At 40.0% G+C, this 72,089-nt stretch overlaps 3 protein-coding genes across 3 annotated transcripts in view; 1 reads left to right on the forward strand and 2 right to left on the reverse strand.

The window, feature by feature from the left end:
• Positions 1-9,436: 9,436 nt before the first annotated feature.
• LOC137279212 (somatostatin receptor type 1-like) lies at positions 9,437-24,223 on the reverse strand. The gene is made up of 2 exons (XM_067811713.1): positions 23,939-24,223; positions 9,437-12,199 (listed from the first exon to the last, which is right to left on the reverse strand). The coding sequence occupies exons 1-2, from the start codon at positions 23,954-23,956 to the stop codon at positions 11,243-11,245; spliced, it is 975 nt and encodes a 324-aa protein (XP_067667814.1). The 5' UTR covers positions 23,957-24,223; the 3' UTR covers positions 9,437-11,242.
• Positions 24,224-25,367: 1,144 nt separating this feature from the next.
• LOC137279213 (uncharacterized) lies at positions 25,368-31,841 on the reverse strand. Its single transcript, XM_067811714.1, has 3 exons — positions 31,564-31,841; positions 28,250-28,310; positions 25,368-26,950 (listed from the first exon to the last, which is right to left on the reverse strand). The coding sequence occupies exons 2-3, from the start codon at positions 28,268-28,270 to the stop codon at positions 26,015-26,017; spliced, it is 957 nt and encodes a 318-aa protein (XP_067667815.1). The 5' UTR covers positions 28,271-28,310; positions 31,564-31,841; the 3' UTR covers positions 25,368-26,014.
• Positions 31,842-59,359: 27,518 nt separating this feature from the next.
• LOC137277373 (major facilitator superfamily domain-containing protein 4A-like) overlaps positions 59,360-72,089 on the forward strand; it is a 15,094-nt gene continuing 2,364 nt past the window's right edge. Inside the window, exons 1-2 of the mRNA XM_067809077.1 lie at positions 59,360-59,418; positions 72,032-72,089. The exon at positions 72,032-72,089 is cut by the window's right edge and continues 37 nt beyond it. Coding sequence (XP_067665178.1) covers positions 72,061-72,089 — 29 coding nt within the window. The 5' untranslated portion in view covers positions 59,360-59,418; positions 72,032-72,060. The remainder of the gene's footprint in view (positions 59,419-72,031) is intronic.

Here is a 72,089-nt window from a genome sequence, read left to right on the forward strand (position 1 = left end):
CAAGTAGAGAACACTCATTCTTCCACGTACAAGGTTTGTGACGTCACTCCCACCACGGGCTGCACAGCGACGGTAATTTTGCTCTATGATTCTTTTAAATAAGTAATGGTTTAGCCTCTGAGAGATAGCTCATCCATCATCAAAGCGAAACTGTACGATGTTTTCTTAACCGCCGATTACGGTAGGACGTCAACCTTTATTTAAAAAAACAGAGACCTGAAGTACTCCTATCGTTTATTTAATGGTATATACTTATAATTATATAGGTCTGTAATGATCACATATAAGTTCCCTCGAAGGAATTGTCAATGGCGTTAAGGCGTTGGTGATTCTATTCAACAGAAGAAAAAATATATTTCTTTCTCTCTTGCATCACACACATTATGGTTGCGACTGCGCGTAAGGTTGACGACCGCGGGCTCTACAGGATATCCATCTCATTCAGCAATCATCGTAAATGCATCTGAGCAAAGTACATGTGGGCACTACTCGTGTCGTTTACAGAGATATGTTTGACATCGTAACATGTTACATTTGGGATTACACTTTCTTACTAAAGTACAAATTTTAGTACTTTTTTGGCTTCAGTCCCATCGAACTCTCGCCCACAGAGTCAGGAACCTAATCGCCATCACACAAAGTCATCCGCCTAACCCGCTCAGTCACCAAGACGTCCACAAAAATGGAAGTCCACAAAAAAGGGGTATAAAATGTGTACCCCTCTGATAAGTGTAAATTGGCACGTGACTATGGGGTTCTTAGTTCAATGCCCTCTTCACAATCGTTCTCATCATCTCAAATAGACTAAGGTCCAGAATAACTGACAATAACTGCTTAAAATCTGATTGACAGTAAACATGGATCCATCCTTCTGCAACTGCCCTAGTTTGAACCTCTAGTGATGTATGCCATAGACCCAAGGCATAACCTACTCCTTGGGACAACAAAGATGTTTAAGTTTAGGTGTTGATAGTGACATTTAAAGAAAGAGTCTCAGACATCTTCAATTCATAACCAACCGCATTTCAACCCTCATTTAATGAGACTAATTTAGGACGTGTACCTGTGAACATTTCTTCATATTATGGCCAAATTATGGCCAAATGAATGCTAAAGAGTGGAAATATTTTATTCTAATTTCCTCAATGTATGCATTGAAGGGCTGTCGTCCATCACCTCTTGGCAACATATGGCAAACGTCTTTCCTTGTTTGTAAGCATGTATGTATCCATACCCAGGTCAACATAGGAATAGCCCATAGATGTGTTATCAAATTTGTGCAAGATGTAGGTCGCGTTTATAGCACCGAATTCGGCATGCCAAACATGCATTTTAATTGTCATCTGAAAGACAGTATTAATAATTTTGGGAGTATTTCCGGATTTTGTCTGTAAAGGTTTGAGAGATACAACGATATTGTCTCTGACAACCCAAAGGAAGAAACATTCCATCGAGTGCCAACTGATGAGGGGGTTTGAACTCTCTACACTAGTCAACCATGGTTCAGTCCATTTCAACCAAAGAGATACCTTAAAGCTGCTGGCAGAACAAGACAGCAATGAACAAGACAGCAAAGAAACACAACACAATAAATGTTCACTCCACACCGACATACGTCTGCCGTGCTCACTGAAGTGTTGGGAGATTTGTGGCAGCACATTCAATGAATCGTATACGGTTAATTCATTTAGTACTCCACACGTTTGAAATACAACCAGATGACTTTATACACCATCTGTTCGCGGGTTTGGACTGGTTCAAACCTTGCTCTGATACACTAGGCTATATTTTCCCTTTCTCTGTATGGCGAAGCAAGTGTCTCAACTTGTGTCCTGTGTCATATGTACCAGTTCAAAGGATTGCTAGGGCAACACAGACTTCCTGGTGCCAAGCCTTTGTTATGTGTGATTATTAGTGTATATATGATACACAAGTATGTTATGCTGGCACAAAGTGGCCTCATTTCATCACATACCTAAAATGTTGCGTGGTTTTGATACATTAAACGTTACACACACACACACACACGCACGCACGCTCTCTCTCACTCACTCACTCACTCACCCACCCACCCACCCACCGTACCCATTTGGAGGAATGAACTCGTGTTTTCGGCGTGACGAGCGAACGCCCGGCTACCCACCCACCCCGCACAAACACGAACAATATCCGGGGGCATCTTAAGCTGTACAAGGAGACATGTTCTATATCACGCACCTTGGTACTTTGCAGCAGTTCATGATAGTACTACCCCTTACACACCGGTATCAAGTCCCACTGGTCAGCTATATTAGCACACGTGACGTCTATTTTATGACATCCACTTTTCTTTAGTTAAGTAAATTTAGTTAATTTAGTTAAGGAACATTTAAAGGTCACATGCAACATAAAACACAACTTTGCAGATTCTGGTACCTTTCGGTATGCACTTACCGAAACAAATCATACAAAAATGCCAATTCAATCTATAAAGTTGAAAAAAACGCGATGTGAAAAAAGCCCGCGAAATCGGAGTTCAAACGTTTCATTAAATTTCCCCCAGCGCTATCAGCACCTATCAGACTATACGACATAAAGAAAATAAATTGATTTATGACTCGTGCACCCGAGTTCCGCGTCTGCCACATTATGTAATTAGGCAAGTGTGATACACATGACATGTTTTTTATGTCTGTGGGTTGCAAACAAACTACATTCATTTTTTTTCGGATGAGTGGACCTGACGGAAACTGGTGCAAACTCTTGTCAGTTTCAAGTCCTGCTTTGTACTTGGACGAATGACAGATTCCAGCCACGCAGTAGTTTACCATCTCTAGTGAGATGTTTTTTATAGGATCGAGCGCAAATTCAGAGAACATGTATTTTCAAAACCTACCATCTCTATATACATTCTTCATGGATAACAACTTCTTTTAGTGTATGTGATTTTTTGTTTGACAACATTATATGAATCCACACTGAAACGACGCATCAAGTACACAAAAAGAAGTTGTTATCCATAAAGAATCTTGCTTTCCTGTGACTCGCTATACTTCTAAAATGCCCATCAAACAGATCATCTTTCTGTACACACAATGAACCCTCAGCATATCAGCAAATGAACCAGCCAATCGGAAGCCGTCGTTACACCTGAGTGCAGATCCACCCGCTACGATTGGGTTCGGTCTCCCGAGGGCTTCCCTTCGGGTGAAGTAAGCCCAAGTACAAAATATTGCACTTTTGAATCGCGACTGTACGCTTATAATTTTGTATATTTGTTTTTATAAAAGCAGGAATGTATATTATATGTCATGAGTAAGTGATAAATGTGTTTTAATTATATTGATTTTTTGGTTGCATGTGACCTTTAATGGACGCATTATTATCGACTTAACCTTTGAAAACCACAAACGATTGCTTATTGTAAATAAAGGAGTTGCTCATTCATGCATCTTAACATAATTGATATTAATTGAACTTCATTGCTAAAATATATTGCATATAGTAAACGCACTGTTGCTGTACACTGAATTAGAAGGTGTCTTCCCGAGAAGACGACATTTGGCATTACAGTGACAGTTCTCTGATGTTTCACCGAGGTAGACACATGTTGATTTAATGGATTAGTGAAGTGGGTTACACTACAAAGTGAACTGCATAACGAAATTGGTGTTCAGTTACAAAATATCAACTCATTGTTTGTTGATTTCCAGTGCCGCAATACAGCTGGAATACAGCTGACTGCGGCGTAAAACTAAACTCACTCACTCATTGAAAATTGCAATATTGTTTCTTTTCAAAGAATCGAGAGACACTAGCCAGAATGACGTTCAGAGTCAAGTCCTCATCGTTGACACCAGTGCCACCATTATACAACGAGGAATTGTCATCAATGAGGGATAGTGCTAAGAAAGACGACAGCAGATCACTCATAGCCGACGTGCCAACATTCCACTCCGTAAAGAACAAACTGTACGATCACCATTTCCAACCATCCCTTCTTGAAATCATCTTTTCAGACGGTGCCAAATGAGAGTGTAATTAAGTACTCTTTCTAATCCCAGTAAGGACAATCAGTTTTATTGGATAGCCAGTTTAAGATAGATAGCATTGTGCAGAAGTTTAATATCTTAACATGTATTTTGCCCCTTTGTTCCAGGTTGACGGTGTATGGCTCAATGCTACCGGGGCCATGGCCAATGACGACGCTGTCTGCAACTCGCAGACTACGTGACGACTAACTGTTCCGATGGAGACCTACCACTTGCGGCTTGGAGGCACTACCAAACTACCTACTCAAGAACCAACAGTCATCTTGAAGGTTGACATGGGCGTTTAAAGGAGGTGATTTCAAAAGCACATCCTAATGTGTTTGAAATGCTGTCATTCCTGAGAAATGAGCAGAAACTAGATTAAATTAAACTCGTTCAGCATGCTACAGGGCAACGGCTTCTTCCCAAGGAAATGAAATCTTCAGATGTCACCTCTAGGATAGACATTGTGCGTCACAACTTGGAAGCTGGACCTATGAGTATCATGGTGTATGCAGATGCAGTATCGTATCTGATGAAGCTCCAGTGGAATGTGTGATGCTTATGTGATTAATGCTTCTTGATTGTGCATTGTGTATAAATAGTTGTAGTGTTATTAAAATTCACATCTTTGTAATTGATTAATTCATATTATGAAACGTATTGAAATGAAATGTACATGGATTAATGTGATACTGTTAAAATCATTCAATGATATCTTGTTAAAATAGACTTCCTATGAGAATAATGAGATTCAATATGTATAAAATGTTTGAATCGATAACATAGTCACGGATAAAAGTGTGATATGTATTTTAAGGATTATAAATACCGGTTCGTGAGGGTATGTCATATTTATAGACCCGTGAGGGTCCGGGGTAGAATAGGCCTTCAGCAACCCATGCTTGCCATAAAAAAGCGACTTTGCTTGGCTTAAGAGGCGACTAACTGGATCCTGTGGTCAGGCTCGCTGACTTGGTTGACACATATCATCGGTTCACAGTTGCGCACATCGAGGCTTCTGTTGTTGATCACTGGATTGTCTGGTCTAGACTCGATTTTTACAGACCACCGCCATATAGCTGGAATATTGCTCAGTGCGGCAAAAACTTATGCTCACTCACTCACTCACTCACTCACTCACTCATTTTTTTACAGGTTAACAGTTTTGTATAATCGATGTGCTTGAAATCACACAGTTTCTCTTATTGTCCAGAGGCAGTCGACTTGAAAATTATTGCATGCTCCACTGATTTGATGTTTAAAGTATTACCGTCATCGTCTATAAAAACTGTGCATACACATTTACAAAAGCAATAGTCTGCAAGAGGGAGACATTTTGTTAAGTATTATCCAATCAAATATGGCGTCGGCGACGTCCACCCTAGCTGGTCCGAAATCCAGTTCCTCGCATTTTAAGAACTGGTCTAAACAAATAAATATTTTTATCATTGACTGACTAGCTACCCCAATTTACAGTAGCGTTGTAAAGCATCTGCAACAAACTTTTTTGTGGGCTCTCTATTCTCAACGCCTTTGTAATTATTGTAATCTAGTTAATTGCATATGACAGTTGTTAATTTGGGAACATTCGTACCGTAATCCGACAAGAACCAGCCCTTGGCCGGGGCATCACTGTTGTTATATGTTGTCACGTGCACATTTCTGTTGAAGGATAACAATCTACCACTGTAGTTGTTAGTCCCCACGACATCGCCGTTGTGCTTTATAACCCTACCATCATGTCATCGCTCTGACTCCTGATGGTGATGATGATGTAGTTTTAGGGCGACGTGAACCAGAAGTTCTATTTACACCCAATAGGCCTTCTGCAAATGTTTGTATTTACAATGCAAAAAATGTATTCACCATATAAATATGTGGATGAAATGAGAGGATCTTCAGCTTAATGTTATGTATTAAATCATCAAGAAACCCAAACAAACAAACAAAAATATGATTCTCAGTCAGACTGAAAAAGAAATGTTTTAAAGCAATAAACACATTTTGTTTAATGAGTCTACTGAAAGACACATGCTTAGACACATTCGTATTTGCCTGATGCAGTAATGTACTCTTATATAGTCCTTTGGATTAGACCGTAAAGGATGTTGGGCACAATGTTGCAGAAAGGGAGAATGTATCGTTTTCCTCAAGCACTGCCCTTATTATTCATTCAGTTTCCTCTGTGCCCAAGGATTCACGTAAAAGACCAATTCGTACACGTATGCTCGTTTAAACACAAAATGGACACATTCCATGACGTTGGGATCTGGTGGTTTAAAGTAGTATTTCCGGTGGGGTTTCTAATTGTCAGATGTTCACTGTGGTTAACTGTTTCACAGATTATAGCTTCATGTGTTCCTTGTATTGCTGCTTCAGATGGTACCACGGCTGCATTGTCAGTAAGCCTTGTGTTGATCTGGTAAGTGTGTTGGTATCTGTTGACACGTGACAACATGTATCCACAGAATACGTTACGGCAGCATGAAGACACATTCATGACGAAACATAAATCCCCAAGATCATCCGAAGCTCTCATAAAATATGTCAGTGCTTACCACTTAATTACAGGTTCCTCACGTGCTATTTGTCTTGGTGGTCTGTCCTTCACGGGAATCAACTCTATGCTTTGTCAGCTGAGGTCCACTGTGGCAAGGCTCATCTAACAGAATGTGTGGTTGATGTGTGGTTGACGTCACACTAGTGAGTGAGTTTAGTTTTACACCGCACTCAGCAATTCCTCATCACACAAGACATTGGCGACATTAAGTAAAACATTGCCCAAGCATTTGAGTTTGTGTTCTTTAATCAATATTCACATCACGACTTGATGTGTTAAAGAATCCAATAACTTTCGGAGGCCAGGGGCGTTAAACGCAATCAAGATGAATCAAGGATTCCAGACAAATATGACATTCATTGCGATAGCTAGAAAACTGAAGCATCCAAAACCCAGGAAATATTTTTACCATTTCAGCCAATTGTTTGCTTTTCCACGGCGGCACGCAATTAATCACGTCCCGCCATTTGTCCATGCGGTTTGAACACGCAATCAGCGAAGTCAAACAGAAGCTCCAATATAGTCGCCCCTTTCAAACAGCAATGGGGTTTCTGAATCGATTGTGACCTTGGTCTGGAGGTGGATATTCCAAGAAGGATTTGGTTCATATTAAGAACTCTCATTTGAAGAAGACATGGTTTATGTGGGTCTCGTACGTGATTAATTTGTAGATGAAATTTGACGAGAACGACGTCGTTTATGTAAATCGACACATTTGAAACCGGTCATACTTGATGGGCATGGTTAATAACAGGGTTTGAACAAACCAACATTAGCTTCAACGGTCGGCAAATAACTTTGTTTGAATAAACCTTACATTCTCACAATTTGCGTGAACGTGAAAGTATTTGAGTGACGTGGCCATAGTTTCTCGATGTCCCGGACAATGCGATCAATAAGTTAGGGTAATATTGGACTCTCTAGCACTAAAGGCAATGTAACGCATGAGCGCTTTTTTGCGTCTAGACAACATGTGGTCACAGTTTGACACCCACTTTCTGAAAGACATTTATCATTGTGAGAAGATATCTAACGCCATCCCTGAAATGGGCCATTACTGCTCATGCCGTTATTGCAATAACTGTAACACTTTTCATCAAATGAACATAGATATTTTCTTTATTTGAGATGTACTGTAGGATTTCGCATGTACTTGCCTGCTGAAAACTCTGTATCGACACAAAAAATATGACCCGAAACCGAAAAGTCTAGATCTCTCCATATATTTGTATGTGACATGATATGGCTACGGCCCAGGAAACACTTGTTAACTAAGATGCTATTATTTGTGTTATCAAACAGGGCATTGTGCATGGATATTGTGTCGTGTTCCAGGGGAAGCTTTGCGCATGCCAAAGTACGTTTATTACATTCCTGCATTGTGTTCATTTACGACAGACAGCGGTACATTTGTAGGAACCTAGACCACGCAAATTCGTAAATAATGTTTCACATCCTTTTCCATGACTGTCGAATCGGGCAGACCTAGTTGCATCAAAGGTTAACCGTGATTATATCAGAGGTCGTATCAGTAAGCGAGATCCATAAGCACGCAGACATCTTTTCTCGTGTTCAAACGCCTTACCAAAGGTCAGTACAGCGTGTCGTGATGTATAAACCAGTGTACAGTTGTACAAAGATCAATATCACATGAACACGTAGATGTGCCTCAGTTTACTGTTATAAGGTAGAAATCCCTTCAAAATCAGAAAATTACAACAAAATTCATTATTTAGATTTTTCATGACTGCTTCAATGTCACAGGTGTTTGTGGAAAGTAATGGGGGCAGCATTTTGCAAGGAAAATCAATAGATATGTGTATATTTGCTTATTTGTTTGCGTGATCGTTGCCATTTAATAAGTTGGTAAGAACAGAACACACTACTTCCGACAGACAGAAAATATTAAGTAAAGTTAAGATGAGTAAAGTTGAAATCAATTAGTGATGTTAATTTTTGCCGATTACGAGTCCATGGTCAGATGTACATCATAACGATGTGTTAGGATGCGATGATCAAGATCAGACCAGGCTAGAACAAATTAGAATTAAAACTATACCATGAGCAGAATGGTGTGGGATTTGCAATTGACAAAGGTGAATCATCGTCATTCAGTGCCCCAGTATGGGACAGGCCTACGATTAGGTAGCTATTGTAGGGTACATTAACGTCCGAACGTACTGACGACATTGCCTGACAGAACTGCTGAGATACGACGAGACAGACCCGTAAGGACCAGTAAGGTTAGAACTGATCTTCAGTGACATGTGCTTGTCATAAAAGGTGACAAACGTAATCGGGTGGTCGGGATAACTTGGTTGACACATGTCATCGTATCTCATTTGCGTAGAGCGATGCTCATGATGTTGATCACTGGATTGTCTTGCCCAGACTCGATTATTTACAGACCTATTCCATGTAGGTGCAGTATTGCTGGGCCTTAAACAACAAACCAACCAGACAACCAACAATCAAGCCGCGACGAGACAAGAGGGCAGTATAATGTTTCCTCGATGGAGCTGTGTTCCGATCCCATCTGACTGGTGAAAACATATGAAGCCGACGTCACGAACAACCATGCTCCGGTACATATTTTCAGCTGAGCAGTTATCGAATATTTGACATTGTCACTGCGTGGAAGAAATTCATTAATAGTCAGATTGTAGGGTTTCTCATGTGTTTACGCTCTACTGTGTTCAATATATTGCATTGTCCTCGCTCACGTCCAATAAAGCCTCTACGATATTAACTGGTTTAATATTTTCCCAAAACCTTTGGGTGATCTAATACTATCATTTTATTACGACTTTTATGATAGAATCTTTTAATAAATGATTTTTGTAAGAGCATATTGTCTGTAGGCGGGGGAACAAAATTTAATTTCGTATTCTCTGTACAATTGTCATGGCTGGAATGTTGATCGCTTTAAAAGCACTCACAGGGGAGCAGCGGCGTGCTCTCGGTGCAACTGAAGCTTTGAAACTTATTTGAACAAACAAGTTTAGTGATTGAGCATTTTCCAGTTGTCGTAGTCAGACAGGGAAACAAAATGCATGAGCGTGATGACCAGTCTTGGCATTAGCAGATACACTTTAGACTGGAATCTTTTTCCACATTCTCCTAACTGCTAACCTTAGAACATCCGTAAAAACAAGTCATGATGAATTATACCTCAAACGGTATCTTCAGCTCAAGGAGTGCTTTGCTGCGAAATGAATCTGGTCTATTTGCGGACATATGTCTCTGTGGGCACTGCGGGACAGTCATTCCATCAGCACGTTGTGCGTGTCCAAGAATCCCACTCTAATGGCGGCTTTACGCTGTACTTATTCCATGTCATGATTCAAGCGACATGGAGGTTTCGTGGAGGGAAAGTGTTCACAAAGTACAAGGCGTTCCATGAATAAGAAACACCTTCAGACTTTAAAGGTTCAGTTCAGTATTAAATGCACCGAAAATACAAAGGGTAAAGAAAGGTATTCATTTAAGCAAGATTGACGTGGCATAATGCTGACACAAGACACGAAATTATGGGATTTCAAAGCAGTTCATTCCCACATATGAATTGTTCCATCTTGACTACAGAAGCCATTAGATGCAAGCTGACAATCTGCGGTAAACTGGACCCGTCTCACAAAGCGATACTGGCGCTACGATAGCCGTAAGCCTATGAGAATGTATGATAGTTAACGATTACATCGGTGGCAAACGCGACCTTGTTTATCAGAATTGAGACGAACGACACACATTGTTGCAGATAACACAAATGGAATGCTTCTTTTAGGTGAAAATACGCTAGATGACCTTGGTCACCAGAACAACAACTGATTGTAGCTGATGAAAATATGTACAAATTCGATGGCATAAAAACGATTGCTATAAGATACAATGACATTAGGTCAATATGAATATTTCAAAGTACACATTGGGTAAACACACTGAATGCTAAGATCAATGGAAACAGCATAAATAGCAACATCTGTACAATACATTTACCCTGTGGTTCGTAGATTCAGTTTGCCCCCGACCGGTGTTGTTTCAGGCATGTGATCCCATGCTGCTCAGCAACCAATGCTTGCTTTAAGAGGCAATTAACAGAAAGAGTGGACAGGATTGATGATTTAGTTGACCATGTTACCGTATCGGAGTTACCTAGACCGTTAATCTGTATGTACATCAATGTAATATCTGGTTCAGGCTAGATTATTTACAAACAGTTATAAATATGTGGGTAAAGGTTGCCTTGGTCTATGGTGTATCATCCACTTCCTGTATGGAGTTCCCGTGACAGATTTGAAGGTCGTGAGTAACGCCTATTGTTAGAGTATATGTTCTGCATGTTCTGACACGTATTATGTCCATTACCAGATGGCAGCTTCCCCGTCATTTAATCATTGCAAGTACATTGCAATAATACCAAAAAATGAGGAGGTAATTGCTACATTTCAAAACTCTGATCATAAGCGATGGGACGAGGGGCGGTCCTATATGTGGAGAACCACTGCCATCTAAAAGATTTAGAGTTTAACGCAAGCCATCGCCTTTGGTTCGTTTTGGGACAGTAACTATGGACTTGTCAGAACCATAACAGTCATTACATGTATAACACTACCTTGTGTAAGGCATGGTTAATCACAGTGTGTCATTTGCTTAACGTAAGCCATTAGAGCTACAGCCTTAGGTCGTTGTCAGTGTAAACGCTGACGTAGCTGTTTCTGTTGACGTTGGATTGTTGGGAACAGCAGCACAAAACACAGTGTAGGCTTTGTCTTATGCCCTTGCTGAGCATCCATACATAAGGAAGCACTACAAATGTGGAGAAACTTAGCCTGGAGGACACAGCCCAGAACGTGTACATGGACGCACAAGCGTCGTTGTCGTCCTTGGGGCAGTAGTTGAAGGCCGTAGAGAACACCGAGAAGGGGAGGTTGAGAGTGATGACAATGAGACACGCTACCAGGATATCGATCGGGAACTCGTTAGGTCGTTGTGTAAGAGAATCCCTACCACGTTTTATAATGGTGCAGAGTAAGAGCAGCATGCCGAGGAAGAATACGATGACCGCCTGGGGAAGGTAGTGGAGGAGACCAAGCATGGTGCGGTAGTTCTCCTTCAGGTTGAAATCACAGCTGGTGGGCTGGGTCTTTCCGTACACCACGAGAGGAACGATGAGGATGGCACTCCCGAACCAGCTGCAGAGGATCAACTCGGTAGCCACACACACTCTGATCTTCTTGCCCGTTGTGTGCGGGAGGAGCATGTCCAAGTATGCGTCAATACACAATGCCGTTACTAACATTAACACCACTGACACATTAAAGTAACCGATGGATTCTAATACGATTGAAAAACAGTTTTCAGGTCCAACTATGCGATGGTTTGTGATGGAGCTGTATGTGTTGGTCGTGCCGAGCACTCCAATCTGGATCAGACAAACAATGCAGATATTGACAATGATGAAGTGTTTGGAGGATCGTCGTAATTTGGGTTCCAGTAGGATGCCGACAATGACTGCGAAGTTCGTCACGAGGCCAGAGATACAGAAGATGAGCTCGAACGAAGCCAGCGCTTTCCGGTTGATGTAGTGGAACATGCTTATAGTTGTGTCGTCCTCGTCACCAAAGGTCTGGAACAAAACACAATTCTTTAAAGCTTGAGATATCATGTGTTTGTCAGATAAGAGTTTACATGACACTTTGATAAAGCTGTAGTATTGCTGAGAACAGCGTACGCGTTGGACAACCCGTGGGCAAACTAATCTGTTAGTGCAAACCATTTATACAGGATTCATTAAACATTCATCAACGTATTGTTTTAATATGTCCAAAGTCGACCTAAATTCCGTTGATAGTTTCCGTTGTATCAATGCATTCGATATAAGCTGTCATATCATAACACCCCTGGGTCTAGGGGTGGGGTTTCGATCCCCTGACAGATTTCTCTAATTATCAATAATTACGTCTTTTCGTTGCACGGGCCAGTGGCCTTGTAGTACATAGTGCAGAGTCAGAGTCATGGTCGGATGCCTGAAGGGACGAAATGTACGTCTAGTCGGGGTTTCAGCCTAAACCGTGGCTTTACCAGCGACTACGTCGACGGTGTGGAATGGTCGTTAGATACCATAGGTGTGTGTGACATCCAAAAAACGAAGTCTCCTCACCAAGAACGCTTATCGCTCTTTCCCGTTCTGTGATTTCAGTTACTTTTTTCACCCTACAATAAACTGCTGTCTTTGGAAAACTCTCCTCTGTGTTTGAAATTCTAAGTCATCCTGAACAGAGGCCTGAGGTCACATGAGTATTTGACAACAGCAGGGTAATCATGTACAAAAGGTCATCTTCATTCGATGAGTTGAGGATATGCATTCAGAGGAATTCCCTGTGACAAGTCACATGTCAGCATCAATGCGATGCAATTCCACGGATGCTGCGTTGTGTTAATAGATTTGACAGCTAGATCCTTTTAAGTTGGCCTGGGTCAAGGGAGTTTTCTCTAATTAAGGTTTATAAGACCAAAGGAATAAAATACGCGTCGTTGGTTACATCACAATGGGCATGGTAGTTTTCAAATACTTCCCACTCAGTGATCCTTGTTACCTTTGTTCCTTCCTCTCAATCCAGATGACACACCCATACTGTTTCAAGTACAGTCAACACACACATCCGGGGTTGACAATGGTGAGAATGCACAGAATACACGCAGCACCGCGTATGTGTTGTCCAAACCCAAAGGGAAAAAAGTTAACTAATTTGTGTATATATTGTTGTTTTGAAGAAATTATATTCATGAACAAATAAATGCAAATTCAACTCTTATGTATCATGGGGTTTGGACAGTGATACACTGTAAGGTAATAATATGTCATTTATACAGCTGTAACCTACCTATGATTTGGTGGTTTTCTGTATTAAACTGTAACTTACATGAAATAAGGTTGTTCCATTTACGGTGCAGATATTGCAGAATAATTTTTAACACAGATCAAACTAAAAAGACAAAACACAGGGTCAGCTTATGATTAGCTTTCTTTGGGTACATTAGCAATTTAGACTTTAAACCTGATGACAGATACATAGCATAATAATGTAAGATAATAATCACACGGTAGGGATTACACTTAGGTGTCTCAGACGTAAATGTCTTCGCTATAACAATTTCTAAAATGTGGTAAGTGTTTCGACTAGTCGGCTAGTGGTTCTACAAACTAATCGAAAGATGGGTGTTTTGTATAATATTCTGTTAGATGCCTTTGTCGCCCTCATACCTAGGACATACAAGGAGGACATGGAACTCGTCATCGACCGGACAGACCCGTGCATAAGGGTCAGGACTTTTAGGGAGTTTTCTATACAAAATTTATGAGCATTACATCTGAAAGTGCTCTGGGGAGTTTATGGCTCGGTATAATCTATTTCAAAACTAAGATGTGACACTGTGAAATTGTTTCCTGAACTAACTGGGAATACCATGTTTTCCACAAGCGTTTGCATCCACTTGAAAGTAAAAGATAATTTCCATTATGGTTTGTGCCAGCCTATATTTTTGCAAAATATACTAATATAACTTTTTTATTCAGGGTTATATCTCGCTATCTACCAATCTCTGTTCAAATATTTGCAAGAAAATACTTCCTCATTTCCTATGTCCTGTGCAAGCCACGTCCATCCAAAACAAACTGAACTATTGAACCACTAAAACATCTTGAACGTTTTTCAAATTTCCATCCAATATTGTTCCTGTGGATTGAGGATAAATCGTGCATCAACCCATTAGAGGATCGCATATCTCACCGTTATTTACAGCAACCAAGATCGAATTACCAATATTGATGCCCTAAAACCGAACCCTTTTGGCAGAGGCTCTTAAAGCTGACTCGTTAAACTGTTCCTTGTGTAAAATATTCCTAGGAATGAACCAGCGTGCTAAACCTGCGTTTAATTATTTGATACAATTGCAAATATATAAAGGAATGAACGCTGGAAAACGGTTTGTGGTAAACCATAGTCAAGGCCTATGCACTTCCTTTCAAATTTCCATTAGTCCAAGAAATGACAGACACTTGAATCAACCCGTGTTTCTGGTAAGAGGCGATTAATGAGGTCGGGCCATCAGACTCGATGACGTGGATGGTCCTTGTCATCGCATCCTAATGCATGGATCGACGCGCATTGTGTCAGTCACTGGATTGTTTTATCCAGACTCGATCATTGCAAACACACAAGAATCCGACGATCACGTACATTGCAGTGGCATGACAAAGAGCAGTTGGGTATGTGCCCTTTCATGTCATTTGTAGAAAGTACGAACATTCTCTGATGCTCCGACCCATGAAGGTCCGGAGTAGAATTGGACTTAGCAACCTATGCTTGCCATACAAGGCGACTATGCTTGTTGTAAGAGGCGACTAACGGGATCGGGTGGTCAGGCTCGCGGACTTGGTTGACACATATCATCGGTTCCCAATTGCGCAGATCGATGCTCATGCTGTTGATCACTCGATTGTCTGGTCCAGACTCGATTTTTTACAGACCGCCGCCATATAGCTGGAATACTGCTGAGCGCGGCGTATAACTAAACTCTCTCATTCTGATGGTCGGTCATACAATAAAATACCTATGCAACAAAAGAAACAAATGGGTGGTAAGAGCGTCCTAATTTTGAGTGATTCATGATTTCGTATGAATGCATTATAATTTCATAAGATAATATTTGTGCGTTGATTACGGCCACATTCAGCAATACATCAACTGTACGAAGAAGTTCACCAAATGGATCGAATCTGTTGTGAAAACTTTCACAATAACGATGACTAATATGATCCGATGTTCCATCACACTTTGCTGAATTTCCATAACCTTTCCATTTCGATAATACAGAAAAAACAAATGAGAGGATCAGAGACAATAATCGTCCCTGAATTGAACCAAAACGTTTTGCACCTAAGTTCGTTTTTGTTTTGATCAAACATACTTTTATCATGCAACAAACTTACCAGTTCAATGCAATGAGGTTCAGTTGTTAAGCAATAGCGACAACAATGAGGTTAATCATATACGTGTATGTTGACAATTTTGTCCAAAGGTATTTATGGGTCATTTGATTGTGAAATTCTAACCGAGTAGCAGAGAAACAAACATTTAACGACAATCGTTTATAATTACGCATATTATTTGAGATAAATTCCAGCTGATTCCAGGTGAATGTTTCGAACTTGAGTGCTCGAACCGACATTTCTCATGAGTTTCCAAGAACACTGACAACATCCTTGTTGAATAAAAGCTGTAAAGCTATGGGACAGCTTCTAACTAATGAAAAACAAATTGGAAACCGTCTGCAATCGTTAGGAGCTTGTATGAATCTATCAAATTACAATTATCAATATCTGTACTGAAATCAGTCGTGTCTTCATTTAAGCTGATCCGCCGCTTGTATACATTTACCTTGTCAGCCACTGAGTATCTACCGAAACATTTCAAGTAGCGAAATGAATCACTGACAATTCGTCAAAGCAACAGAGTGTTTGGTAAAGCATACAATGGGGGCATGTTATACTCAGTCAGTTTACATTAATAAAATGCACAGTCTCACTATCCTTAAACCACATTGTTATGCCTTCTGCCAAACCACTTCTGCAATGTTTAAGCCCTAAATGAAGCACGTCTACGTCTAAAAGAATTTGTCGCTATCAAAATTATATATGTTCATAGGCTAGACAAAGTGTTTGTCGAGCCATATGGTGGCATAGCATCCAGCATCACTTTGACAAACGACACGAGGAAACAAGTATATTTCCTTTTAACATACATTTTTTAAACCATACAGATTAGGGCGAATCGTTGATTGAAACGGTTAGCTGTAAGGCGAGAGCCTTTCTTTGAAATATAAATAAGACATACATTATCAAATGTTGCTAGGCAACTTCGAAATGTAGACGCCATAAGCCGGAGCTGGTATATAATATATTGATCTAAACAACAGGAACTAAACTGACCATGGAATTAGCAGAAAATGTAGGGGAAACTACCCACATTCCAGACAACTAACAATCGCATCAGGTCCTCTACCAACGGCAAATGCTTTCTTCGAGTCATGGTATATTTTCCTTCAACCTGATGCTGAATTATCACACGTGTCGTTGTCTTGCTCCGAATGGCGACATCATCGCCCTAGGTTATGAAAAAGGAGTTTAAGGAACAATAAATAATCACACACGGATGGTCATGTTCATGGAAGATTATGTTGATATCAGCTTACTGCAACATATCTCATTGTAGTGTTGAGGAGTTTGTTGTGTACAATTGCATGTAACGCAGTCGTCGAAATGTCGTTTTTCCCTGTGGAAAGATGCGTCCCTTAGGCTCTTCACGAACCTAAATATAGTATGATTACAAGTTCGAATCCTGATTCCCAGGCTTTTACCGTTCCGTCGACTTGAGTTTCAAATGAATAAGACTTTCCGTTGCATCCTGGCATAATTAATATACTTTTAAAAGTAGAGTGGTAGATAAACGTTGATATATCGACTATTAAAATATGAGTTGTTCAAAGTCTACAATTTACTTTGAACAGGCAGTTTGGACATTAAAAACTAAGTTGTACTGCAGACACGCGAAACTGATATTGCTTAGGATTAGGAGCAGTGGTTTTCAATCACCACATCTACACACAACGACACACTCACACACACACATCTACACACAACGACACACTCACACACACACATCTACACACAACGACACACTCACACACACACACATCTACACACAACGACACACTCACACACACACATCTACACACAACGACACACTCACACTCACACATCTACACACAACGACACACTCACACACACACATCTACACACATGCAAAACACACACTTATGCATCTACACACACATACACATGCATAGTTTATACAGTAAGTCACAGCTGTAACAGTAAAATGGTTACAGAAATATAGCATTGGTTTGGAACAGAACAATGTCAGTATGCGATGGCAAATAGCATTCGTTATGTCCAGAGTGAAATGGTTTTAGCAAAAACTTTGATTCTAACTGTACTATCATACGGCCAATCATGATACCAACATCACTGAGGAAATACGACCGTTTCATATAACCTACAACCCACGATACGATATGGCGACATGACCTTAGCATCTGGCAAAACGCTAATTGTTTTATCTGCGATACTTTTTCCTATGTCTCCGATCACCATGGTAACGGGTATTTTCTTTCATTTCATTTACCATATTCAATTAAGCATGAAATAGGCTTCAGTTACCTATTGTTTGATTAGACACAGCGACATAAGCGCGGAAGCCCCTCCAGTATTTAAGAGAATTTTTATATTAGCATGCTTTGAACATGAGAACTGACTCTTCTGTCAAACAAATGAATTCATAAACAGTCATTAATGATTGCCATTATTCCACTGACAACCATAGATCCAAGTACCGGTTTAGAAACACCACATTCCACTGACAAGTATAGAACCAAGTACCGGTTCACAAACACCACATTCCACTAACAAGTAAAAGAACCAAGTACCGGTTCAGAAACACCACATTCCACTGACAAGTATAGAACGAAATGTAAGTACTGCTTCACAAACACCACATTCCACTGACAAGCATATACCAACTACTGATTCATAAACACCACATTCCACTGACAAATATGGAATCAAGTACAGACTCACAAAGACCACATTCCACTGACAAGTATAGAACCAAGTACTGATTCACAAATACCACATTCCATTGACAAGTATAGAACCAAGTACTGATTCCCAAACACAACATTCCACTGACAAGTATAGAACGAATTGCAAGTGCTGATTCACAAACACCAAATTCCATTGACAAGCAAGAGAACCAAGTACCGGTTCAGAAACACCACATTCCCCAGACAAGTATAGAACGAATTGCCAGAGCTGATTCCCAAACACCACATTCCACTGACAAGCAAGAGAACCAAGTACCGGTTCAGAAACACCACATTCCCCAGACAAGTATAGAATGAATTGCCAGAGCTGATTCCCAAACAGCACATTCCACTGACAAGCAAGAGAACCAAGTACCGGTTCAGAAACACCACATTCCCCAGACAAGTATAGAACGAATTGCCAGAGCTAATTCCCAAACACCAAATTCCTCTGACAAGTAAGAGAACCAAGTCCCGGTTCAGAAACACCTCTTTCCACTGAAAAGTATAGAACCAAGTACAGATTCACAAACGCCACATTCCAATGACATGTATACAACGAATTGCAGGTACTGATTCACAAACACCACATTCCATTGATAAGTATAGAACCAAGTACTGCTTCACAAACACCACATTCCACTGACAAGTAACAGAACCAAGTACCTCTTCCCCTTTTTAACACCGAAACTGAAACCCTGTCAGGTCAGCACGGCGAATAGTGTACTTAGTACATACAGCATACTACGGATGTGCTGTAAATCCTGAAGTGGGATGTAGGTATCATTGCATGACTATAGTCTATAGTTGGAGATTGCTTTAAACTTGCTTCCTGACCTCCATGTGCGTGCATAAGCAAGCGTGCTTACGCACGAGCACACACACACATCTAGTGTGGATATTGTTTTGTTGTAAAACACTCCACACTCCTAATACGAGCGACAGAGAAATAATGTTTTTTTCTTTTCTCTTTCTTTTCGTTGACACCGACCTATCGAAACAAAGGCATAAAAACATATGTTTTGATTTTTCCATTTCAAAAACAGACAGACTATAAAAAGCAATTAATGGTAGACGTTCTTTTCATGAAGACATCCTGTACCCATATTGCATGTAGACTATCAAGACACCCTGTTCCTGTGGACACCCAGTACTTGTGGACACCCTATAAACGTAGACGGACTTAACTATAAAACCCATTCATACCCATGAGTTACCATGAATTTCCAGAAGCGGAAGTCAATACTGCATAAACAAGTTGTTCCGTGAGGACAGGAGATGTGATTATCTTCCATTTATGTAGACATACTACAGGCGGAATAAATCAATACCATTTCTCTTTGGTGCCAGGAAAACGCAGTCATCTTTTATCTGTTGGCTCTTAACGTCGAGGTATTAACGCCTTGAGGTCCTGCCACAGTGCGAAGTATTGATCGACGTAGAACATGTATAGAATGCACTATGCCCAATTGTGTTTTGCAAGTGAATCCTAAAATGCAAATATAATCGCTGCAATTACAGCAAAGCGATGAGGCATAGAAATAACAACAGATGTAACAGATGATTCATTCTGTTGATACTGAAATGTAATCAGCATAGTTTAGTCCCCAGCAGACACAATTTAAGTCAAATAATCAGGACTGGTCCCGGGACTCTTTATCACCGGTGAAAGACTGTAGAGTAGAATCATTCCGACAACATGTTTTGCTTCAATTGCCGCGACAAAAACGGTAACTGCCTTGCATCTGACTTGCTGTATTGATCGTTGTAATAGACAAAGCAGATGAAAACATCCCACCTGTTGCTGATGCCGTGCCTGTCGTTCCAGTATCTCCATGTGTTGCCACTTAATAAAAAGTGACTGAGTGGACTACCTGAGTCTATAGATGCGTAGTTCCAATGAACGACGTCACTTGCCCGAAATGGTGACCATCGTTAGACCACCGCTGCAACATTCCGATATTTTTTTCCCCAAGACGTCCTTAAATATTCGCAGTTCTCGTAATGGTTGCCTACCAGAACCCTGTGTCGCAAAGTGGTCGTAGGGTTACGACTGTCGTAAGTATATGGTAATCAATAGGGATTAAGTAAGTCGTAACGTTACGATAGGTTTGTGAAACAGGACCAACGACTATACTTTTACTACTCTGTGTTACACAGAAGTACACGTATTTCTTAAATTTGACCTAGCTGCGCCATTTCAAACGATGCTGTCTGGGTACCAATACTCTTGAAACTTTCAGTGTCCCTTTTATTGCCAATTACACAATGATGCTTATGTTAATATATGATCATGTAGATGTTCTATATGTTAAACAAGTAAATATAGTGAACGAAATAATTTAGGGATACTGGTATTTTTATGATTGATATTTCATCAGTGTGTCATTGAATAAATAGACATTAATCATAATTTCAAAATCTACAAATAACACTAACTATTATTGTCCAGTGTAGTTATATCTGTCTCGTTTACAAACCACTGTGCGTATTGTTAGTCATATTCAGAAGCATGCTCTAACCTTGCCACCTAGTGTGTTGGAAGATGAAACAGGCTGTTTTGCATATGTATGTATGTATGTATGTATGTATGTATGTATGTATGTATGTATGTATGTATGTATGTATGTATGTATGTATGTATGTATGTATGTATGTATGTATGTATGTATGTATGTATGTATGTATGTATGTATGACAGAACGTATTGCAACATATGACTTTTCACAAAAATATTGTTGGATACCTGTGGCACGTTGATATGTCTCATTTAGCCTAGTTCAAGATGAAATGGCTAGTTATCGCTGCTAGCTGCATGCATGGTCGAAAGACATCGACAATGATGTTTACAAAGTTTTTCGCTCTCAACGGTACTTAAATTGAATGACGGCGATGTCTAAGATATCGAACCTGGGCCAGATGAGATAGTGCTTGATGATGTGACCAACAGTCCACATCGTCGGTGTAGGTTCATTTGTCATCAGCCACATCACCGAATCTAATCATCAGATCCACAAACTCCTCCTAGGCTTTAGTGTTACCAGACACAATGACTCTATCTCGGAATACCCAAAGGACCGGAACAAAGCAGTTGCACTGCAGTTTTACAGTCTGTTAATGTGTTCATTGGTGATGAAACACTTGACCTCAAAGCGTGAAGTTAAATTGAAGATCGATAACAATTATTTTTATCACATATATTACTCCTTTGTGCTCTTCAGCTCATTCCAGTTACTTGGTTCCTGACCAGGCAGTGTTTATGTTTTATTATTTGTAAGTCCTCTTGTGTGCAGTTTCATCCCACCCTTTCTCGCAGGTTCAGTTAGTCTCATGAGGTAATAACTGGTCTAAAAAGGTACTTTTTGGCTAGAGTAATATACCTAGTTCAGCAAGGATTGTCAGTTGAACTAATCCTGTCATTGTGATCGGCAAGCAACTTGTAATTAATTGTTTGATGTCGTCATGCCGGATTAGACAAAAAAACAAACATAAATCTTAGAGGTACTGAATGAACAGAGATCCATTTTACATGTACATATAAATTTGCCCTGCATCAAATATCATATGACTGTCAATGTGAGTGTTGTAAGTTAACAAGAACTGCATCAAATATCATATGATTGTCAATGTGGGTGTTAACAAGAACTGCATCAAATATCATATGATTGTCAATGTGAGTGTTGTAAGTTAACCAGGAACCAAACCATTGTTACTCAAAATGGAAATACTCCATATTGCATAAAATATTACCAAAATGATTTTGCAATGTGTGCTTGAAATCCATTAACAATATGGCTTATATTTGAGATTATTTGGCAGTGATCAGTTTCTGAAGGTATGTATGGTCATGTGAACCTTAAGAAGCAAAGACCCAAATACCTAAATCATTTGAAAGCACAGAGGAAACGAAGGTACCTGATTTCATTTGATTGCGCTGTTAGTTTCAGGCAAACGGTTAGCCAGGACTTGCGCTAACTAAACATTTGCAGATCATCTAACTAGCATATTTCATCTGAAAGCCAGGAACACCACATATAAACTGTATTTAGCTTATTCCAAAGAATCATGTACGATATATTTAAAGCATTTACAAATATAATGTATGTTATCATTATTCTGAATTGTTCAGTTAACACCACGTACCCTAAAATACAAAGGAAACACACACATACATAAGATCTGTTTTACCACTTATACCAAATTCTCACCAAAAACCATTTCCTGATAAAATTGCACAGTATTGATATTAGATAATTTCCGTATTGTGGTATGAAATTTACCTCTCCAGAAGTCAGATGTTAATGGACCTAACTGTTACAGTATCACAGGCAATCAATTGAAACTGTTATAGAATTTCCTACCTCAACAAAATAGGTATATTTAGCATTTTGTGGGCAGAATAAATATCTACGTATCGCAGTAAAGACATATCCGCATGATGGACTCTAACAGAAACAGAATACATAAAAGGCAACATAAAGATAAGATTTGATAAAGCCAAGGCACAACATTCTTAGCGTGTACGATGAGAAGTCAGAAGAAATGACTCAATGGATCGGGCGGTCAGCCACAGTGACTTGGTAACTTAATATCATTGTACTCGGACGACAAGTTAGCTGCTGTCAATACCAATCACTTGATTACAGGCAGCTGCAATACTGTTCAATGCACAATCCAAACAACACAACAAACATACTCATCGCGGAGTCAATCCCGAGAAGCACGAACCAGGGTCTGATGTGACAAGTTTCTGAAACTGATGCCTGTGGGTTGTACTGCTTCTCATACATCAAGTGACCGAGTTATCCCAAGGAAGTCACAACTTCTAAATATACACATAACGACGCCAAGATAGGTTCGCATCCTGTCTTACGTACAACGTTCAAACTGAGAAATCGATATCAGAATAATGTTCCGTGGTAGATGAGAACCTTAAACGGCTAAATGTACAGAAGGCCCAAAGCAGATCACCAATCATTTCAACGCTGTATGCTTAAAGCGTTGTCTGCATGTGTACTGAATTTCTTTGTACATCCTGTCAGACGATCTAACTCGGCGTTCAACTGCTTTAAAATACCAAGAGATTACTTTGCTTAGCCCCTATTAACCACTGTGCCGAAAACATGTATTTTGTATACTTATGGCTAGATGTACCAACTCTGTAATGCTTAAATAACAATGAGTAGTAATAGTGAATCAGAAGAAAGAAGGAATAGGTATGTCCTATCTGTATCTACGTCGTGTTCAGTACCAACTTATCGTAGATCGAGATATAAAACTGCTGATGTCTAAGTCCATGCAGTATCCTTCAATGAGTTGGTTTGGATTATATGTCGTATAATCTTATGATAGTAGCCTGTGAATGTTAAAATTGTAGTTCATTATAACTTGAATTGGATCAACATGCAGAGTACCGTGAAGGCGTCTCTGAAACTCGACAGCAGGACGGGAGCAGGTGGACTTTAAAAAATGGACAGGTGAAACGCTGTTCCTCCTACCAAGCATTAATCAAACATACAGATTCCTTTCATGTTTACCCACACGTTCGACGCGTAACCCAAAAAGATAAATAATGTTTCCACCACCAGTAATGAGATAACACCCTTGACAAGTATACTGATATACAGGCAAATAAATACGATAAACTCCCGCATCAGATTACCTCTGTGGATTCCGCCATGCTGCACGGTGCCGGGGATGTGGCTACTTCGGTCTACAGATAACGATACGGACAGATGGCATCTCCATAGCCTCACCAACTAGATAAGGTAGCTTCAGCTCCAGGCTTTTTATCCTCTCTCAAAATCGTCAAATGGTACTGAGATACACCGACGGGCAATGCACAGCGTGAGCGGAAGACAGAGGCGGTGTTCTGGTCTGAAGTTCACCGTGGCTGACGGTTCCCTGCCAGGACAGTCGTGGTGTAATTAGCTTCCACTCTCCCAATACAGACGTGAGGCAGCGCACTAGTGTTTTAACAGCTGTGGTGTAAAAACCAACCAGAATAGCGATATGTAAATCAAGCATGAAACAATTATACGTGAACTATACCACAAAACAATTATGCGTCAAATACACGAAAAAACACCATAGTATTCATGCACAATTCACATCAATGTGAATATTCTGTACCTTAATGTGCACTGTTGGAATATTTTTAACAATGTTTTATTTTCATCCACTGGGATATTTTGGTTTTACTGAAACAGCCCCAGTAATATCGTGTATGATTTGAACATATTTGGATAATTTGTTAACTGTAGCAGTTGACCGTCTTGCAGTTGGCAGCTGACAGGGTAGCCAATTGGTACGATAACTAGCACATGTTACATTCAGATATATTGTGTTGCGTAAACCACTGTCGTTTATCTGTGAGGCATTGCTACAGTGGCTATGGCCGAGATCAGAACGCGTATTGATTGCGAAGTTAAACGCTGACAGACGTGGTGTCCTCATCCATTATGCAGAGGCAGGGAGTGTGTTTTCTGTTACATGTAACCGCCAGTCTGCATAGTGTTCGCGTCTACACAATCAACAGTAGTTTCTTGTAAGACAAAACAAGCTCTGTTATGTATCGAGCTTCGATATTGATGTATGTCATCTGATACAACCATTTGTGTTGTGATCTGAGGCAATGTTTTGCTTTATCACTGGATAATGTATTTCTGCTACGTCTGTTTATTCTATCATCGGCTGCAAATTTGATTTTGTCATATGACCAGGACATTTCATCTCACAGAAGACGTCGTTTTATCACCTAGTAGAATGCTTCATTATGACATCTTATACATTTTTGGGTTTTTTATCAGTTGATGCAAATTTCGCCCACTGGATTCTTTCAGTCGATAATCTTCCCCTAGCATCGACTGTGTGTTAAATGTAATGGTGCCATTGCAAACAATGTTCGTACGTGTCAACAAATGTTTGATCCCTGGTAATCCTGGTAACCCGCTTTCATCCAAAACATCCCATCCACCTATCCATATCCAGTGAGTGCCACACTGGGATCTACGAAACATTGCACATCTTCTACCTTTTGTTATAAATGGTCTAGGACAAATCTAGTTCCAGATATAAAAATATCAATGCAGTGCCAGCGAATATATTTTATTGATCGCAAAAATGCAAAATCGCAGTGGCAATTATACACATGATTCAATGAAAATCAGCACGATTACCGATTACCATGCTACACAACCAGCTTGTTGCCATTTTCTCACTCGACCAAACAAACAACACAATAAAAACAGTGCAAATAGTTTCATTTTTTTTTTATCACTGTTGAATACATCATTTCACATCCGTCGAGTGTTGTGACATGTAATGGTTATGTAAGAGGGGGTACATCAGTATATATCAATATACAACTACAGATCCATAATTATTATATAGATAATATGCATATTTTATAACGAATGCAACATATATTAAGTAATAGATACTTTTACTAAAGACGGTATCATAAACTTCACATACAGTTAACATCTCACAAGTGTCTATTTTCTTTGCGAATCATTTCAGTGACTGATGCCTTAAGATGTCATAATTTAAGGAAAAAGAACCATATATGTAAGCATTACGTTCATTTATCAGAGTAAAGAACAAGCCGGGGATTTAACTTTGAGAGAGTAAAGATCGTGTAATTTTTGTTGATTATAAAGAAGATGCGCTTAGAAATGATTGTTTAATTTGATTTTTGTTGAAAGGTATAGACATCAGCAACCCGGAAACGTGATTCCTAGAAAGCTTCTGGGCTGGTGAGGATATACATATCACGTGTACATGTCTTCCGGAAACAGCGCACTTGCAGTGCCCTTCTTGCCCCTTTCATGGTATCCTTGCCTATCAGCCACAGGTATGGTAGTGCCACATACATCGAGGTGCTTGTGCAGGTCGCGACGATCCAGAATATCAACATTCTATAACAATCCCCTTCAGTGCATGTATTGAACCCAAGTGAGAATATAAAGTCTGGCAGTTTCAGCAGGACCACAGCGGTAGATGCCAAATAGATGTCCCTGGGATGATGCAGAGTCGTGTCAGGGCAGCTCCGCCTCTTACGACTGAAGCACATGAACAGGGTGAGGTTCGCCAGCAAGAGGATCAGACATTGGGGGATGTAGTGGATGACGTTCAACGCCAGCATGTAGTGGTCTTTCATGTACACGCTGCATATGTCACTGTAGGCGCTGACGTTCATTAACGGTAGCAGCATGAACGCTGATCCGATGACGATGAATACAACACATTCTAAAGCGATGCAAATTCTGAGGGTAGCTTTTATTGGAGGGTTCAAACAAAAGGTTAGGGCAGAGTCAAAGGCAACCGCAGCGACTAGGAGGACAGCGACAGAAACGGAGATATAGCTAGCGGCACTGATGAAGAAGGACACGCCACATCCGTATGTGACGGCAATGTTGTTCACATTGTAGATATGAGTGTGTACGATGAAAACGCTGAAGCACTGCTCCAAGAGACACAAAAGGCTAAGGCAGGTGATGATAAAATGTTTGGATGAGCGTCTCAGTTCAGCGTCAAGACAGCATATGAGAATCAGGAAGATGTTACCAATGAAGCCCGCGACGGCAAAGATCACTCCAAACGTGATAAAGACGTTACGTGGGATGACGTCATAGAGATCAGGTCCAAATGGATCCCCCGTGACCGAGTCCGACTGAAATCGTAACATCACAGTGCTGTTTACAAATGAGGCATAGCAACAATACAAACACACATAACCTACAGAACAAGCGTATGGGAAAGTGAGAGAAGCAACAGTCAACGTTACATTATCTCTTTGCTTTTTAGACCCGTGAAGGTCCGGTGTAGAATAGGTCTCAACCCATGCTTGCCATGGAATATGCTTGTCGTAAGAGGCGACTAACGGGATCGGGTGGTCAGGCTCGCTGATTTGGTTGACACATGACATCGGTTCCCAAGTGCGCAGATCGATGCTCATGCTATTGATCACTGGAATGTCTGGTCCAGACTCGATTATTTACATACCGCCTCCATATAGTTTGATAGTTGCAGAATGCGGCGTAAAACTAAACTCACTCACTCTTTGGCTTTTGGGTGGGATACAGATGCACGCCATAGTATACAAGTATAATTGCTCATAGAAGAATTAGCAAGCTCAGAAATGAGACCTGGCTCATGGAAGGGAAATTCGGATGAATATCGTAATAATCTAAATTACGTAAACTGTTGCATATTTTATCAAGTTTTATTACGCTTTCTATTACCGAAATGTAACAAAGGCATTGTGTATCTATAGCTATAGGTCATGGGATCCGTGTCAAATTAAACTAATAACAAGGGTAATCTAAACTACCAGTTGCCAGATCAGATGCCTGACTCCGACAGTATGGGTTCGTAACCTGGATGGGACACAATCGCCCAAAATACTAAAATACTGAACTGAGTACGTATGTTATGTTACAACATTCAAAAACACATTGTGCATTTAGGTGCCATCTCGGCATATCTGAGACTATATGCTTTCTTCAACAAACACTTCATGGGGCACTATTGAGGCACAGGTTAAACAAACACCTACTGAGACAACAAAAACTACCTGGGGCTGTGGTGAGACGTGTGTTACACCAAGAAAGTTGTAATAAGGTGTATGTTACACCAAGAACCTTCTGCTGTTGTCTGTTGTGGCTGTGGTGAAGTACACGTCTATCTAATGAGACTCTGTTGAGTGTTTCAATATGGAACCACTGGGTGTGTCCTGACATTCATACCACAACAAAGTGGTATTGTGGATGCCGCTCGATATATGCTTCTGAAAGTACCTATTGAACTCGTTGGGTTATGTTCGAGGGATGTTTTGTGATAAAATTAATATTACCCAAGATTTATTTTAAGATGAAGCGGGGATATGGTACAGCGGCACATTGTAAAGGCGGTGATACTACATCCCCGTCCTACCTAGTCTGTGGTGAAAGCTCACTCACGAAGGACTTACCGAGGATGTGGTCAGCTCCATGATAGACGACACTGTTTATTTACCCTCACAGGCGGAAAGTCTGGAAAAAACAGAGCATGCCATTATGTATCAGCAGACGAAGCCATCAGTACAATCTTTATATTATGTTGCGACTTTAACCAAATACATAATCTGTCAACGGAAGACATATGGTCAATATCTTTAAGCATTATCTACAACAGTGTCTTTATGAGGAGGGGGAAAAACGCTTCCGCAAACGCTGATTGACGTTCAACGAATATCGAATGAATATGAAATTCATATTGTATTCACAGGAACAATCAAAGCAAATCACACAACGGAATTGATGTTGGTAGTGAACAGGTATTGTACAAAAATACTGAAGCAGTAGTAAAGTATTGCATTATCTAATGTTAGTCTATAGCACCCATTACACGAGTATTGGTGTTAATGTTAATGAAACGTGACATTGATACTACCATGAACTGGCAGTCTTAACACTTGCTACGGTTCACACTGACTGAGTCAGGATGGTTTTACGCCCCTTGTAGAAATTAATATTTCAGCAATATCACGGCGGAGCACAGTATACATGAACTTCGCACATTGTCCTTATGTGGAGAATCGAACCCGGGTCTTGATAAAGGCTTGCTCCAATACAGCAAGCTTTTGCCTTGGATATTCTGTCTGTTGTATTCTGTAACCACACATATTCTAGGAGACTGATATCTTTCCTGGTGGGCCCAGGTAGAGTAGCTATCCACTTTGACGTAAAGGATCGGCAACGGTGCGTGTACGATGTGGTCTAGCTTGCATTTAGGCCCATAGCCAATGACCTTGATGGACGTGTTATAAAAAAAAATAATTTAGTTTCTATTTTCAAGAATCTGTCTGAAACCCCATAATTACAGAGCCTGTACTGCTTCCAGAAACGGTGTTCCATAAATATCATGGACTAGCTTTGATTTGGACTTTACGCACAAACTAAGTCTGCTATCACAAGCACTTGAATTATCCGGTTGTCTTATAACTGTAGAAAGCAATCATGAAAGAGGCACGAGTAAGACTGTTATGCCAATATGCGTGCAAGATGCCATGGTTATTGCTTACAAAATAACCTCGATCGTCTATCATTATGCTCTATAACATAACTGAGTGACACGAAGCACTACTAGACAACGTCTTCAGAACGTTTTTGAAAGGATAAACTGTTCTATGTACGGTGTGATTACCCTAATTATTTCTCCATATAGCCACAGTAAAAAATACATTTGTGTCTATATAGTTATTTGCGCGCTACCTACATAGCAAAACGACCAGACCTTGTATGTCCCAACACAGTATATCATCCAAACAACCGGACGTTGAATGTCCCAACACAGTATAGCATCCAAACGACCGGACATTGAATGCCCCAACACAGTATATCATCCAAACGACCGGACGTTGAATGTCCCAACACAGTATATCATCCAAACCACATTACGGCATCAAAACGACAAGACGGTGTACCTCTTGGGACATTATATCACCAAAACGACCAGACGTTATATCCCTTTAGACTTTTTGGCATCAAAAGAAATAGTAACATGAATGCGATGAGACTCAATGCAGTCTGCAGTCTCATGTTATTACTATAACAGTTAACACTGAGCTGCAGAATAAATAACATTGATGTTGTACGTCTTTGAACAGTTGCAGTGGAAGATGAATAATATTTTTAATATCAAAAGAGTAGATAACTGAAATTACCGATATACTGAATGACTTGAGACGAAACTCACGGCTCTGATCCCTTGTTCTGTACTGTCGTTCTACAGAAGAGGTTAGTCAGTGCTTCAGGGGACACAAAGTTGCAAATGACGTCGACGAAAATGATGTCAGAGTCAATTAGCTATCTGATAAGTGATTGCCTGTGTGAACATTGAACTTGACATTGAACGTGTTGAGACGAGTATCACCTACGGAGCAGGATACGCTGACCTTTCTCTGACAACCAGGTATGTTCGATACCAGTATGTGAGAATGGAGGAGTACACCGGATATAACCTGTGTCCATAGAGAGGTGGGGTGACATGAAATAATCAACAAGTCTGATATTTAATCCGATTTAGACTCGTCCAATTAAATAACTTTTCATTAGAAAACCTACACATAATGTTTTCGTTCAGGTGATCTTGTTTCGACTATGTACGCGACAACTGATTCATAACAAGATCAACAAGTGAGTGAGTTTAGGTTTACGCCGCACTAAGTAGAATATATGCATAGCATTCTGACCACGATCTCATGTAATACCAGTTTCATGAATCCATTCTTAGTAACCTCAGCACGTGTTCAGTATCTCTTGTGACACGGAATGTAGTTCCACCTATATATCCATTGTCGACTTATTTCAATAAGACATGGCATCCTCAACGGTTGTGTAAAATCTAACATCATTCAAGGTGAGACCCGTGATGGTCCCGGGGTAGAATAGGCCTTCAGCAACCTATGCTTGCCATGAAAGGCGACTATGCTTGTCGTAAGAGGCGACTAACGGGATCGGGTGGTCAGGCTCGCTGACTCGATTGGCACATGTCATCGGTTCCCAGTTACGCAGATCGATGCTCATGTTGTTGATCACTGGATTGTCTGGTCCAGACTCGATCATGTACAGAGCGCCGCCATATAGCTGGAATATTGCTGAGTACGGCGTAAAACTAAACACACTCACTCATTCACTCATTCAAGGTGAGGTTTGTCATACTATTCACACATTACTCTATAACCATACAAACTTACAACAGGCCCGGCATTCAGGAATCTCGAAATAACCTACTTCCGATAATGTATTCCTGCCTCTTGGGCCCATAAAAGATTCATGAATTTCAGCTCTGATAGTTTACAAGAATCAGTTGAACATATCCTTTACTATTTAATCGATCCAACATTCCAGGTAGTAGGAATCTTTTTACGTAAATGCAACCATAGCTACTGTGTTAGCTCCCTGTTTAACACTAGGAGTGCAAACCAAGACATATATACCTTAACCAGTCAAAACTAGATATTACAGTAAAACAATACCTTATGCACTTTGATTTATATCATGAAATCAGAATCAATAAAAATTGATAAATGCATACATCAGAGAATGGCATCATTCTATCTAAAGGTCATATGACTTCCTAAAGTAAGATCTTTCGCGGTACACTGTACTCCCCGTCGCCGGATCCAAGTTCCCCAAATATCAGGCGCTCGTTTACAGGCGAACTGGAATAGAACATGCGTATGTAACGCAACGATAACGAGTGGTACAAGTGTAACCTTTCGTAAATTGATGAGCGAATTACCTGACATTTGCCCAGCATGGTGAGGCCGACTTAATGGTGAAGGTCTGCCCAAAGTCAGTCGGGTCGCTACTGGAAACACTTCAACATGGCCTACTTAGCCTCAGGAACCGGTGTTGGTGCAAACAGAATATCGTGGAAAATAGTCAGTGTGATGGAACCCCGAAGCGTAAGCCCGGGCCGCTGGTATATCATGTTCCACTCGTCAGCCTGTCAGATGAAATATGCATGAGTCGCTACTAAAAACCATGTTCCCAGCTCTCTTCCTATTTCGTTAAGGTGGAATCTCGACGTTATTTTCTTTGCACATATGCCTATGACCCACAGGATAAGGGCTTTTTATTAACCTCTCATGTTTCATATTTTTTCAACAATCGCGCTTTACATCCGACAGGTAGAGCACCATTCAAGGTCCATTCAACAGCAAGGAAGCTGCATTCACCTGTTGTACTCTCATTGCCTGTCAGGGAACCTTTAGAGGAAACCAAATTATTTCGTTTCAGTAACTGATAAAAAATATCAGGCTCTCTCAACAAATGTGTAAATCGTTATGAAAATATAACTTTAACGACAGAAGATTTCTATTGTCAGATCACAAAGATTCCACGGGGCGTAAGAGACTCACTAGATAAAACCTAGTAGGAATGGATCAATGAAGCAATAACCGAGGAAATATCCTTATCTTCAACAACATGCCCTGGGCCCGCTTCAGAACATGAAACGTTCGCTCAGTTTTCCATGGAGTGCCTAAGGTCAGTATTGATACGTTATGAAGTACACGGTAAAAACACATCTCTGGCTCCAGATATTTTGTTGGAGTACTGCCAGGAGCACATCCGGTGCTTACACTCCTTAAGTAGCATACGCAAATGGAGTAGTTGTGCTTGAAATTGAGGCATGGACACATTGGGATACCTGGCTGTAGACTAATACACGACATTGTGGACTGGAGATAGCGTCATGGGAAAGACATCTTACCGTGGTAGGACAAGCACACACAGATGGTCGGAGCAGTTAATGTCAGATGTAATCTGAAACATTATACATGTATGTTGTTCACTGAGGGGGCGCATGGGATGATGTACCTTCGACGTTTGTTTACGTTCCCTGAGCCCTCAGGCACATTGAAATAATAAAAGAGCGCTTAGCAAATCAGAAAACGATATTTTTGTGTGACGTAAGATACAGGCAGATGTAGCTCACACAGATCTTTGTAACTGTGATAGACAATGAAATGAAATAACTATGTCTTATGACACCTTAACAGATCACTGGGAAACGCATAACCTAGTTATAACCTAGATACATTGATAAGTAACACTGACAGATGCACCTGGTAATGTAAAAAGATAACCGTTTTCTTACACACCTAACAATGGCGTACCCCGTCACGATATGGCTGAAATATTGCCGATGTGACGTCAAATATTAACTCACTCACCAACAATGGCTTACAATGGTCAACTAGATTTCAGTACACAAAACAACACAAATGACGTCACTTGGTTCCTATTATAACTCTTTCCAAAGATGACCGTTCCCAAAGAAGCTTCTGCCAATGCGATAATGGCAATGCAAACCATATAAGATCACCGCGAAATTAATTAATCACGCTGCGTCGACAGTGTGGCCATATAATGGGCGAGGGTGTGATATCATTGAAAATGGCGGTGTCTCTCGTTTGGGTTTCGATATAGTCGTCGTCACCGGACAGGTGTTTAGATATGTTTGCACATTTGGCATTTGTACTTGTGTAAACGTTCATCTCCAATGTTCCGCCATAGACAGAAACTAAAACTGTTGTCTGTAATTTCGTGTAACCCGAGCTTGAATATGATATTATTGAGGTAACGTTCACTATCGATGGGGGACAACACTTCTCCGCCACACCCTTTTTGTTTTCCCCAGCGCGAAACTGTTTTTTAATGTCTACGAAGGTACAGTGTTGCGAGGATGAACTGTGAGTTGATTACGAATTGATTGTGACCTGAATGTCCCAAACGCTATTGCAAACAGTGACCTGTGCGTAGATCTAAAGTGCCTGTACATGTGGCATTGATTTGAATGGACGTGTCGATATGTGTATTTTAACATTTGAATCCTTCCAAACGTTTTTGATATGTGAGTGAGAATGTTTACTTCTACGCAGCTATATTCCAGCTATACGGTCTGTAAATGACTGAGTCTGGACCAGACAATCCAGTTATCAATAGCATGAGCATCGGCGTGCGCAACTGGGAACCGATGACAAATGCCAATCAAGTCAGCGGACCAGCGGTCTCTTACAAGCACAGTCGCCTTTTGTGGCAAGCATTGGTTCCTGAACACCCATTCTACCTCGGACCTTCACTGGTCTAGTTATATGTATAGGTCATGAGTGAATCTGTTAGTAGGAAGAATCATTGCATTTGTAGTCACTGCATTGTTGGCTTAACGGTTGTAAGGGTGACTTCCGATCACTACATTGCTGGCTGAGTTCTTGAATGAACGAATTGTACTTGTTACAGTGCTGGCTTATCGGCTGAACTTCCTATTGCTACACTGCTGACTAACTTGTACCTAGTATATCGCTTGATTAACAGACAGAAGTTATTAAAGGGCATAAAGTTGCATGTTACCTTACTTCATCACTTCTGAGACAGTTTGTATTGTTAATGTGTGATTGCATCACTTGATTTGTATACAAGTCGCAGTACTATCGTGCTGCAACACTCAAACATTTAATGTGTTTGTGCAAAATATATATGCGAGTCCCGACAACAACCGATAGAAGATGCATTTTTCTTTCATAAACACCTCATCACTTTTCAGTGACGCTCTCATACAATTGTCTGGTCTTGACGTTTGATAAGGTGCACGATAATCGGAAATTACACAATTATATAGTAATCGACGTGCTAAGCGTTCATAAAATCATTAGTGGGTGCCACGCACAGTGAGTATGGTCAACTGTAATTACCCGAGGCTGGATCCAGTGACCAATGGCATGAGAATCGATCTACACAATCGGAATAAGATGATATGTGTCAACCAAATCAGCGAGTATGGCCAACCGATTCCGTTAGTCGCCTCTTTCGGCCAGCATGGGCTGCTGAAAATCATTTGAAACGCGGATATTCAAAGGTCCCATCATGATATGAAATCGGTCGGTATAAAACGACAAAAATAGGAAATACGTTCAGTAAGACACTGATTGATAGAAATGGACTTAAACATCCTCCAATATATATAAATTGTCACTTAATTCTGTTTCCTTTTAAAAAAAACGTAAATGAAAACTAATATTATTAAAAAGATGATGACTTGAAAGATGGATTCCTTGTGATTGAAAGATTGATTAAGTCAGTCAGGTCAGATCCATATGTAAGTGTTCTAGCTTCTAAGTGTTTCCTAAATGAAAATATCCTTACTGATATATTTTTACTTGTTTCTGAATTCTTTAGTGGCTTTATGTATCGCCTTAATCGATTATTTATTATGCATCTATGGTTTTGTAAACGCAGCTGAGATTGGTCGATAATTTAAATGATTAGTATCATTACCTACCGGTTCCTCGCCCTCAAGGCGATCATCATAAACGTTTGAGAGGGATTTCAAACAGGATTCGGCCCATTACTTCCGCAGCTGATAATGCACTATCCCTCGAATAATGTTCTCTTCTGCATGAGGGACATGAATGGACCCTAACTGGATCTGCATCATTCATCTGGCTACTGACGATTATAAGAAACTTTTACCCAACAAACCAACGGTTATACTACGGAGTTATTCAAAGGCATTTAGAAGAGATACAGATAAAGGCGAGAATGTATGGATGTCAAATTCTTTAATAGGGGAGCACGAAGTTTCCGAGTTAATTTTAACCCTTTCGTCCGATGAATTAAGGCTTCAGAATTATCAGCATGTTTCTGTGTTCTACGTCCACTTCTGAGTGTCCCAACTTTGTGGACGGAGAGGGACTGGCTGGTGATTTAAGAATCATAGAAATAAAGCGCAGCGTAGATTAATAAGTAATACATGAAACTGTCCTCGGGGCCATGGGTTGAGGCACCTTCGATGTTTGTTCATGTTCCATGGGTTGAGGCACCTTCGATGTTTGTTCATGTTCCATGGGTTGAGGCACCTTCGATGTTTGTTCATGTTCCATGGGTTGAGGCACCTTCGATGTTTGTTCATGTTCCATGGGTTGAGGCACCTTCGATGTTTGTTCATGTTCCATGGGTTGAGGCACCTTCGATGTTTGTTCATGTTCCATGGGTTGAGGCACCTTCGATGTTTGTTCATGTTCCATGGGTTGAGGCACCTTCGACCTTCCCGAAAAACGAGAGGAAAATAAACAAACATCGAAGGTGCCTCAACCTATGGTCCCCAGGGGACCAGTGAACAACGTATTTATCTTACCGAACACATCAATGTTAATTTTGAACTGTTTGAAGCTTGCACACCGGATGGTACACTTCTGCCAACCTGTGTGAATAAAACGATTCGAATCTTCCATCCCGCAGGTATTGTCTTAGTAAAGTCGCCGCGATGTAATTCCCCTTCTTAGTATTCACAGGGACTACATTAGAACGTTTTATCAAATTCTATTTATCGGCAAGAGAGTAGATTTTACGGACGACACAAGAAACACATATAAGGTTATTTCCCTTCCATCGATGTAACGTCATATTTGGGATTACACTTTCTCAGTAAAACACAAATTCGAGTATTTTTGTTAAAATGTGAGTCCCATGTGGGATTCGAACCCACACCCTCAGAGTCAGGTACCTAATCGCCAGCACACAATGTCAGCCGCCGAACGGCAGGCACCTGATCGCCGGCACACAGTGTCAGCCGTCTAACCCTCTTGGGCACCGCGATGTCCACAAAAATGGAAGTCAGACAACTGGTAGTCTAGACTGCATTCTATGTGTACCCCTCTGATAAAAGTAAATTGGCACAGCTCTCGCGGCCGAAAGCTTTGCCTTTTAGAAAGTGGACTCAACTAAAAAAAAGTGCTAGAATTTGTACTGTACTATGAAAGTAATGCCAAATATGACTTGTTTTACTCTTGATTACGTTCTAAAATTTCAAATGAATATAAACAAACACCTTCGGTACCTCCACCCATGGTCTCCTCGTGACCAGTGAACAACTTATAATGTTTGGGCAGGCGCGATTGGAGGTGGAGGCGGTTTGTGGTAAGGCAAAGAGGCGAGGGAGATCCTGACTTAGTACCAATACCTTGGGATGGGATTTTTATGTGCGCTTTAATCGAAAATGATGGGTTATGCGAATAAAGACTGATTATAGATGGATATACAGGTTTTGTGTGCTTTTTAGATGATGTGTTTGAATGGGGATGAAAGTAATGATGTGGGATTTGTGCCAGTGAATGTATGTGTCTGTGTGGCATAATTTGGTGAGTGAATGAGATTAGTTTTACGTTGCACTCATCAATATTCAAACTATATGGCGTTAGAATCAGACAGGTCGAGGACTAGACAATCCAGTTATCAACAGCATGAGCATCGATCTGTGCAAATGAGAACCGATGACATGTGTCAACCATGTCAGCGAACCTGACCACTCGATCCTGTTAATTGCTTCTGAAGAAAAGCACAGTCGCCTTTTGCGGCAAGCAAGGCCTGTTCTACGCTGGATCTTCGCGGGTCGATATAGTTTACGTTTAAGATGTTTTTGTTTGTTTGTTTGTTATTTTTCATTTTTTTTCTATTTTTATTTATTTATTTTTTTTTATATTTTTTTTATTTTTTATTTTTATTTTTTTTGGGGGGTGGGGTGGGGTGGTATTTTGGGGGTTTTTTTAGTTGTTGTTTGCACCGGTGTTTGCATTTTCCTTGTTTGTGGCTGTGTTCCTTAATATTTGGTGATGAGTTAGACCTATGTAGATAAAGATAGGGTCCAGGTAGGTGTCTTAGCACCAACTACAGTTGCTTGTGATCCATAGTCCAGTTATATTGTCCTGTATAGTGTTTAATGTTATATGCTAACTATTTTTTATTCAGCCTGTGACATTCGAGTTGTTTTATTGTCCTTTGCTGACAGGTTTTATAACGACACTCACCATTTTATAACTAGTTTTGGTCACAACATGGCTGCAATACTGCCGATGTGACTAAATTCGCTCATTCACTCATGCCACAAATATACCAGACAACAGATCTGGATCAACTAATGTATATTTATATGGGGACTCGTGAAGGTCCGGGTAGAACAGGCCTTCAGCAGCCCATCCTTCCCACAAAAGTCGTAAGACGCGACTGACGTGATCTGGGGGTCAGGCTCGCTGACTTGGTTGACACATATCATCGATTCCCAATTGCGCAGATTGATGCTCATGCTGTTGATCACTGGACTGCCTGGTCCAGACTCATTTTTACACACCTCTGCCAATATAGCTGGAATATTGCTGAGTGCGACGTAAAACTAAATTCACTCATTATTTATTAAAGAGAACATCAGCTTTGAACAGGACTGTAACCGACGTCAGGTCACCAGTGTTTGCAGTCTCTTCAATCACATCCAGAAAGCTGATCGCTTGTGAACCAGCTGAATGGAGTCCGAAGTGCGGGCATCAGTTTTTTTTTTGTTCTTCTTTGCTGATAGTGCTGGGTACATCCATTGATGGAACAAAGACATGTGATAAAGTAAAGCACACCGACAAAGCATTCGGTAGTAATGTTACAGCGAAACATCAAAAGCAGACGGTTTCTCATCTTCCGTGGATAGCAGAGGATAGGTAGTCTCCTTTTTGTAAGACAATTGGTTTGATCGGTTCTTCCTCTTCCTGTAATTCACACCATCTCTTCACACCCAAGGAAGGAGACAATTCAGACACACAGGCACATGTGTCTGGTGTCAGATACTACATCACGAAAGGTATGTAAGTTGCATGACAGACTTCTTGTCTGTGACTGAGTTTAGGTTTACGCCGCACTCAGCAATATTCCAACTATTTGGCGGCGATCTGTAAATAATCGAGCCTGGACCAGAAACTCCAGTCATCAACAACATTGTCTGATCAGCTGGAATATTGCTGAGTGCGGCAAAAGCAACAGGTACTTGAAGCATACTGGGGTATACATACGAGTACAATGTGACAGATGTTGAGGACTGGAGTTCTGATTTTGCATGACAATGCTTCGTCTCACACCTCTCGATTGGCAAAGTCTGCAGTACATCGATGGGGCTTGGAAGAACTCCTTCATCCTCCACATTCACCTGACCTAGTCCAAAGCGACCTTCCCCTATTTCCAAACTTGAAGGAACATCTCCGTGGAAAACGCTAGGCCGGTAATGACAAATCTGCTGTACTCGTATGTATACCCTAGTTTCTAACTAGTTGATCCATTTGAGTACAATGACTGGAAATGTTGATGAAGAACACTGTCCAACAACACTCCTAAGATTAGTTGGTGTCAAGGGCAGAAAGGGCAGGGGAAAGTGTACGAGGGCCGGTCAAAAAGTTCTATTGCTTGATTGTAATTCATCCGTGTGCTTTTGAGTCAGAATTTGGGATTCCGTTTGCCAAAGTGAGTGAGTTAAAATTTAACGTCACATCGGCAATATCTCAGCCATATCGTTACGAGAACATTTAAATGAAATATATGCATGTGGTAAAATCTGTCGACAAAGGACAGAAAAACAACTAGTGAATGTTTTTGGACTTACGTATCCTCTCAGGACAATAATTTTACAATACTTCAACCCCCTTTGAGGGTATAGCCACCAACAATTCAACTTACTAATCCAAACTACCGATCATTAAAAAACATCTATTTAAAGAACATACTGTTCAAACTTCAACCAAAAAATCAATTTCTTTACAAAAACCTATAATTTAATGAAATTTAACGCTGGTAAAAAGATCCTTAATTGTTTTAACTGTAAAATACTTAACCCTTGTGATGGAGAATTCAACACAGTCAAGCAGAATATGCTTGACCGTGACTCTTTCATCACAAGGGATACAAAATTGAGGATCCTCACCTTTTAAAAGGTATGCATGAGTATATCTATACCAATACGACATCGTTGTAAAATAGCCTCTTCAAATCTGGACTGACAGCCCAAGTAGGTGTAACCAATATACGGTTTTATTTCATGTAATTTATTTATACCTACTTTGGTGTCCCACTTCTTTTGCATCAGATCACGCATATAAGTTCTAATGCTCGCTTTGTAATCAGAGTATGGAATAAGTGGTGTCACGGATTTGTTGAGTGCTGCCTTGGCAGCAAGATCGGCCATTGTGCTACCTGAAATGCCTACATGGCTGGGTAACCAAAAGACGACGATGTCGTATTGGCCAGTAGCAAGATTATTATACAATTCAATAATTTCAATTAAAAGTGGATGTTTACAAGAAATATTTTTAATCGCCTGAAGACAAGAAAGAGAGTCTGAATAGATTATATATTGTTTACGTTTAGGGTGTCTTTGAATATATTTTAGAGCCGTTAATATGGCGTTAGCTTCTGCTGTAAAAATAGAACTATTATCTGGTAATCTAGAAGATATTGTTCTGGATCCAATGACAGTGGCACAAGCCACCGTCCTTGGACCCATCTGTAAATAAGGATTTATAATTGCTATATATATGTTTCAATTGATTATATTCTTGTTTATACTGTAATTCATTCGTTTCTGATTTTTTAAATGTAGTTAATGTTAGGTCAACTTGTGGCCTAACCATCTGCCAAGGAGGAAAAGAAGGGAGGGAGCTATGTTTTCCAGCTCAATGCCGGCTGAAGAAAGAAAGGGTTTAATTCTGTGCCCTAGAGGTGGAACAAGGGAAGACTTCATGTCGTACAAATCCTCATAAAGGGGATTTAACACACAGTCATATGCAGTGTCAGATTCATTAGAGTGTAATTTAGTAATGTATTGTAAGGATAATGTGATACGATGTTGTGTAGGAGATGGTTCATCGGCCTCAACGTAGAGACTGTCAATAGGTAAAGTTCTGAAGGAACCAAGACAAAGTCTTAGACCTTGGTGGTGGACAGAATCTAATGGTTTCAGACTGCTTTTGCAGGCTCCACCATATACGATGGAGCCATAATCAAGTTTTGAGCGGACGAGTGATCTATGTATGCGAAGGAGGGTAGTCTGCTCCCCTCCCCACTTTGAACTAGAAACAACCTTTAATAAATCGAACTGCCTTCAAGTATTTGGCTTTTAGGGATTTAATATGGGGCGAAAAGGTCAAATGTGAATCAAAAATGAGTCCCAAGAACTTAGCCTCCTCGACAACTTTGATAGGGGTGCCACTTAGAAATAGTTCTGGGTCTTTATGAGGTTTATATTTACGACAGAAATGTGGTATCAGGCTAACTGCCGCCAGGAAAAGTGCCCCCTGGTTACATCTGCCCCCATCCATTGTGCCCCCCGGACAGCTACCCCCCGCTACAACCCCCTACCCCCCACCCCCACATCATAACAAACCACACAAACTAAATGTTATGATGTTATTTATGTTTTTTGTCTATGATATCCTGTGGTTTTCAAGATGTGACTCCAGATTAAGTGAACGTTTTCACAGTAATTAATGATTCTAGCTCATCTAGTAAAGGCCACATTACTGCACATTTGAAAGCTATCACCATGTCAGTGCTCTCGTGGTTGTCACCATAACAATGACATAGTTTCGACGTGAGTTGGATCCATGGCCGCACTTTTGGCATTTGTAACATCGAAGTGTTGTACATAACAGTATTTGTATACCACATTAAATGTCAGGCTGCTCCTGCCTATGATGGGAAACTGAATGCGGAGGTCAACATCATCAGATTGGTCCAAGAGCAACCGTCTTTTGGCATAGGACTCAAGGTATTTAGATATGCCAATACTGAAATTGATAGTCTAACTGACCAATACCCAATAAGTCAAATGTACAAAACCACTTTCTATGCACAGGGGCGTGGCGTGACCAGCCGATTGATATAACCGGGTCCATTCTAGCATCCGAGTGTGTGGGGTAAAGGAACCCTGTTCCTAGAACCCGTGACCCTCAACCACCAGAATCCTGTCCTCCACAGCAAACAGGTTTCCCAATTCGGTCGCCTCTTATGACCTGCAGTGGGGTGTTGATGACCTGTGGCACCCCACGTCCACGCGAAAGATGAGTTTTTAACGTTTACCACGCACTTACCACGAGGAGGTAGCCCCACACAAGTGTAGTAACGAGCAATGTTGAGCTAGAAACATAAATTGCGCGAGAGAAATTTCAGACCAACGATATATTTCTGGTGAGACTAAAGGGGTTATTCTGAGGAGAGAAATGTAGATGACTGGGCCAACGGGACTTCCTAAACAGTAGCATATGAACAATTGAGTAACCTGCTGACCTCCATACTGGACGAGCCGAGCAGGCTAAGCCAAGCCGTCGGTGAGGTTTCACAAGGTTACTAGTCATATGACGTATTTTACCAATTTTGAGCAAAGTGACTTTCCTAAGGACCCGTGAAGATCTGGCTTAGAATTGAATTTTAGTAACCCATGCTTCTCGTAAGAGGCGACTAACGGAATCTTGAAGTCAGGCTTGATGACTGGGTTGACTTGTGTCATCCCAATTGCGTAGATATATGCTCATGTGTTGATCGCTGCATTGTATGATCCAGACTCGACGATTTACAGACCGCCGCTATATGGTTGCGGGACAAAACTAGACTCACTCTCACACTCACCTGCCTACGGTGAGACCACGTGTGTCACTTGTGCTTCGTTGTGGGTCAGGACCGATGTCCCAGAAACGCTAAAGAGTTCATCTGCCAAACTCGCTAAACCATTCAGGACCAACGTTACTTTATTTGAACCTATTATGCACAAGAGCACACTCTACCACTCGTTGCCACTTCTATTTAAATGGATTAAATAATAAAAGTTTCATGAATGCAACGGGAATATGACAAACCGCCAAACAAATCCAACTTGAAAATACTGCGCAAAGGTTGGTAATAGTAAGTCAATAATTGTATGATTAATTTCGTAGTGAATCATTATCAGACACCACTATCGCTAAGCACTGTTAAAAGAGCTCATGTATGCCAGCATAGATGGCATTTGATAACTATCCCAAACAAATTGACTTGATAAATAATAACACATAAGGTACATATAATATTTGTATTTATCGATTCAGCTTTTTCAATTCAATCAACTACAAACAAGAGTGATAAGATATTTTAACTATACATGCTAATACGTTTCAGTCTTATATCTAGTAAATATCGTGAGAGCCATAATTTCAACCTGTGGTCCGTCTTAAATTTTCTGATACGTAAAGATATATTTTCCCAGCTCATGTTTTCTGTGTATCAAGTGTACAGTTGTTGACGTTATCAGAGGAGACATGCAATTTTAGGAGGAGGCAATCTATTTTCCCACAACATATTTGACTCTCTGGATAAATCTAGTTGCGATAAAGCTGAAACTTAGTCGATTGCGTTCATGCAGAATTAGCTTTCATTGTACAATGTCTCCAGACAGGCGAAACGCGTAATGAGAATATTCTAGATTGGCAATATTCCGTGTGTGTATACTTTCCCAAGTCAGTCGTTAAACATCATAACTGAGTTCTAATCCTATTGTCTTACCCATATTCAAAAAGAGTCTCTTATAGTTATATTATATCATAAGTGTGTTTGTTTGTTTATTTGTTGTTTAAAGCCGCACTCAGCAAGTTTCCAGCATATGTCGATATAATAGAGTCTTGACCGGACAATGCAACGACAACATGAACACCCACCTTCGACCTGAGATGACAGGTGTCAACCATGATTGTGATGCTGGCAACCCGACGTCCCCTTAGGGCACGTTTGGGAAGTAGGGATTAATAGATCATAAGCTTACACTTGCGAATAACACTTAGAAGTGGTGATACCATTTGTGCGCGAAACTTATCCTGTCCTGGTTCCTTATTGTGAATCTTGCTTTCCTTATGCATCTCAAGTCTAAATGTCATTCACAGATTTGAGGCTATAAGTCGCCAACGACCATAGACAGATCAGAATCCTAGAGGGCATAGGGGCATCATCTCAGGAAGTCTGTTCACTACACCAAATTGGTGGTGTGTTTGGGCGTTTGAATCAAACATGGTGCTGGTGGGTGTTTCATCACCCTTGATTTTTTCAATGTTTTTGACAATGTTTCAATTCACTCAGATTCAACGAATATTGAATCAGTTGCTTCACTGCATGTTCCAACATGTAGTTTCATGTACCCATTAAACACACAGACAGTTGCATCTACCTCAGAGTATAAATGACCTCACAAAGTTTAAGTTTATGTATGACTATCAAATGTGAAAGTGTTTCCATACCGGCTGTGACACTAGTCATCTGGTAATCTAGAGGTTATTGTTTTGGATCCAATGACTGTGACTCGCCGTGTTGACAGGATTTTGTCGCTTCTATCTTAATACGTAAGTAAACACATTATTACAAGCTTTTGAACTCTTCTAACTGATATTCAAACCAATCAAAACTGCCCTGAAGTATGAACAATATTTCACTTCATGTGTCCACGGGACACCATAATGCTGATCTGGTTAAGAACGCGCTCTTGAGCCAATGTTAACCATACCCTGGTTCATGTCTTCATGGACACAGAGGTATAAAGTGAGTGAGTGAGTTTAGTTTTAAGTCGCACTCAGCAATATCCCAGCTATGTGGTGGTGGTCTGTAAATAATCGAGGCTGGATCACACAATCCAATGATCACCAGCATGAACATCGATCTGCGCAATTCCGAACTGATGACAATTGCCAACCAGGTCAGAGATCCTGACCACCAGATCCCGTTTGTCGCCTCTTACGACAAGCATTGTCGCCATTTATGGCAAGCATGGGTTGCTGAAGGCCCATTCTACCCCGGACCTTCAGACGCTCAGCAGGAGCACATCAACCCTGATAAGCCTTCTGGTCATCAGAACCAGTCAACACTAATTCTGATGGCCAATCGTACGAGTAGTGCGCTAACCTTTTGTCCAGTGTAACGAGTATAAATATTTCTAGAGTTGAAGAGTATAAATCTAGGTCATTGTGTAAGGAGTTAATATGGGGATTGTGTGAATGGCAGTGATTGATCATATTTACGTACGCTTCAGTTAGTGTTGAATGTTGCATTGTTGGATAATGAAACTCAAAACAACTGTATCTGTGTTTCAGAATATGCCTTGCATTTCTGTATTGTACAATCAAACAACGGAAAACAATACAGAACATATTAGAAAAGTTCATCGCTCGGTTGTCTGTTCTGTTCAAACTAGTAATGTCGTCTGCTTTGAAGATGTCCTGCTCTTCATAGTAATCTAGAACCTATAGATCTTCTCCAGCCTTAATCACAGCTTCTTTGTCAGCGCTTGCCGCTTCACCTTCATATTCTCTACTCGATACACAATGGCTACAGACTTAAACCGTACTCACAAGGCACGCGAATAAGCAAAAAATACGTGATTTATTAATCAGCATTGCGTCATTAACGTACGTGTTTCAACTGGTCACATCACAAATCCAAAGATAAGCTGAGTCTTCCATTGTTATGCTTACCATTACGAGCACGTGATAACTATCTATTCGTCTTGTCTTAGTTTGTGATTAATTCAAATCACCTAAAAACATTGATACAACAGTCAGTGAAAGGAGGTGTTCCCTTCACAAGCCCATGATATATCTATTGCCTTTGGGGTCATTTCTAAATAAAGTAGCCAAATGTAAATGAGGCCAGGTCTATGCTTTCATTGCTAGAAGGTATGCACGATGTGGATAGAATGTAAATGGGGCATCCCAAAAGGAGAGCATTTTGTTCATTTTCCTGGTAAGATGGAAAATACTGATGGGCATATATATCTATCTTCAGAAGTTCAGGACTACTTGTCAAAAATGAAACACAATCGCATGTGAAGTTTTCCGGGGAAACGATATGAAACATTCTGGACTTTGTCATTGACAACATCTCTGTATTAATTGGGGTAAAACATTTTACGAAGAAGTAGGCATCCTATGGGTACCAATTGTACTGCATCCCTTGCAGATCTGTTTCTTTAGTCACGTGAATCGTAATTTCTGCTTGGGTTGGCAAAACTGAAACAAGATAATTCGGCCAAACGTTTAGCTTGCATCAATGATCTAATATCGTTCAATAGTTATCAAATTGCCAATTTCCCTCCCCGATCTTACCACCTGTACATATCTTGTATTTGGGATTACACTTTTAGACTGTGCTGGCTCTTAGGGTTGGGGTTCCAGTCCTGGGTGGGACGCAATTCAAAACAAGTGCTAGAACATGTACTTTGCTAAGTAAGTGCAATCCCAAATATAACATATGTTACATCTGACCACTTTTTAAATGGAATTGTGTAATCGTAATCACCCTTACACATGCTCTGAACTTCACATTCAGGAGACAAGGATTTCATACTACTCTTTTTCAGTAGTAATTTGATCAACGTCCAAGACGTTTTGTGGTAGACCTGTGGAGGAAATTTCGAACGCTTTTTTATCAGTGACAAAAATCATGTCCGATGCAATTCCGGATCCCTATTTTGACTTATACCATACGTTCCCGAATTATTTCATGTGAACATATGACTGGAAGCAGCATATGTTTATGAGGGGTGCTAGCGGCGGGGTTGGATACTCTCACCTTTTCGCGAACATCTGGTATGATCACTATTTCATAGTGACTTATAACCAACTGCATGCTGAGTCATCGCAAGGGATACGTATTTTAAATCACGAACTATGAAGGATCTTTTTGACTCAGTAATCATTTTAATACAAGTAAACGTAAGGCTAAAACTGTAAACTACACTCTTGGCAATGAAAGCCTTGCCACAGCTCATTCCACTTCATACGGCGGTGTACTACTAACGTCTGATTTAACATAAGTCCGACAGAGACTGTTTGTTCCTGGAGAACGCACTGGCCAAGGCAATAGGTTGATGTCAACGTGTTAACATTGTACGGGTTTTCTTCAACAATTCCATTGGAGAGCTTGTGTTGCCATGGTGCAGAATGACTCCTCTTGACTGTTGTCAAATGCAGGCCACCACAAAAGGTCTCAACACCTCAACTCGGCTCTGCACGTGTTTATTTCTATTGCGAAACGGGTGTGACACTGACATCAAGTGTCCATATTGCAGGTGTCTCAACCTACAGTGCCTGCTGCAGAGCTCCGGGCCTCTCCTGTAAGATACACGAAGGTTCGTCAAAGATTCGAAACAGGTTGATGACGAAAACGTGTCCCCAGGGCTCAGTGCTCAATGGCTCTGCAGGATATCAGCATTTCGCTCAGCAACGGGGATCCTTTATGAAAGGTAAATTGACAACGGATCGGGGACACTGTCAAAAGTGATCAGTAAAAGGTTCTGAGGTATGGTTGATTTAATAATTTTGTGAGATTATTCAAATCGCCGCTTCTAAATCTAATTCCTACAACAAAATACTTTCAAACTTTGCAAAGTAATTTACTTTTTAACTCTTTCAACTTTACATGGTGAAGAACTGTAACGCCTAGTTTATGTAGCTTTGGATCACGTGCATCTATAGAAGCAGAGACAGAGGGCGGAAGCTCACATAAGTATGTTCATAAAATTATAACAAAATGAAGCAAAGAACTACAGTTGCAACCTGCATAAGAGCCAGTAGATATACCTGAACCAGTTGGTTTCCCTCTGCTTTGGTTACCTTCAATATTTTGGCATTTTCTCTTAGATATGTTACAAGGAATTTTTGGGAAACTTTGAGTCATTATATTATTACAAAATATCACAATTATTAATTACCTTATTAATGAATTGTGTTGATTTTAATAAGGAGCTTTGTCAGAAACGTCCCACTTTGTCACTTTGTCGACAGTTAGGGATTATTTTTACTCCGGAGTGAATGGTTGAATGAGTTAAGACGTTTTAGTCACATGGGATATGACTTAAAACAACTTAAATTATTATGATACATAATGACTCCGGTAGTCAGGTTCCATGACCTGGTTGACACTTACTGTCGTATCCTAAATGAGTAGATTGATGCTGATGATGTACTTTGGAACATCTCTGAATGTAGCGTTAAAAGACGGCAAAACAAAACATGAAAAAAGGATGGATCGTGAATCCTCTCGACAAAAGACAGTATTGTCAACTGAACCATCACAGGTTTGCTCAAGATGTGACTAGTCGCCTGCAATTATACAAGTATTTTACTACTGAAGACAATACAATCTGTAAACGGGCTCTTAACGGCTAGTACTTGACGGAAGATCACCATGCAAGGCACCACTGGGACTTGCAGTACTTTTTCCTAGTATGGTGATCTACCTTCAGTAGTTGCCAATCTATGGCCCGTTAAACTGTTTTAGATTTAATTAATAGTTTTGAATTCGAATTCACATACTGCGTTGATTTTCCATCGCAAGGGATACCCATTTCTGCTAGGGAAATAAGTATTCTTTAATTATTGGGGTATTTTTTCGTCAAAGGAGTTTAAACTATCGTACAAGTATGGTCCTTCTTAGAGAGTACGTACGTCCTCTGAAAGGGTACGTAATTCCAACAACTTTCAAAGAAAATTTAAACCTACCAGATATTTTTAAGTAGCATTTTTGTTACGTTAAATTAGGTTAAGTATTCCTACAGTCGTCAGGCTCAGGAGACGGTGTAAATCCAACTAGAGTCCATACAGGTAGCAAATGAACTGCAAGTACCCATGGTCCCTAGCATGTTGATCTGCCATGAGTTGTTGGTGACCTGCAGCCTGTTTTCATATTTTGTTGTCATCGTTTTAGATTTAGATGCTAGTTTTATACGCTACTCATTTTACAGTCCTTCAGTAACTTATTATTTAACAAGTTATATTTACTGTGTGTGCAAAACCCTTCTCGTTACTTCATGGCTGAAATATTGCCGAGATGACCTTAATATTTTTAACTCAATGACTTTAAATTTATGTAAGCGATAATTCAGTGGTTTTACTGTCCTTCGTTCACTTGTTTATATAATTTATCTCCAAATATTATAATTGTATAACTTGGTTTAGTCACGATGAAGCTGAAATACTGCCGATGTGACTTAAAATCTCAACTCACTCACTCAGTGATCAACAACATGAACATCGGTCTACGCAACAGGGGTGCGATGACACTTGTCAACCAAGTCAGCGAGCCTGACCACCCGATTCCCTTTGTCTACTCTTACGATTATGTTCCCCTTGCTGTGTTTGTTGGTTTGTTTCTGTTTTCTTAGGTGTAGATTAAAAGTCGGGTAGGAGAAATATATTAAAGGTAAATATTTGCAGCAGACATAGCACATTTGCTTGTTATCATATCAGGAGTGAGTGAATGTAGTTTACGCCGCACTCAGCACTATTCCAGCTATATGGCGACGGTCCGTAAATAATCGAGTCTGGACCAGACAATCCAGTGATCAACAACATGAGCATCGATCTGTGCAATTGAGAACCAATGACATGTGTCAACCAAGTCAGCGAACCTGACCATCCGCTAGTCCCCTCTTACGATAGGCATGGTCGCCTTTTGTGGCAAGCAATTGTTGCAGAAGACATTTTCTAGCCCGATTCTTCACGGGTCTACCATACGAGGTGGTGGAATGAGATTAATGTAAATATCTCTGTAAAGAGGTTTTAGTACGGCAAGGGTTGAGTTCACCGTGTTCCGAGACAATAACCTTAACGTTATCAGATTGACTGATGGATAACAGATTGAGGAATTATTTAGTTTTTCCTCACACATTCTAACAGCAGTGGCTCAGTGCATTGGGGTGTACTCCAGCAACGTCATAGCAAGGGACTCCAGACATGGTCTTCACACATTGCGCCCGTGTGAAGAATCGAACCCAGGTCTTCGGTGTGACCGAACGCTTTAACCACTGGGCTACCTCGTAGCTCCTTCAGTAAACAGAATCCGGGACCGGATGACATTCTTCACCTCTCTACGCTCTATTCGAAATGGCAAAGGGGTTCAGAGTAAATGGTAATGATCTGTAGCTTCAATAATGAGGAACCGAGCAAAAAAGTCAGATGACGTGGATTCAGAATGTGTTTAACCAGTGCGACTGACTAACATCTAGTCTCTGAAATGTACATGTTTTACAGGAAAAAAACAGTTCCTAAATTATAATCATAAAATATAATGACAAGGGACTTTCTACATTTTCAATCTTGACTTGGCACATATTTCAGATTTTAAGAAAGCGGGGGGAGTTTTATTGCCTTTTCGTAGACTTTAAGAAAGCGTGTGACTCTGTTAATAGACCGAAACTGTTGTATGTTCTACTACAGTCAGGAATACATGGTAAACTCCAGCGTCTTTTACGTAATATGTACACCAACGTGAGAGCATCTGTCAGAATTAATAAACTTCAAATGAGTGATGTATTTGATACATATGCGGGAGTCAGGCAAGGCTGCATTCTATCACCGGTTCTTTTCTTGTTATATGTCGAAGAACTTGTCAAGGAACTGTTATCAGATGATACGAGAAGTGTATTTATTAACGAACATATCGGAGATCGTGTAGTGCTGCTATTTGCAGATGTCGTGATCCTTGCAGATTCTGTTGTCCAGTTACAATGTAAGATAGATACTCTAAATGAATATTGTCTGAAATGGGGCCTCGAGATAAATATGAGTAAAACTAAAGTAATGGTTTTCAAAAATGGAGGTAAAATGTCCAATAGTGAAAAATGGTTCCTCAACGGCCAAACATTGGAGGTGGTATCATATTATAAATATTTAGGTATCATATTTTCTTGTAGAAATATATTTTCCAGAGTCTGTGAAACATTATCTATGCAAGCCGAAGGAGCCCTACATGTCATAAAGAAATTCATATGTAAATACAAAGAACTACCGATCCACGCAAGTTTTAAACTGTTTGATGGGGAAATCCAACCAATTTTGCTGTATGGTTCTGAAATATGGAGCACTAGCATAAATAAGAATATTGAAAAGGTACATTCAAAGTTCTGTAAGGTCCTGTTACGTGTTGGTTACAGAACCGCGAACAAGGTTATTTTAGCTAGTTTTCCATTATTTATTAACGCCCGCTGTCGGGTTATATCATATTGGCTAAGATTGATGAGACAACCAATTTCACGATACTCACGATGCAGTTATGAAATGCTTAAAACATTAGATGATACAGGAGATACTAATAGGGTTTCCTTCGTCAGAACTACTCTTTTCAGTCATGGCTTTGGAAATGTGTGGCTCGCTCAAAATGTAAGCAACGCAAAATATTTCTTCGAAGTATTCAGGCAGAGATGCAAAGATATTTATCAACAAGACTGGTACTATGAAATAACTTCATCTACGTCTGTAAACTTTTATACAGAATATAAATACTGTATTAATACAGAAATTTACCTTTCAAAGATTAAATCACCACAACTTAAGCGTGCGCTCACTAAATTTAGATGCAATGCCCACAATTTTAATGTCCAAGCCGTACGATTTGCCAAAACTGTAAATACAATAGATACCCAGTGTCCATTCTGCAATCTATCGCAAGAGGATGAGTACCATGTACTACTTATATGCCCGCAATACTCAGAAATTAAAAAAAATTATATGCCTAATTTCTTTCATAACCAACCCTCGAGACAAAAATTCTGTATGCTGCTCCGCACAGAAGATCCGGACCTATTGTTTAAGGTAGCTCTTATGCTGTACCACATACTTATGTTCAGAGAAAGTAATGTAAATTACAAATGAGTGTCTATAGATGTTTTTCATGTAACAGCAACATACGAAATTACAGGCAGCGCATATATGCATTGTAAAGATTTTTCTCAGATGTACTATTGGCCTTAGGGCCACATATACAAATAAACTGTCTAACTGTCTGTCATATTTCAGATTTCGATGGACTTTCTTGGATACTTACGTTTCAGGGTATGTGTGACTAATGTTTTCTATACTCAAAGTATGAAGCGGATAGCAACAATGGCATATCAAATTTAAATGTCAGTCTGGTTCTGCCCATGACAAGAAATTGGATACATACTGACTTTGGAGATCATCACCAATCTTATCCATAAGCCACATGTTTGATAAAACAGGGTCAGCTCTGCCATCGATGTGGTATGTTGGACGAAAGGGAACACAGTTACTGGCTCCCTTGCCCTCAATCACCATAATCCCTCCCTCCACCGACACAACCACGACAAACAGGTTTGCCCAATTTGGTCACCTTTTACGACCTGCAGTGGGGTGCTGAGGACCTATTATACCACGCGTCCACACGGGAAGGCCTATGAGAGTTACTATCCACTTCTAGTTTGCTACTCACGAGTGCCATCCGAAATTTGAACAGTTTATGGATGAGAAACGAGACGGACAGACAAACGTTTAGCTGGGAGTGGCATGAATTTACAGTTCTTGTGTTTAGATAAAGGGAGTGGGGTAGTAATGAAAGTGTTAATTCAAGAACTTCTAAGTAGTGCATTCGTCAGTTTGCGTGTATGTCATATTAAATACAGAGTTGTTTTTCATCATGACTGTATTCACTGATTCCCGTTTCGGTTTCAGATGTCAGAGGAACACCAACATGTCACGTAGAAGACAACAATAGGAACACCAACATGTCACGTAGAAGGCAACAATAGGAACACCAACATGTCACTTAGAAGGCAACAATAGGAACACCAACATGTCACGTAGAAGGCAACAATAGGAACACCGTTGTTTATTATGTTTGCTGTCTATCAAGGTCGATGTAACTCAAGCTTCTGTTTCTAAGGTCTGATAATCTCTCATACGAGTTTCGTTCTTATATCAGAGCGAGTATATACAGAGTTCATCTTTATTACACTGCGCCTGCAAATACACCATGACCTGATCTTACAGTTTGCATTTGCCTCAATAGTTGTAAGCTGTACACCTCACAGAATGTTAAGCATTACACATTTTTAGTTTCCTTACATTTCACTTCTTGAAATTGCAAATCATGGAGTTTTGCAATAAAAAAGTGAAACGTATCTACACATGATAAACGAAATGAAATGGTATTGAGCAATAATAGACCATCGAAAGCCTGTAACCGGGAAACGGTTGTGCAAAATGTGGGTTCAAGTCAGTCTGGGACGGTGAAGCAGTGTTCAGTAACCTGTATGACCGCCGTGAGCATAGAGCTTCTACACGATTATGCATTTGACAAAAGAGCCTCTAAAGTTGCTGTTGTGGAATGTTGTGCCATTTTCTCTGTAGCGTCTGCTCAATGTCATCCAGAATCTGGGAGTGAACACGGAGACCGTAAACGAGACTTCAAATAATGCCCCATGTATGTTCAATTGAATTAAGATCAGGTGAGCAGGTCAGTCCAGATGTGTGATATTGATGATCTGAACATCATTAACAACGCTTTCTCGGGCATGACCATCCACGGACGAGCATTATCATCCATAAAAATGAGGTTGTACCAGAGGAATGATTATAATATACAGGATGTACACCGATCAGGATGCATGTGCAAACAGAGGAGGACATTCACGCCACACAGTTGGAATGTTGTTTCTGAAAGTGGTTGTGTTCGCGTGATGCTTTCAGTGTTATCGGATTTGCAAACAATTTCCTGACAAATTCATTTCTATCGGACGCTGTGAGTTTATGGAATGCTTTACCGCAAGGTATTACATCTCTTAAAGACATCAAAGATTTCAAATCTGTCATCAGTCCCAGAGCTAAAGATATTCATTTTGATCCAAACATGAGTTTGTCAAATTCTCCACTGTCTCTCAAGGATAGAATGTGGCGATCTCAGCGCTGCCAAACACAACAGACATGAATCAGAGAGAGCAAATTGTTTGTGTGGCCATTCTCCTGAAGATGCGCGTCATTACTTCTTTGCATGTCCCATATTTGATGTTGTGACAGTAAACGGCTTTTCCTCACAAACAATCCTATACGGAACGTCTTACATGTACCCACAAACTCAATCTTATATCAGTCCATATATTTAAACTGAAACGAGGTGTTTCGTCTGAGCAAATCATATACTACAACCTATAATGTGTGCAACCATCATGATTTTAGTTTTTTGATTACATGTCACACCATCTATTTCATCCGATATCATCTTTTCTTGTCATGATATTGTTCCATGTATCTATGTGTATTAGAGCGGTCTCCATCTAGGTTCTTTTGACCTTGTTGACCAATCTAGTCCACAAAAAATATGTCGTTGCCTTTTTCATGAAATATGTCTAAATCATTGCTATAAATCAACTTGCCAGTCACTAAAGGTTATGTATTCTATATATAAATATTTCGGTAACGGGTCGGCACAAATTGCTTCGAGGTTGATAACGATATCGCACTGAAAATATTTCTAACTTAATTTTTTTGTATTGTAGAGTAGGGAGCAACCTCCAAGGCTATGCCATAACCCATAAATTATGCCAGATGCTGTATAAAAGCAATATTTTCAGTACAACAAAGGGGATGAGAATGTCTAAATTATATGGAACAACTAAGCTATCAGGAAGATGACACATGTGGCAATACCCTTGTGCTATCAGAGAAATGTGACTCATTGATATCTTGTCAGACTCCTGTACAGGACATCCTTCTGCGAGGATACGTAAGTCCCAAAACATTCAAGGTACATGTCAGCCTACCAGATTTCTATCGTAGCTTTTGTGTGCGGCTGACGGAATGTTATAGATCCAGCGAGAAACCATGCATGTAGCAAAGGTACTTCAAATCCCCATGGTCCCTAGCATGGTGATCTACCTTCGGTTTGCTGGCGATGTTAGTCCATTCTATATGTTATAATGTCCAAATCTGAAATCCAGTTTTAGAGATAGATACTACTTTGGTTTTACTGACCTTCGTTGACATGTTTTAGTGATTTTTATCTTGTTCATGCGAACTACACGTAAAGCTCAGACAATGGATGAAAATGAGAGAGTGACCTGACCCACCGACATAAAACGTCAGTGAACAAGAAATAGTGACTAATAGATACCAATTCGATTTTGACTCATAGTGTATAACAGCTTAGAAACTCATGAACATACCACTGAAGACCATAGACGATAAAACAATGATATAGATACAACACACCACAATCAGTGAAGGGTTAGAATGTACATATGATATTTGAAATACCCTTGTCATTACTTACATCTAACGCTCAGTCATCAGCAGATTCCTTTTATGCAGAAGAATGTACATTGAAGTAGACGCATTGCACCCATACTGAATATCTATCTTTCTATCTATCTATCTATCTATCTATCTATCTATCTATCTATCTATCTTGTGTGGAATCGAACTCGGGTCATCGGCGTGACGAGCGAAAGCTTTAACCACTTGCCTACCCCACCGTCCCTTATTGTGAGGAATAAAACATTCTGTTCATAAGTGTCATGTACTAGATATGTTTGTCCGTGTTCGTACCCAAGATGGAAGTAGATCTTCGAAGCTCTTTTGGTACTGAGGTAGTCATATATTAATGTTAATATATGGCACTTTTGAACGCAACTGTTAATCGAGAATCAGTCTATAAGAGAACGGATTGTTTGATCGGCATTCTACAAGTTGGTCACTCAAAAAATGAAACATACAGATTTATGAAAGACAACTTATTTATTGCATAGAGCGACGTTCCGATGTAGATTCTTCCTTCGATATCAAGCTGATGAGATAGATATGTATGTTCACACACACAGAACAACAAATGAGACTGGCGACGGAGCCAATAAACAACGGGGTTAAGTTGTAATAACATCCAAAGCAGAGTTTATAGTTTCATTAATTCTTCACGGGTTGGTGGTGTGTAGTATTCTTGGTCTCTGTCGATCAAAGGTTTGTGGCGGCAGATTTGGATGGCTTCCAAAAGTTTAACTTTGTGAAGTCACGATTCTTGGTTGATAGGATTTCCAATTTGTCAAACCTGATTTAATGAGGAGGGATTTTTTGTTGGTGATCGGACAGAAATAAGTTGCTGTATGCTTTGGACATTGATGTTTTATGTTCTCCTATGCGGGTATCAATGGGACGTCGAGTTACATCATGTATGGGAGTCGTCACATTCATAACTAATCTTGCCGACCTCACATCAAATCATCAGACAACAAGGCGCCAAGCAGACAACGACACCATCTTCAACGGCCCTCCAAAGGACCATCCTCCGAGCCAACAGATTCCATAACCTGAAGAAGGGGCAAGAAGTAGCCCAGAAAAGTAATTTTAGTTGTCATCCATATGCGAGTATTATATATTATAAAGATTATAAAGATTAATTGTGACTGTGGTGGTCCCTATATAAGTGAAACCTCCCGTCATGGGCTGCAGGTTTTGTGTTGTAAGTTTGTTTTCGTGACTGTCTTACTGTCAGTGGCAGCACATCTGACGTTGTCGATAATTGCACAGCGATTCATAATAGTTCACAAACAAGGAATTATCTCCGTAAAGCAGAGTAGCACAACTTTGGGATTTTAGTTTAAAATATCCTACCCAACCACGTGGGCTATCATTCGAGCAAAAGTGTGTATATAACCATTCACAGGCCTTCCAAAGCCAAGCAAATAAACAGAACAATCAATTACTTAACACCGTAAATAGCCTAACCATCAAGTTAGAATGCTACATGAAAAGCAGAAACACTAACTCGTAGTCCCAAAACATTCAATGTATTTTTTACTTAGAATAAGTTTTAAACGTAGTATTTTTGTGGTTTAAAATTATGGCTAGATCTGCAAACAATCGCCAGTGACTGATGGGATGGTGTAAATCCAGTTAGGGTCCATGTAGGTAGACAAGGCACTGTCCTCATGGTCACTAGAATGGTGACCTACCTTCAGTTGTTGGTGATCTATAACCCCTTTTTTACTGTATTGTCCAAAAATTGTTTTCTACTTTTAGAGATATGTGTTACACAGTTTTAAGTCATTTTGTGACAACATAATAATTTAACTGTTCTCCTTTCACAGTTGTTAATATTTTATAAGTCTGCACTGTGAATTTTAGTCACGCTGTGGATGAAATATTGTTCAAGTGACTTTAAATCCTAACTGACTGACTCACTCACTCAATATCCATGTAATTTTACATCGTGAAGACAATTATCCGGTACATTAATGGAGACTACAACAAACAGGGGATCTCACAAGATCACTTAAAACGGAAGTAATAACAATGAAGATTTGAATCCACTGACGTAGGGCTGTTTGTGGGTGATTATAACGTCATTATAATCATTTATACTAAAAGGATCAGGTCTTGGTGATTTCAAAATACCACAAGGGCACAGCATGACATGCAACTGATTTCATCACCCGAATGCACTTATGCCCACTGATAACTATGCTAAAACATACCGTCACGTTGTAAATATTTATTATGTCAACATAGGTGTATGCAGAAGTCATCACCAGTGACGGACTAGAAAGGTGGGTTCAACAGAGTTTAAAGCACAGGCTTCAGACTGCTTGACAAACGCGAGCTACAGCGAGGACAACCGTATTAGCACAATCTGGTGCAATCGAACTGGTCTGACTCTTTTGCGACGACAACGCAGGTGTCCGGTGTGCCTGAAAATAATGTCCACCTGAAGGGCAGAAATAATGTCCACCTGAAGAGACCCACTCGGGCACAATACTTTATACCTGTCCAACATACATGAATTGAGCTGCAGATCTACCATAGCGCACCTGTCCTTCCAGCAATTCTGCAAGAACCTGTTACTGAAAAGTAAAACATCCGTGGTTTGACAACCATCCATACATTTTTGGGTACATGATACAAAGTGAGTGAGCATGATGTCACGCCGCTTTTAGCATTATTCCAGCAATATCACGGCGGGGAATATCAGAAATGGGTTTCACACATTGTATCCATGTATGATACAAACATGCCAGGGTGTGATCGTGCCACGTAGATCACACACGTACTATTTGTGGCTTCGTGTTTTAGGTAACAAGTTTGTATTCGTGACTTATTGTCAGAAATTTTAATCGTAGAGTAAGTGTTATTTCACATTATTGCTAGTTTTGAGTACAATGACTGAAGGAATTATGTAAATCCAGTTTGAGACACGGAGGTAGCAATGGTACTGCACGTCCCCATGACGCTAGTATTGTGACCTACCTTCAGTTGTTGGAGATCTATAGCCTGTTTCTACATTGTGTCGTCCACTATAGTTAAACTGTAAGTTTAGATTTAATTACTAGTTTTATGATATATGTGTGATAATGTAGTTCGTGTACGGTCCTTTGTTGACAGGTGTTTATAATCTACTTTTAATTACTGTAAACCTGTACCTTGTTTTAGTCACGATATGGCAGAAATACAGTCGATATAACGTAAAATCTCAGTCGCTATTGTCAGTGATGGCGCACCTGGCGTTGACGACAGATGCATTAAACGAGTGAGAACAGGACATTAGATGATTTACTGCGTCATGTGTTGACATGTGTGCCATACAGACCCATTCATGAAGGACTGCGGCATAGATGAGTGCCCTAGTACCACAATAGTTTCTCGGCGTTGCCAAAACGCTGTGTGTCGACTTTTACACAGCAACTTGGTGTCGTTATAGCGCTTTCTGTAAAACGTTTCACTTTGAACTTATTTAATTACTCAGTATTAAGCTGCAGATTCAGAAAACACACGACCCAAACAATATGCCGATCGATACAGTATGACGTGTTAGTTGTTTGGTGAGGATTCCAGCTAGAGGTTGGGGAGTTAAAAATGAAACTTACAACTTCTTTTATTGCGTTAAGCGACGTTTCGATGCAGATTCTTACATCGCTATCAAACTAACAGTGGCTACAACCAACAGGCGATGAGCTCATATACGTACTATGCTGTGTCAAACAATGGACTAACATTGACGACAACTTGTAATAGAATAACAAGTGGAACGCGGCCAGTAGGGAACAATTAACAAACAACAAATAGCACTAGTAATTACACGATGCCACTTAGAAAGTGGTCAAATGCAACATATGTTATATTTGGGATTTCACTTTCTTCGTAAAGTACAAGTGCTATTATGTTTTTGGTTCAGTCCCATCCGGGATTCGAACCCGCACTCTCCGAGTCAGGCACCTAATCCCCAGAACACAAAGTCAGCCGCCTAGCCCGCTCAGCCACTGCGACTTCCATAAAAATAAAAGTCGAACAATTGGTAGTCTAGACTATGTACTTTGGGCACCCCTCTGATGAATGTAAATTGACACGGCTCCCACGGGAGAAAGCTGATTACACGATGCCATTTAGAACGTTAAGGCGTGAGCTTATTCCAGTGTTATGGTAGCAGTCTGTAAATAATCAAGTCTGGAGCAGACAATCCAGTGATCATCATGAGTATCGATCTACGGAACAGGGATACGGTGACATGGCGGTGTCAAGAGCCCGAGTCAGCAAGACAAACCACCCGATCTCATTAGTCCCATTCCATACCGATTCTACCCGGGATCTTCGTGTATCTATTTCATTTCTGTTCTGGTAATATTACTTAGCCTGAAATATATACAACAGCTATGAAATCATTGTAATTGATATAATTCTGACGACAAGCATCTGTGGCATAATCATCATGCAGTACAGTACAACAGCGCACGGGCGTGGGTGCGTGACAGTTTTACATTATAACATATCATGTGTGGTCATGTGTAGCATTTCATTTATGTGACTATGCGGATGTTAACTTACTCATTATTTGATATGCTTTGTGAGCACACATGAGATGGCACGCCGTGTGTTGGTTTAAGGATTAACTACCGACATCTGTAGGGCGTTGGGAAATATAAAAGAGACTCTCGAGTTACACACGAACTGCGTACTGTAAACCTGCCACGCGCTTTTGGGGGAACTGGGAACCGCGCGAGGTGAGTACCAAATGTGCGTATTGTGGCAATGTGATTGTGAACTAAGCATTGCATGGAAACTGACAAAGTAGTACAAACACAACAATAGAACGTTCACTACGAGCTTGTTCGCTATCACAGCCTATGCACAAGCAACGCGATTGACTCAGGGGAGGCAAATATAACAATCGGCGTGATCCTGTGTCGGTCGATCAGTCGATCGTCAGTCTGCTTTAAGCGCAGATCAAATAGCGATTGAGACGTTGTAATGCAAGGCTTCCCTAGCGTTGGAACGGTCGGGTGCGTAGTGTCTGTTATATATCATCAATATTTTAAATAAATCCGTTGGTATGAAATTGTCATAGGACAGTCAGTTGAAGGTCACGTGTGTTCCGTGCTGCTTAAATTCAGACTATACCAATCACCATAGGCCCCACCCATTTTGCAAATTCATTATAATTCCCTCGTGTCCTCATTTATGAGTTATTTATGTGCTAACCTCATAATCACAGATCTCACCTCAAAATCACAGATCTCACCTCGATCATAATCACATATCTCACCTGAAAATCACATATCTCAACTGAAAATCACACATGTCAAACAAACCTCTCTTCATACAGGCACATCGTACACACATATAGGTCTCATCTCGTATATACCGTGTGCCTGACGAACATACACCACACAGTTATTCCCTCGTATACATATCGCGTCGCCTAAGTCTGTGCATGACAGATAAATCACGTCGTTTTGTATCCATGCTCTTGTGGATACACACACATACATCGATGACAGATATGAGATCCAGTTTTGCCACATGTAGGTTGAACCCAGGCGGTGCGCAAGACTTCACGCCACTCACCTACCTTTTCTGTTTTGGGGCTCCAGCGAATAATCCATAGAGAACGAAAGGTGTGTTTTCTATTTTGTTTCCCGTGACATTTGGTCACCCTGGCATGAGTGGGACATTTGGTAACCCCTTTACCAGACGTTTTCCCAGAAATTATTGAGGAAATCTTTGTTTCCTAATACTGATAATCAAATTTCAAAATAGATGTTACATTATGAAATAAGTTACTTGGTTTGACATTAGGTTTCAGAAATGAACCTTACTACATCAAGAGTTGTCTCCCCTGGTGGAGTGGACGGCTTCCTATGATGAGAGGGCAGATTTGACAGCTGAAGAGAAATAAAGCTGGTTCTTGATGGTTTTGACAGGGGCGTGGCTAATGCAAACTAGATAACTGGTAAACATGGCGTACCTCTATATGCAGTATACAGAACCTTGAAGAATATTCAGTCAGGAGTTGGGACTGAGCACAAAATAAGGTCAGGGAGGCCAATGAAGTTTAATACGACGGATGCGACTTGGCCAGCTAGTGAGTAGGGGAGCAATAAGAGCGTTCAGAATATCAGAGATGAGATGATTAATGGAGATAGTCCTCAGTTAAGTAATGAAAGCCTTAGACAAGAATTACAAATTAGCTAGGTGAAAAAGTGACAAAACACCCCTCACCATTTATGAAAGATGCAGAAAAAGAAAGACATTTAAACTGGTGTTGGCCCCACGAAAATCAAGACTGGGATAATGTTTTGTTTTCTGATAAAAGATCTGTCTGGCTTTTTCGACATTGTGAAAATGTAGACAAAGGATTCCGTGAAACCTATCTAACAATGCCCAAAACATAGCCCGACATTTCATATGTGGTGTAGAATATCATCCCTGTGGCTCTTTGGCGTATGCCTACTGGGAAGTTAACGAATGGTGTGCACTCAAGTGTAACGAAGCCTTTTCATTTGCCAATGGTTCATTTGCCGATACGCTTACCCGGCTCTTTGTTTATGGCTTACAAGCCCGATAGGTGTTAATTTCAAATTGCATGTGGTCAATGACTGACGTTGTGCATTGCATAATGTCATTAGCAGACAGGCAGGCAGACATATAGGTGTCCATAAACTTGGTAGATATGTGTGGCAGAACCCAAAGTGGTGCCTTTAGCTATTTGCAGGTTTTTGTGGTTTATCATTTTCTGGGTTTCCATGGAAACTATTCGGACTTTGTCTCAAAATGGAGGGACGGGCTTCGTTTCCAGAGCACAACTCGAAAACCATTTCATATCTTTCAACAGATCCTGGCAGCTATATGACACGGATCTTGAAGTGGTGCCTTTTGCTGTTTACAGACATATGGCATTTATATTTTTCATGATTTCCATGGAAACGATTCAAACTTAATCAAGTAACTGTCAGATGATTGGGGCCGGGGGATATGTCATCTTCTGATGACTCTTGTCTTTATTCTTTACTCAGTACAATGTGCTGGTCATCGGCCGTATGTGCAACAACAAGCCCCATGCATTATACAAAGACTTTTGCAAGTACAACAATGCCGTGAAAGCAATACAATCGATGTGGTAGAGAATTTATCCAAGTGCGTCCCTGTATGAAAAAAATATGACATTCCACAATCCTAGATGAGTATGTTTATACTACCAAGTAAATGTACAAACGTCTAAGGCAGACCCCACTGGAAGCACAGCCGTACATCACACAGGAGTATGTGCTAAACCAGCAAGGCTTACATGATGATACAAGCGATCGGTATTGCAAAATAATCATCCATGTGTATCCGAACACGAAAGCTGTTGCATTCTACGTTTAATGATGTCTAGTTTTAGGATAATACATATACATAAGTATTAAGAAGACCTGTGCAAGTACAACAAATACATACAATCAATATTCGTAGAATGTTTATACAGGTGTCCAGGCTGGGAGACCGGCATGGGATATATGCCATTCCATGATCAATGATGCATAATTTTACACTGTGGGGTAGGTACGGGGTAACAGACCATATCAGCTGCTACCTGTGCAGCATGGGTGATATACTAGACTGATACAATATCAATGGTACAGCGATGATATACCATTCCACATTCAATACTGCTTAATTTACAGTCTGGATATAGGAACAATTCAAAGCTAAGTCCTATATGCAGACATAAAGATTATACCTTCGAAGTTCAATGACACCTAATATTACACTAAAGAATGGACATAAAAAAGTTTTAAAAGGGCATATACAAGTTCAGCATGTACACACAGTCGGTTTTACAGGATCATTATTCAGGTGTAATGGGAATGGCTTGAGTGGTAGCAGTTATAACAGACTATATCAAATTTAACCTATTTTACCGAGGCTACCAATACAAGGCATCAAGACCTTGAAAACAGAACGATTCTTAACCGGTAATTCATGGAGTTTAACAAGGTACAGGAATATCGTGGCACAGAAATAATACTTTAACACATCCTATACCCGAGTGCATGAAGATCTGTTAAATGCAGCAGAGAAAATATGGTCAGGCCACTGTCAATGGTATATGGATGGCATTCTGCAAATGCAACAGTGTGGTACATAAGACCAGTACAGATGCGCTGTAAGACAGGAGGCTAATACTAAGTTAATTAATTAACGAAGCCTATATCCCTATCCCTTATAATCTCTATTACTTATTCAATAAAAACGTGTCACTTAAGCCACTCAGTAGTTAAAACATGTTTAATGGTTTTGTCCACAGGTCTTCATTTGGGGGGGGGGGGTGTTTGTCCACAGGGGGGTTGGTCATACAATCTATGCTACATAGTATTTATTCTATACGAGAACTTTTTACGAAGGTTGGAGGCATGGAAATATAGCAGGCCAAGTTTCCAATAACCGATTCGTGTTGGGACGACATGAGTATGTTAAACTTTGCCATAGCTGGAAATTGAGAGTATTTAAGACGTATGCTTGTTTGGTGGAGAATGTCATAAGTTACACAAGTCAGCATTGCTGTAAAAACAGTTCTTTTTGACACAGTAAGTGCTCATGTTATTATTGGTTTTTAAAGGAAATTGATTTCATTGTTGAATTTTGAGTGATATGTTCTGTAGATATATGTATTTCAATGATTGCTAGTTTAGATTTGTAACTAGAATTGTTCGGGGCTGTACCCTCAGAGGGGGTTGAAGTATTGTAACAGTATTTTCTTCCTGACAGGGTACGTAATTCCCAAATAATTCGATGTAAATTTAGGTCTACAGGGGTTTTTTTACTCGTAGTATTCATGTCATTTTAATTTTGGCTAGCATTTCGTACACTCTCCAGCGGTTGAAGGATAGTGTAAACCCAACTAGGGTCCATACAGGAAGCAAAGGTACTGTAAGTCCCCGTGGTTCCTATTATGGTTATCTACCTTCAGTCGTTGGCGATCTATAGCCTGTGTTTTATATTGTATTGTCTGCCTTAATTACTAGAATGTTTAACTGTTCCATGCTAGTTTCATACCCTGTATCTGTGATACCGTAGTATTCTTCAAAATGTTTTCATTTTTCTGATATATATTGTTTTCGTCACGAAATGACTGGGATATTGCCGATGTGACGTTAAATTACAACTCACTCACTCACTTACACAAGTCAGCAGTAAGCGATGTTCAGTCTCAACGTATCCATTGTTGCAGACTTTACAAAGTCTTTCATGCCTTAGGATATCTGAATATCTTCCAGTTTCAATGGCTAGTTTATGTGAGCTGCATCGGAACTGTGCAAAAGAAATTCTGAATTTAATTATGGTTATAACAGAGAGGTAAAACAGAGAAAGTAAGACTAACATTGTAACAATTACATTCAACAGAATCAGACCCCTTGATGATAAATAATGAAAGATTCAATTTCAATTTAGTATCACCTTTATTTGCATTACATTTATTCGCCTTATCTTTAATAATCAACAGCACAAGATAATAGTGACTAATTAATCAATGTATTATCGGCTAATGTTTGATCGATGATCGATGTTTTTTTTCAACTCAGCTGATAATTCCCCTGATGTTACTGTTGTAAAGTGTATAGTGCATCGCGTGTAATGCATTAGCTACATCTGATCTGTGTTAATTGTTAATTGTTGCGTAACGCACGCGGGAAATGTCAAATGGGAACATTAGTCAGCTAATCGGTCTGTTGCTTGCCACGAATGATGCGTGTTATAAATTCGTTAACAGAGCGTTAAGAGGCCGGTGACAAATTGCCAAGCGTAGGTTTATACCACCAAATACGGATGCCAAGAAGGGAGTAAGGCCTTGTATTGTTATGCTAATTAGTTGCCTAAGGATCAAGGACTGCTGCTTCTTTGGTAGATGTATGTGCTTACATGTGCTTTGTATTAAAGTCTATAATTGTATCTGAATGTTTACCTTAAGACATACTTAAAGTATACCAATGGTAAAATGGGGTTTCACATGTGAACATGTGCGCTCACTAAAATTAAATTAATATCAAGAAACAGTCTCCCACGCCACAGAAGTCTGTTCGCCGTCGTTTCATTTTTTAACACACGCTCTTTGGGACGCGAATATATGTGTGTAAACATTGTCTAAAAGTATACATTCACTGCCCTTGCAGGTGAATTTGGAACCATCTACACGCTTGCAGGTAAATTTGGAACCATCTACACGAGGCCAATGTAATGTACATACATGTCGCTTCCCAGAAAAAATGAAAATTTAAATTTCTACACGTTTTTCTAGGCTAAGATATCTGTTGGATGTTTGCGTCAAAAGGAGTTAAATGATGGTCTAATGGTCATACATTTACGATTACAGTTACAGTGTATTCTTGTACATATCCAGTATATTCACACTCAGAAAGGGAAGGGAACTATGTGTTAATTCGACGAATGCCCACGGCTATTTAGAAAAACATTTAAGGATAAAAATGAACAAATCCCAAACCAGTAACAATGCATATTTCACGTAATTCATTAATGGTAGGTTGTTTGCCTTCCCTAAATGACGTCATCACTTGACAGACAAGTAGATCTACTACACTCGTGGAACGTGGTTTTGACACTCATGATATGATGTTATTGACATTGCCTTGTATTGTTTGTACAGTTAAACACTCAGGTGACTGTCATTATTTGGCACATCATTCAAAAGGAGGTTGACACACATATTCGTGCTTTCATTTACCCCCAAATGTGATAGTATGAGCACCTTTGACATTAACAGGGTCATGTGGAAAATAAATTTTAGCGTTCTCCGTATACCGACATAACTACCCAGGATGAATCGGATACTTTGCTCGAAGCTGGACAAAGGGCGTGGTTAGAAACTGGTCAGGGTCAGGGTCACATTCTGACCTATGAAGGGTTGGATAATGAATTTTATCAGAATGAGTGAAGAAAAGGGTTGGATAATGGCCGGAAGTCTGAAACACTGACCAGTGAACCCTACTGTCTGTTGATCTCAGGGAAGGGAAATTAACTCTTAAAGGGGCACTGATGCTCAGCAATTTCCGTGGACTGGTGGAAACTTTTGTTATTGTTTTTCTCCCATTAGTACCCACATGATATGCCAGAATTCGTGTCTAGTTCGTGACCTCTGTTGCGCAGTCTATATGCGCAATTGAGAGGTAATTATAGACAGATCAACTAAAGTGAAGTTATTTTAACATCATTACAAATGTATTATGAAAACAAATGAAACACTTTGAAGGTTAATAATCTGCCAGTGGTAGAAATGGTCAAAAACTATTAGGACGGACAAATAACGAAGCCAATGTACGTCACTATATATATTTTGTCTCACGACCTCAAATAGTTTATTGTCATACTTGTATGATTTTTGAAAATTAATAAAAGAACACACGGTCTGCTTATACTGATAGTAAATTTCTAACATGACTGTAACATTTAAGCATTGTATAGACTGCCAATGTGGATCCTATTTCACACACATACGCGATCTAGTGTGTTTTCTGTCATATAGATTCTACTGAATGCTACAACAAATAAATGAAAACAAAATGCAAATAATGAATTTAAAACAGACCACTACCTTGTTCAGGAATGTAAAAGAACGATATTCCATTCATCTGCAGCTGCTAACTAATCTTACTCTATGTCGTGTGTCTTTCAACAGTCTAATATGCGAAAAAGTGACACATCGTTTGGAAACTTTTCACACTGGTGTATACATAATCTCACTGGTCACCCAGGACAGCACACCTGGCAACTAACTGTATGATGTCCGCCATTAGCCAATAATGAGCAAGAATCAGTCAATCAAGGCAGTAGCGGGTAATCCCTTGTAAGAAAGTTGTTTTCTTAACACTCGTACTTTACGACAGAGTGTATTCTATCGGTTAATCCTTTGATCGATGTTTGTTTTTTGTAACTCAGCTGATAAACCCTCTTGCATCACTTACATGCACATATTACATAACATGCAATACATTTACCACTGCAGACCTTAATTTATATTGTTGAGTATTTACTCCAGACATTCGAAATGCCAAATGGGAACCTGTGTCGAGTAATTTTAGTGGTGTTACCACTAATTATACCCGTTATAAATTCATTAACTGACCACCAAGTGAATGATGACACGTGCAGGTTTATACCATCAAACGCGAGTTACAGCAACGAATATGTAATCTCTGTGTCGCATGCAGCCTGCAAACACTTATGGGCCGAAACTGTTTTGTTTCATAAATAGCATTTTGCGGATACCAACGGAACTTCGTTGTTACATTAGAAATACACATAGGCATTTGCTCTGTACTTGGGTAAAGGGGTATAATCAGTTTTTAACGTAAGAAAAAATTCAGATTTCTCTACCAATGGCAAAGTCGTTGTTATTAGTTTGCGAATACAGATAAATCTACTGTGTGTTTTATTATAATAGATAATAAACCAGGGTCGTAGCTACCAAAATGTTCGCATGATGTTTGCTATGACAGCTGGGCCAACACTCAAAACTATCTAAATATAAAGCTTTGCAATCTTTCGGACTTATATGGAACAAATGACTTGCTACGTGTATGTAGACATCACATTTTCACATGACATGATTAAATATCGAGGTAAAAAACACAGTAACCTGAGTGGTGTTACCACTAATTATACCTGTTATAAATTCATTAACTGGCCATCAAGAGAATGATGGCAAATAACACGTGTAGGTTTTGACCATCAAACAGTAAGGAAGATGTATTCCCTGTGTCGCATGCAGCCTGCAAATACTAATGGGTCGAAACTGTTTTGAGGATACCAACTGAACTTTGTTGGGTAAATAGGTGTGATAAGTTTTTTTAGGTTAGAAAATTTTCAGATTTCTCTACCAATACCAAAGTCATTGTTTTTAGTTTACAAATTGAAATAAATCAACTGTGTGTTTTTGTTATCCTAGATAAAATATACCAGGGTAGCTACCATAGTTACCAAAATTTACGTATGATATTTGCTATGACAGCTGGGCCAACACTCAAAACTAACGAAATATAAAGCTTTGCAATCTTTCGGACAGAAACAAGTGGCTTGTTACGTGTCTGTAAACATCATATTTTCACATAACATGATTAAATATCGAGGTAAAAAAAAAACAGAAATAGGACAAAATTGGACCATTCACTATACCATCCAACCATCCGAAGAAATCTGCACTGCTGGGATATTTTGTTACTTTGTTATTTTGTTAATTTCAAATAATGACATATAATGGGCATCCGGCTTCTGACTGTTTAGGTGATGAAATTCTGCTAATGTGGACCGGAGCCCAGTCCCTTTGTCCGTCACGGTCAAGGGAGCGGACGCTGACCAATTTGCAGTTTGGTTTCGTAATTAGACCGTTGGTGAGAAACATTATTCGCTCCGCATCAGTGCCCCTTTAAGTAGATGAAAGTCACGTCATGGAAGCAAATAACAGGTAAGTCTATGCATTCATCCTACCTAAAAAGTGGTTATTTTAAATCACAAACCTTAACAGTGTTTTGTAATTATAGCTGAAAACATTGCGCCCCTCTGTAATAATGTTAAATTTATTGGACTGCATTGTACTTTCTAAACTGGAACGATTAAATTAGAGATGTTGAACAGTATCATATTACTTATATATGAACTCCGATTCATCGTATTACCAGGGTCAGTGGGTATGATTTCTAGGAGCAGGTTTTTGCAATATTCCAGCAATATCAAGGCCAGGGACACCAGTGTATCCATGTGGAAACTCGAACTCGGGTCTTCCGTGTGACGTGCCGGAGCGTTGAGCATTAGGCTACCCATCTCCCTTAATGGGTAATAGAGACCGAGCGATGGAACTTGATAGTAAGACACAGAAGTACCGTAAGCTTACTGCTTGGACTTATTAAAGGGGCACTGATGCGGATCGAATAATGTTTCTCACCAACGGTCTAATTACGAAACCAAGCTGCACATTGGTCAGCACCCGCTCCCTCGACTGTGACGGACAAAGGGACTGGGTTCCTGTCCGCATTAGCAGAAATTCTTCACCCTAAAAAGTGAGACCGGATGCCCATCACATGACGTCATTTAAAAATATCCATGGTATTCCTTGTCTGATTGCAACAAAATATCCCAGCAGTGTAGTTTTTGTGTTTCTTTTTCTGATGCCTGGATGGTATAGTGACCAATTTGATCCTATTTCTGTGTTTTTTACCTCGATATTTAATCATGTCATGTGAAAATGTGATGTCTACATACACGTAGCAAGTCATTTGTTCCATATAAGTCCGAAAGATTGCAAAGCTTTATATTTAGATAGTTTTGAGTGTTGGTCCAGCTGTCATAGCAAACATCACACGTACATTTTGGTAGCTACGACCCTGGTTTATTATCTATTGTAATAAAAACACACAGTTGATTTATCTGTATTCGCAAACTAATAACAACGACTTTGCCATTGGTAGAGAAATCTGAATTTTTTCTTACGTTAAAAACTGATTATACCCCTTTACCCAAGTACAGAGCAAATGCCTATGTGTATTTCTAATGTAACAACGAAGTTCCGTTGGTATCCGCAAAATGCTATTTATGAAACAAAACAGTTTCGGCCCATAAGTGTTTGCAGGCTGCATGCGACACAGAGATTACATATTCGTTGCTGTAACTCGCGTTTGATGGTATAAACCTGCACGTGTCATCATTCACTTGGTGGTCAGTTAATGAATTTATAACGGGTATAATTAGTGGTAACACCACTAAAATTACTCGACACAGGTTCCCATTTGGCATTTCGAATGTCTGGAGTAAATACTCAACAATATAAATTAAGGTCTGCAGTGGTAAATGTATTGCATGTTATGTAATATGTGCATGTAAGTGATGCAAGAGGGCTTATCAGCTGAGTTACAAAAACAAACATCGATCAAAGGATTAACCGATAGAATACACTCTGTCGTAAAGTACGAGTGTTAAGAAAACAACTTTCTTACAAGGGATTACCCGCTACTGCCTTGATTGACTGATTCTTGCTCATTATTGGCTAATGGCGGACATCATACAGTTAGTTGCCAGGTGTGCTGTCCTGGGTGACCAGTGAGATTATGTATACACCAGTGTGAAAAGTTTCCAAACGATGTGTCACTTTTTCGCATATTAGACTGTTGAAAGACACAAGACATAGAGCAGGATTATTTAGCAGCTGCAAATGAATGGAATATCGTACTTTTATGTGGATATTGATGGATACATTCCTAAACAAGGTAATAGCCTGACCTTGTTGCTCGAACTTTCGTCTGTCTTAAATTTAATATTTGCATTTCATTTTAACTTATTTCTTGTGGCATTCAGCAGAATCTTTATTACAGAAAACATGCTTTAGGTCGCGAATAGGGTGTGTGTGAAATATGATTCACGTTGGCAATCTATACAATGTTTAGATATTAAAATCATGTTAGGAATTCACTGTAAATATAAGCATATCGTGTGGGTTTTCTTATTAACTTTGTTAACTTTCAAAATGCATACAAATGTGACAAGGAACTAATTAGGTGTATAAGACAAAATATAAAGACGTAAAATGACTTCGTTATTTTTCAGTCCTAACGGGATTTTTCATACCACTGGCAGATGAGTAAACTTCACGGTGCTTGATTTGTTTTCATAATAACAAAGTAAAATGACTTCATCTTTGTTGATCAGTCTAAACATAAACTATCAGTTGCTCATATGGGTGGCACAACAGAGAACACGTACCAGTCACGAATATTGGGATATCATCCGGGTACTCACGGGAGAAGCATCAGTGCCCCTTTAAGTGAACTATATGTATCAACATGCCCACGCATCACAGCGTCTACAAGGCGCTAGAAGATAGCGTGGCAAATCAAGGGTACTCGATTACACAGTACCAACATCAGGTACAATATTTGAAGCCCATTTCTGGTGTCCCCCGCCGTGACTTTGCTGGAATATTGCTATAAGCGGCGTAAAATTAAATTCATTCACCCACTCTCCTCAGTATTTGTAAAGATATCACCACAAAGCCAGCTTAAGCTGAACTCAATGTTGAGACTCCACGAGGGCCATAAAAGTCTGGAGAGTTTGGGTGCAAACAAATACGTTTTTGGCATACAATTAAAAGAAAACTTACTTCATTTGCGTACAAAAAGTCTCCTAAAGACGATTGATGTTATGAAATATTAATGATATGAAAAAGGAGGAGTTGGTTAGATTAATTAGGGCACACACATTGTTGTGACAATGGTGAGTTTATCCACATTTATAGTCAGATTCAGAAGTCAGGTTACCGTGACCAGGGATAATCTATATATAGTCTTCCCTGCCATGACAGCTGTCGCAGAGTAAACCATATCAAGATATTTCTTTCAAGCTTCATATATTCATATGAAATAGAAGCAAAAACCTGTCTCATTTGTCTGTTTAATTAAATTCAACACACATTCGGTGTATCCCCTCTTATCATAAACCCCACCCGGGCAGTATCTTTGATTCTCAATGCTATCTGTAAATGTCAATTAACACCTCCCTACGTTGGCAGATCTTACGTATGTGTCTACATAGGTCAGCGACCTTGCACCACACGACGCAGTATATACTCTTTTGACGAGAATGCTTTCGAGCGTGTATATGTGCGGATTATAAATATGCACTATCTTTAGTGTCTATATAACCTGACTGACATGATCAGTCGGAGAGAGGTAACAGTGCAGGAGACGGACCCCGATCATCGATTGAGGCGGACGGTGTGCTAGTCGTGTAGTCGACAAAGGCCGTCGCTTCACCAACATCTACGTCGACCGTGAAGAATCGCCGTCCGACATTTTCATGTGTTTAGGCGACAGTCTTTGCTCCAGCAACACTGGCCAATCGGTAGAGGTGTGGGTTCTGTCACATAATTATCATCAGCTTGTACCATTTCGACCATTATTCAATACATTGTATCGTTCACTGATTTGATAATGCTCACAATGAAACATGTTTCACGCAGTGATCACGCAAGCTGCACGAAAGGCAAGACGCCAGCACCAGAGGCGACTGTCTCTTGTTCAGTGCTGTATCTACACCTCTTCTTCTCTTGCCTCACATGGATTATTTGTTCCTTTACACAAGACCGGCGATATTATGAGCGATACTATAATTTTATTTGAATTTTGTATACAGTATTTTATGTATGTGGACAAAGGGATACTACAGAAGTACTTATTGTGTCGTGGTGTCTGCATGAGTAGAAAAGTAAAGTATCATGCAGGAATTCCGTCTCCTTAGCCCTGTTTATGTTGTTATGTGCAAATGATATTAAACCCGTGTCTTTCTTACTGCTAGGTCGAATCAGGTATCTGCTAGGTATCAAGATGGTGAAAACACAGTGCTGGAAGATACT

This window comes from Haliotis asinina, chromosome 3 (genome assembly GCF_037392515.1).
Source record: "Haliotis asinina isolate JCU_RB_2024 chromosome 3, JCU_Hal_asi_v2, whole genome shotgun sequence".
NCBI classification, from domain to species: Eukaryota; Metazoa; Mollusca; class Gastropoda; order Lepetellida; family Haliotidae; genus Haliotis; species Haliotis asinina.

Coding starts and splice junctions, on each gene's coding strand:
- LOC137279213 (XM_067811714.1), bottom strand. CDS start 28,270: ATGGAGCTGACCACATCCTCG. Junction 26,951..28,249: donor TGGAGCTGACCACATCCTCG/GTAAGTCCTTCG, acceptor TTACGATTTCAG/TCGGACTCGGTCACGGGGGA.